Source organism: Spinacia oleracea, chromosome 1, assembly GCF_020520425.1.
Source record: "Spinacia oleracea cultivar Varoflay chromosome 1, BTI_SOV_V1, whole genome shotgun sequence".
Lineage (NCBI taxonomy): Eukaryota > Viridiplantae > Streptophyta > Magnoliopsida > Caryophyllales > Amaranthaceae > Spinacia > Spinacia oleracea.
Genome location: NC_079487.1, coordinates 97,277,099 through 97,338,520, shown reverse-complemented (window position 1 = coordinate 97,338,520; position 61,422 = coordinate 97,277,099). Strand labels below are relative to the sequence as shown.

Below are 61,422 nucleotides of genomic sequence, written 5' to 3'. Positions count from 1 at the left end.
TTTCTAGGTCCGTAAGGTGGCTCATCTACTGGTATCTCGGTCGTAAGCTGGCGACTTGAGCATGTCGTCGTCGACTTATTTTGTTACGTTTTTAAGTTTCTATCTTGCTTGTTTAATTTCTTAAACGGGAAATTTTCATTGGTATACTCTTATTATTGGCTTTTACCACTCGTACACTCGCTTTTAATTATATTGCCAATGGTACACTTCAACTGTTAAGTTTCTTATTATCCTGACTATTTCCAATAAATAGTTTAACCATAGTTAATTATTAGGATTAAAAATAAAAAATAAAACATACATTGATGAGATTAACGCAAAAACCTAAAAAGTAAAAACCTCCCCTTCCTCACTTCTTCCCCTGCCATCCAAAAAGCTAATCAAAACTACACAATCTATAATCTTTAGAATTCTAAAACTTTAACAACAAAGTTATCAAATTCTCTTCACGCAAGTATGAGTTTACACGTGTCAAAATTCAACCTGACCCGAAATCGATCTGATCTCGACCCGATAATAATGGGTCTTGAACAAGATTTTACGACCCGTAACACGATTTTATCCGAACCTGAACAACCTAAAAAGTAATGGGTCAAAACCCGACCGAACCCGTTTTCAACCCGGCCATTTATAGAAATTGTTGTATTTATAGTAATAAATGAGATTACGAAGAATTTTAAGCACCTTAAACACGATGTTGTTACTATTATTGGTGCAATATGATTTTTATTTGAATTATACATCATTTTATGGCTGAATTTGACTAAATACAATCTTGTTTATGAAAATTTGTTAATTTATGCACATATTTTGTATATTTATTATCCAAATTAATGAAAATATAATACGGGTTTTAAAATCTTTCAACCCGTTGGATTAACCCGAACCCTAAAATTCTGAATCTTGAACCAGAATTTGTAAACCCGAACCCAAAAGAAACTTTACAACCCGCCCCAACCGACCAATTTAACAGATCTAGTTGCATGACCCATAGAACGTAAATTGATTGCGAACTCGTCGGCCTTAGGCGCTGGCCGGTTTTCCCCAAAAAAGAAAGAAAGAAAGTCGAATCGTATTCACCGCCTTTCTTCCCTGTACTTATCACACTTCACTCTGTTCCTTCTCAAAACTCTTAAACCCTATTTTCTCTCTCCTCTTCTCCCCCATCTCAAATGAAATAGACAAAGAGGGTTTATCAATTTCTTCGTCTTCCTCAGCTCCACTTTCTCACTCCTCCCTTCTGAAACCCTAGGGTTTCCTCCATTCCCATTAAACCATGTATCTCTACAGCATAACCCTACAAAAACCCACCGGCATTGTTTGCGCCATTAATGGAAACTTCTCCGGCGGTAAGGTCCAAGAAATCGTCGTCGCAAGAGGCAAAGTTCTCGATCTCCTCCGCCCCGACGACAGCGGTAAGATCCAAACCCTGCTTTCTGTTGATGTTTTCGGTGCAATTCGTTCACTAGCTCAATTTAGACTCACTGGTTCGCATAAAGATTATATTGTTGTTGGGTCCGATTCGGGTAGGATTGTAATACTAGAATACAATAAGGAGAAAAATGTGTTTGATAAAGTTCACCAGGAGACGTTTGGGAAGTCGGGTTGTCGCCGTATTGTTCCGGGGCAGTACTTGGCAATTGACCCGAAAGGGAGGGCTGTTATGATTGGGGCTTGTGAGAAGCAGAAGCTTGTTTATGTATTAAACAGGGATACTGCTGCTAGGTTGACGATTTCGTCACCTTTAGAAGCTCATAAGTCGCATACTATAACGTATTCCATTTGTGGGGTTGATTGTGGTTTTGATAACCCTATATTTGCGGCAATTGAGATGGATTATTCTGAGGCTGATCAGGACTCTACTGGCCAAGCTGCGGCTGAGGCTCAGAAACACCTTACTTTTTATGAGCTTGATTTGGGTCTTAACCATGTTTCTAGGAAGTGGTCTGAACCGGTTGATAATGGTGCTAATATGCTTGTTACGGTGCCTGGAGGTGGGGATGGGCCAAGTGGTGTTTTAGTGTGTGCTGAGAATTTTGTGATTTATAAGAATCAAGGGCATCCGGATGTTCGTGCTTTAATTCCTAGGAGATTGGATTTGCCTGCTGAACGCGGAGTTCTGATTGTGTCTGCTGCAACTCACAAGCAGAAATCAATGTTCTTCTTTTTGCTTCAGACAGAATATGGCGATATATTTAAGGTCACTCTGGAGTATGGTAATGAGGGCGTTTCAGAGTTGAAGATCAAGTACTTTGATACGATCCCTGTAACGTCGTCATTGTGTGTGTTAAAGTCTGGTTTCTTGTTTGCTGCATCCGAGTTTGGTAATCATGCTCTGTATCAATTTCAAGCTATTGGAGATGACCCTGATGTAGAGTCTTCCTCTGCCAGGATGATGGAACTGGAGACTGACGAAGGTTTCCAGCCTGTGTTTTTCCAACCAAGGAGGCTTAAGAACCTTCTTAGGGTTGATCAAGTGCAGAGTTTGATGCCAGTAATGGACATGAAAGTGTTCAACCTTTTTGAGGAAGAGACTCCACAGATTTTCACTCTCTGTGGACAAGGTTCTCGTTCATCTTTAAGGATATTAAGGCCTGGTTTGGGAATCACTGAGATGGCTACTTCTCCACTTCCCGGTGTTCCGAATGCAGTTTGGACAGTGAAAAAAAATGTTAATGATGAATTTGATGCTTATATTGTGGTTTCATTTGCCAGTGTTACTCTTGTCCTCTCAATTGGTGAGACGGTTGAAGAAGTTAGTGACAGTGGTTTTTTGGATACGACTCCTTCTCTTGCTGTATCTTTGATTGGTGACGACTCTCTCATGCAAGTACACCCTAGTGGTATTAGGCACATTAGGGAAGATGGTCGTATCAATGAGTGGAGAACCCCTGGAAAGAGGACGATTGTCAAGGTCGGGTACAACAGACTTCAAGTTGTCATTGCTCTCAGCGGAGGAGAGCTAATTTACTTTGAGGTGGATACGACTGGTCAGTTGATGGAAGTGGAGAAACATGAAATGCCAGGAGATGTGGCTTGTTTGGATATCGCCCCAGTTCCAGAAGGAAGACAAAGATCCCGGTTTCTTGCAGTTGGATCGTATGATAATACTATTCGTATCTTATCTCTGGATCCTGATGATTGTATGCAAGTGTTGAGTCTGCAAAGTGTTTTCTCACCCCCTGAATCTTTACTATTTCTTGAGATTCAGGCATCTACTGGAGGTGAAGATGGTGCTGATCATCCTGCCAGTCTTTTTCTTAATGCTGGTTTGCAGAATGGTGTTTTGTTTAGGACAGTAGTGGACATGGTAACTGGTCAACTCTCTGATTCCCGTTCTCGGTTTTTAGGGCTCAGAGCCCCAAAACTTTTTTCAATTATGGTGCGAGGTCGGCGTGCGATGCTTTGCCTGTCAAGCCGTCCTTGGCTTGGGTACATATATCAGGGACATTTCCTTTTGACACCCTTGACATGTGGTACACTTGAATTTGCGGCCTCGTTTTCATCTGATCAATGTGCTGAAGGTGTAGTTGCTGTTGCTGCGGAGGCTTTAAAGGTGTTTACTATTGAGAGGCTTGGTGAGACATTTAATGAAACCGCAATCCCTTTAAGGTACACTCCACGAAAATTTGTGTTTCAGCCTAAGCGGAAGCTGGTGGTGACGATTGAGAGTGATCAGCGAGCATTAACTGCCGAAGAACGTGAGGCTGCACAGAAGGAATGCTTTGGTGCTGGATTAGATGAGAATGGTAATATTGAGATGGAGAATGGTGATGAAGACGAAGATAATCAGCTCTCCGATGAGCAGTATGGTTATCCAAAAGCAGAGAAAGAGAAATGGGTTTCTTGCATCAGGGTTCTTGATCCAAGAACAGAGGAAACTACCTGCTGCTTAGAGCTTCAGGATAATGAGGCTGCATTCAGCATATGTACTGTAAATTTTCATGACAAGGAGTACGGGACCCTACTGGCTGTCGGTACTGCAAAGTCACTGCAATTTTTCCCCAAAAGATCTTTTGAGGCAGCGTATATCCACATCTATCGTTTTGTTGATGGTGGAAAACTTGAACTTTTGCACAAGACCCAAGTAGATGGCGTACCACTGGCTTTATCTCAGTTCCAGGGAAGATTACTTGCAGGAATAGGACCTGTGCTCAGGCTTTATGACTTGGGAAAGAAGAGACTGCTAAGGAAATGTGAGAATAAGCTGTTTCCCAACACAATTATTACTATACATACTTACCGTGATCGTATCTATGTGGGCGACATCCAGGAGGTAAGCTCTTCCGTTTTCCCATCTTATGTTAATTTTCTGGGTCTTCATTCATTTTTACTGATATAACTAGTTTTGAAGCCCGTGCGATGCACGGGTTTGTCAATTTTCGTACATCTTTTCAAACTGGAGCATAAATATTTTCTTAAGATCGATTTAAAATATTACACTCATAGAAAAAATGAACTTATAAAATGATTAGTTCATGGGACAACTCTAGTAAGATTATTATTTCAACCAATCAAATTCATTGGGTCATTTAATTTCTCACATTTTTCCATTGGGGCATTAAATTTTTCTCATTTCCCAATATCAGAATGTTGATAAAAGTGAAAACATTATAAATAAACGTAATTTATCTCGTTTAAATAAAAAAGTTGAGGAATTTTAGTGCAAATTAATTATTTGTTAAAACGCGTGAAAAATAACAAACGTAAAAAAAACAAAAAGAGACGGAGGGAGTACTTTGTAGTTAAGAGTAATAAGAGTAATTACTGATATTCTTCTGATTTATTTGTTACTTCTAAAGTGAGATGTCATTGAAATCCTCTTTATATTAGGCGTCCGCTTAAGCTCACACCTATTTCTTTCCTTGCTTAAAGAGACCTAGGCGAGTCAACACAACCATAATGTCCATAAATAAAAGACATCACCAAAATACTATGGCATTGGAAAAATTAACTACTGAACATTGCACTTTTCAGGCAAAACAAAAAAATGCATGTATTCACATGTTTGTTGTAATCTCTTATCTTTTATCACATTCATAAGATAATAAAATATATTTATACGTTGAAATCTACCTCTTATCATGTTATCATATTAAGTGGTTTGTTGAAATCTGCCTCTTATCATATTAAGTGGTTTGAAGCTTATTTGTCTCCGACGAAAACTTTATTATCAGTTTCTAATACGACATGACTCGTTATAATGTAAAAGTGATGAATTTTATGAAACGGAGGGAGAAGTATAATAGCATGGAGTAATTGTTTTAAACATCAAGCGTACATCGGTACATTCTTGTGTGTATCCATTAATTAATGAAGCTTTACGTACAATACAATTAGTGAATTAGGACATTTTTACAAAAGATTACAAATTAATCCCATTTACATTGACTCGTATTCATACGCTTCAAGTTGTACTTCTTAATCAAAATCTCATCAATCCTCCTAACCAGAATCCTTCTAACCAAGAAGCTCTCAACCAGATAACACCCCACATCATGTAAAACACACAAATCCTGACACAACCGCACGGGGTTCGCTTATATCATGGCTTTGGTACCATAAAAATACCATCTTCCTACGACAACAACATGAGGTGGTAGAGGATAAGGAGGAGGATAAAGAAATAGAGGGATATATATACAAAAAGCTGGTAGAAATAGGATAAATTTTGTTGGAATCTAATCTTTATCATAAGCTAAAATATTTGTTAATATAATATATATATATGGCCGTAGGATTGGTGCTAACATTCCAACAAATTTGTTTGGTGCCAGGATTCTAACATAATATACGAAAAGGTAGACGCAGGATTTGGTGCCTAACATTCTAACGAAATTTAATTATGGCAGGGCTCTAATATATTATTTAATTTTATTTTTTGATAAACCTAAAATATTAGTGTGTGATGACATGGAAATCCTACGTGGACGCTCTAAATACTCTCCAAAAAACTCCCCTTTATTTATATATATTAGATTATCTATCAGTAGTATAAAAATTTGATGATTGCTGTTCTTTGTTGATACAATTAAAAAAAAAAAGGGAAGATGGGCTTTCTACTGCCTTTCCCCCACTCCCTCTCCTGCTGAGACCTGACCCTCTGATAAGCACTCCCTCTATTCCATCGTGACTGTTGGAAAAACTGACATGAGTTAACGTTAACACTTGTCCGTTGCACATCTGTCCCAAAGTTTTACTTAATTACCTGAAGACCCTTTTACTAATTGTTACCTACTGTCTAGAATCCGGCTTCATTATCAACATTAAACAATGCCTTTTAAAAGGGTATTGCTAATGTCAGGGAAGATTGGGAGGGGGGGGGGGGTGTATGCTGTTTTACCTCTATGTCTATAAACTTCATAGATAGGCTGTTTAGTTACCTTTGTTCTGAAAGGCAACGGCTGTCTACTTTACAAAAGGCATGAAAGTGAATTGTTTGATTATCTAATTTGATTCACTTCATTAATGATGAGAACTAGAGAATAGTTAACTGTTCGGCTCCATTTGATAAGGACATTATTATGACGTTTTGGGGGAATATAAAACCATGCCAAATACAAATTGGTTCTCCAAACATGATTGTTTCTGATTTTTAGTGTAAGCTTTAAGAATTGTTTCCTACGTTCCAATATTCTACTCCATGAGAAGACTAAAGTGAATAAATGTCTAGTGATCAACAATGTGTGCCTAGGGTATTCAGCCTCTGGTTTGGTTAGGATTGTTGGATACTGAAATGAAATTAAGGACTCGGAGACCCATTTAAAAAGGATTAAAAACTCTGTTGTGGACTCGGGGGCATGTCAATCATAATAAATAAATAATTTATATCAAATTTACATATTAGGGAATTCTAGATAGTTGGGCTTAGTGACTACAGTAACCAAGCGGTTAATCAAATGTGTTGGGATTGTGTGAACGAATATGTCTGAAAGTCCATTTTCCGTCATTCCCTCCCTCTGTCTACCTCCTCCCTATTCCCCTTTATCTTCCCCACCACAACCTACTGATTATCTCCGCTGAAGTCTAATTTCCCAAACTCAATATATTATTTACAATTTTAATCTAGATATCAATTGCATTTGAACCACCACCATAAACCAAACTTCTTGGCCTCCATAACTGCTGAGAAATTCTAGGATTCGCAATAGCCTATGCCGTCATCTTAAACCCCTCCACAACCGTCATCCTGGTGCACCCCCGTCGAATTGTTGGTATTGCAATTGATATTGTCATTTGCTGTATTTTGGGTCTGGAGCTTGTAAGGGTGTTGGAGTAGGCGGGGATGATGCTAAAGAGGTTGAAACTAAAACAAATGGTGGAAAGAAGGGAGAGACAGAGAAAGGGCACACCAAGTGTTCCCCAATGTCATGTGCTACCCGATCAAGTAAGCAATTAAGGAGCCCATTTGATAATTTCTTAAGTAATAGAGAGGAAGCTAAAGATCATTAATGGTGGTCGTCCTCCATTGATGAGGAGAATTGGAGGAAAAGAGACTAGAGAGTCAAAAGTGTAAGGGTACCATGTGGAGAGAATTTTATTTTTGTTTATTTTTGTGCACCAAATAGAAAAGTTCAAACTACAAGGGTACCATTACGAGTTATCCTTTATATTTAAAGAACAATAGATAACATCACCAAAAATTATCTCCTTAAACTTTCTGCACTGACAAGTTTTCAAACTGATGTGGTATGAAGGGATTTGTTTATGTAAAAAATTCAAAAATATATCAAAACTATTCAGAATAGTTGGTAATACAGTGGGTTTTTAATTTTTATTTACTGTTTTTTTCATGTGAGTTAAAAATAAAGAGTAAAAGTTGTATGGAAAATCAAAGGACTCCTTCGTAACCAACAAAGGCTGAATATTTGAATTCCAAAATGGAAAGAAAGAGAAATAAATGGTTAGTAAATCTGAGGTGTGTTCCACTTTCCCACACCTACCCAGCTACCCCTACCTTAAAAAAAAGGGAAAAAAGAGTTCACAACAAATTCAAAGAAGACAAAGCCTCCCGTTGCTGGAGAAGATTGCCAACAAGTATGTGGGATTCTTCTCATATAATTCATTTCAACTTAAAGGCCCCAATGTCGTAGCTCTTGTTTTGGTGTATCTCAACCCCACTTCAATTGTAAATCTGAGGTTGCTAAGCTCCCAAAACTCTGGATGGGTTAGGTCGTGTCGACACTAGTGTGGCATGGCAGAGTTCAATCGCAGATGTGTGTTAGCGTAGACCGCCATACTATAATTTGAAGTAAAAATTAGTACCATATAGAATTTTTTATGTGTATTGTACTTATTAGAGTGACATACTTTAATTTAAAGGTAAATCAGTGCCCTATAGATTTCCAAAGTTACAACAACAATCATAAATTTCTTGAACTCGCCTTGACACCAGTCTACCTATCCGGGTGGGAACACGGAATATGGGAAGGATAAAGTGGCCTGGACAATTAGTAAAGGCCCGAAATCTTCTTTATCTTGTAATGTCAGTGGTATGTTTTTCTCCCCTTTCTTAATTAAAAGTGTGATTCAATTGAGGGCTCGCTGTCAGTGGGGGTGAGGTAGGTAAATCCACGTAACCACTAATGAGTATTTCTTCTCTCCTTGTCTCTCTATTTTATCCTTTGAAATTCTAAATAGTAATTTGGGATGTTATCAATTTTCACACAACATTTCTTTGACTTACAACGTTCATTCTCTTTTGCTTGTCCCATTTCACAAAGTGGGGTGGAAGATAATAAAACATTAATAAATGGTTGAGAGAATAGAATAAAGTAGAAGTGAGTAGAACTTGTGAAAGCGGATGAAAAAGGAAAGTGAGTAGAAGTGTAGAACTTCGGAAAAAGAGTTAGTATTTTAGAAATACTTACAAAAGTATAGATAGACAAATAAATCAATAATTTCATTAAATATCGTGACCCCGAGTGCATTTTTGATATCTGGACACTTCTTTTATGGGCCATCTTTTTTTTCCTCCCGTCTTGGATTTTAGAGTTTTCTAATTCCTATGTCCAAACCTCGGTTTCATACCAGAATATCTGAGTCCAAGCAGCATAGCCGGACTCTTTTGAGCAATGTTATATTTTCTTTTTAAGGTAACAGTGTATGTTACATTGTTACATACCATGTCTGTCATTAATGATAACGTAATTGCATTAATTATATTTCCAAAAATAAACTGTGTTGTTGACAGACTTAAAGGATCTACATAAAAATAAGACTTGATTGGAAGGTCAATTTTGGAAAGAAAAATGACGTAGTTTTCTTTCTGATATTTGAGTCCTTTTAGTCCACTTGAACCAGTCTCTGTTATGACTTATGAGTTATGATGCAATACCTGTAAGGTTTTCAACTCAAATGCGTGATGGTAGCTGCAAATTTTTACAATTTCACAAGTTCTTATATTTGGAAATGTTTCTCTGTGACCTTTTTTTAAAAGCTTCTTGCCATCTGAAAGGAAATTCTGTATGAGTCGGCATCTCAAGCTTTTTAATTGTGTAGATTTGGTTGTTTGGTGTGTGTTTGGTCCATTGACACAGTTTTATCTTTTGGTGGTTGCAGTCATTCCATTATTGCAAGTATAGACGGGATGAGAACCAGCTGTACATATTTGCCGATGATGTTTACCCTAGATGGCTAACTGCATCACACCATGTCGATTTTGACACAGTGGCTGGTGCAGACAAGTTTGGGAATGTATATTTTGTTAGGCTACCTCAGGATGTCTCCGACGAAGTTGAAGAGGATCCAACTGGTGGGAAAATAAAATGGGAACAGGGTAAATTAAATGGAGCTCCTAACAAGATGGAGGAGATAGTTCAGTTTCATGTTGGTGATGTTGTATCCAGTTTGCAGAAGGCATCTCTCATACCTGGTGGCGGGGAATGCATTATTTATGGGACTGTGATGGGGAGCTTGGGGGCATTTCTTCCTTTCACCTCCCGCGATGATGTTGATTTCTTTTCTCACTTAGAAATGCATTTGAGGCAGGAGAATCCACCTCTCTGTGGCAGAGATCATATGGCTTATAGATCTGCTTATTTCCCTGTTAAGGTATGCTTATTGCTTCCTAATGCTAGATCCACATCTTTCATGTAATATTGAGCCATAAGCCTTTATCCTTGGAATGAGGTAGCAAATAAGGGGTTAATCTGAATTGAATAAAGAGGTTGTGAATGAGTGAAAGCTGTTAGTTAGTATATGGTGGATTAGAGAGGAAAAAGACAAGGTAATAGATTGTCTATGTGTGTGATAATTACCTACTGCTTCAGGATAATCCACTGCCTTCAAATGAAAGCAGTAGTTTTCTCACTAGTGCCTCTTTCAACCCCTTGAGCCTTGGCTAGAATAAGTAATAGGTGGGTAGAGTGGTTGCATGTCCTTTAGATAATCAAATCTTCCTTTTCTCTAAATTGTCGGGTTCTTTTCAAGTAATTTCTTTGCAAATGTTTAGTCTATTGACTGCTGAAAAAATGTGCATGATTTTGTAGGATGTGATTGATGGCGATCTGTGTGAACAGTTTCCAACGTTGCCAATGGATATGCAGAGGAAGATTGCAGACGAATTAGATAGAACTCCTGCAGAGATTCTAAAGAAACTGGAAGAAATTCGAAATAAGATTATTTGAGGTAGATGATGTGGAAGGTATTGTATTTTCTATGATTTATTCATTGTATGAAAATCAGTGCTAGTTTCTTTTCAAAGATTGATATTATGTTTTTTTCTATCTGAACAATTTTACCAGCTTGCATTTTATACTCTATGGTTATGCTATGAAATTAGGGCGACTTTCATTTGTATACTTGAATTTTTGTCATCTCCTATTTGGATAATTGTACTTGCTGGAAGAATCTTTAAATTTGAAGAGCACTCTTGAGTGTTGTCACTTATGATTTATGTTGTGTCAGGATGTTTGCTTTAGGTTCATACTACTTCTACTTCTAAAGGATACTTAACAGCTGTTTGCTATTATGCTAGAAACAAGGAGAGGAGACAATATAACTCCCCATCTTAAATTCTTAATTTAGACTGTTATGTATATATATTAAGGAAAAAACAAGTTGGATGTTATATTTTAGATCCGAGTATATTTACCCTCGTTTTAGATTAACTTTCTGATCTATGCCTCTATGAAGGACTGGTAGGAGTAGAACCTAAAAGTAAACCAAGGTGGTCATTTGGAATAAAAGTTGTTTATAGGTAAGTTATAAAGACTCTGCAGTTCTACTGCGGGTCTTGTGGCCGCAGTTACTGTGAAGAGAGGATATAGAGTGTGTAACCAACTACCCATGCCATGTGTTGTCCTGGTACTTTCTCAAAATTCTTTCTTAACATAATTCAACTCAACGCTACATAATCAATCGGCAAACAATCACAATGTGGAAGTTATGAGATCTTTTACCTATTCGTTGGCAAGTAGGTGGAAATCGGGTACTGGGTGCTTACCAAGTGTCTATCCACTGCCTTGATGCTCTCCATATGTTTTCTATCAGAAGTTCACCATGATGTCGGCCTAGAAGAGGTGGTTTATTCTTGTAATGCTGTTCAATTGTATCTGAAATTGCTTTTTGTTAATTGTATCTGAAATTGCTTTCAGTTTGGTTCACTGGTCCCTCACATAGTGGTGAATGCTTACTTCTAACCCTTGGTCCGCTTAACAGTGCCCATGAAGTCTTTTAAATGGTTGTAATGTAATTTGGTTTTTGTGATCACCTCTTCCCACTCCTGCACTCTCCCTCTCTCCCTATTCTCTTCCCTGCTCCCTTCCCACCCCACTTGATTCTGGGGAAAAATCTAAACAGCGATGAAACCTTTCTTTCTTTCATCCCCTTTTACTCCTTTGGAAGTCTACCCTTTTCTGATACTCTCTCCCTGGATATGAAAAAACAAGGAAACTTTGTGAAGGTTTTTTTGGGTGTTATTTTATAGTCACGCAAGCTGTAATTTCTGTATTTGTGTTGACGTGGTTTGTAACCATTGTCACCTAATTGCCTAAATACCTAACCATCCGGCTAAGCATACTGAATCTTAAACTTTTGGGGATTTGTTTATAGAATAGAAAATTTAAATAAACTAGAAAGTACTGATTTTATCTCGGTTCAGTTTGTGCACAAGTAATTCCATGAATAGTAACTTGGATTTTACTTATCTCACCCGTTGTAACCGTACTTCGATTTTTGGCTGGGTCACAAGAAAAAGTTGAATCGATCTGTAGGGTGGCAGGTAACCCCTTAAGGGGACGTTTGGTTGGCTTGGGATAAAGGGAATGAAATCAACAAAGGGAAAGAGAGGGAATGGAAATTAATACCCTTTGATGTAAGGGGTTGTTTGGGTGATACTTGGTCAGTTGGTCACTCAACCCTTCTTCAATCTTTCATCATTACTCTGTCATTCTCCCTCTCACATGGTGTCTCTTCCCCCACCTCTCCTTGTTTTGATCGACGCCCCTTCATGTTTCGCTGCTGCCCTAGCCCCATACACCCACCCCCCGTGGCTGCCCTGTCCCCATTCATCGCTCCCGTCCTTATGTTTCTCTGTTCCTCTTCTTTTCACCACCAACACCATAAAAGTTTAAGTTTGAGGTTTTAAAGGTCAAATACGAACATGAGAGGGGTGGGTCAGTTGAGGTTGGTGGTGATGTCAGCGGCGTGGTGGTTTTGGGGGTGGTGGGGTCAGTGGTGGGGCTGGTCAGGTGGCTTGGGTGGTGGAGCTGGGTGGAGGTTTGTTGTTGTAAGGTTAGTCAAGGATGGTAAGAATGGTGGTCAAGGTGCGAGGTGAAAGAGAATGGAAATACCTAGGAGCCTTTGGGGGAAAGGGGGAAACAAAAGAGGGTAAAGGGAATGACAAATGATGTCCAACAAACAACACCAAAGGGAATCATATCAGTTGTTTCCCTTTTCCTTACATGAATACCCAAAGTTTTTCATGCCGTGTGTCCAATGGAATCTTGAGTGAATTTTGGCTTGTGTAATTCATTCCAGGTCAGTTCAAGCTTTCCTCTGTGACAAAATATACCATATAATTGCAAATTTAAATCAGGTATTGCTGCAGAGAACTTTCATATCCTTTTTCTTCCTATGCCTGATACCTTAAATAAGCTGACTTATGATTTATCGTACTGGATCTTATTTTTCCTTGACACCATATGATATTTTTCAGAAGTAGTCAGCACCAAGTGCAGGATGCCTGACCTGTAAGCAATCATTAGAACATACCTTGTTCATAGAAATTGAGCAAATGAAAGCATTTTTCCATTCAGAATGTAGATTTACCTGTGCATTTTGACAATGTAATGAAATTTTGAGGGAGCTAAAGGCGAACTGTGAAAGTATTTGGAAGACTGAACTCTAGAATAGCAATCGCCTCACAAAAGCTGTTAGTGAATGCAGGTCAGGGCCAGGACTGGTCATAGCAAACACCTTTCATGTGATTATCTTTCTGTCTGTGTAGATTTTATTGTCGCTAGATGACTTGAGATATTTGGTTCTGCTTTGGCTTGTAGTTCCTCATATATTCTTTTGTGTGCTTATTGGTGCATTTTATGTCCTTATTTTTCCAGTGGTGTACATGTTTCAGTAAAAAAGGATAATATAAAAAGGAAGCAGTACGCTTTCTGTTAATTGAGCCATATAGATTATACATCTTTCAAATTATAATTGTTAAACCAAAGAATACAAAAAATTTAATTCCTCTGGGGATGGAAAATGCTTTTTTGCATTCATGTTGCTCTTCAAAAGTTTGACTATTTAAGACCTCTAATGTGCTTTCCTATTGTCAACATACATATCAAACCAAAATCATCTTTTACATTGATTATTTGTATGCGACTCTGAGTATGTATGTGGTTTATTCCTCATATTTGATTCCTGCTCATCTTGACTTATCTAGGAGCAGCAAATTCTGTGAAAATTCTATGTTCTTTTTATGTGAAAGATGTTGCATAGAAGATAAATGCTTAGATGGACTGTTAAGAGAACTAGAAAAGATTGATGTTGTTATATGTGGTTACTGTGATATTAGTGTGTTTTACTAAGTTACACGCTGTGAATTTTGATGCTGATTTTTCTGCACACAGGCATTTGTGATTTGTGCCATTGCGCCGTGGCCGTAAAGTTACATCTGGTTCGGAAGAAGAATGGTAGCAGCAAAACTGTGATTAGATGATCCTTGTTATATGTGACTGCTATCCTAATCATGATGATAGCTAAACGTGTATCTTTTTAGTCATAGAATTAGGTAATGGGGACTTGTTTATTTGTTTTAGTGTGCCAACTCAATTAGTATGCTGTATTCTTATGGGTGTATATTATCTTTACAGGAAATTTTGAAACTTGATGCTTTAGCTCAGTTATTACCCAAAAATTCATCTTCCGAAGAAATATCTTAGGAATCCATGCAATATTTGGAAAATGTAGTTTGGTGTAATAAAAATTATCATGTATCTCTAGATCTCTTCTGTAAGCCGATTCTTGAAGAGTAAAATTTGACTCCATGTAAGGATAAAGAAGTTTCGATTATAGTTCTAAATAAAAACTAACTCCCGGAGATGGCCCTGGGAATATGGTGGAATAGTAGGCCAACACAGCACGTGTTACGGATCTTATATTCTTATGCACCCAATTAAATTGTCCCTAAACAACATGTAGGTAGCATGTAAACATTATCAGAAGTACTACGTAGATAAATATCTTAGGGGCCACCCCGGGAAAGGATAGTAAAAAAAGGTACTGAGGAGGACATGGAATGAAAATGTGATCGTCTCTACTCTCTAGTTACTGGGATATATCTATTACCATCGTAGTATGCAATTGCAATTGCAATAGTATGCAATTGCAATTGCCATTGCCATTGCCATTGCCATTGCTGGTGTAAACCCTTGTTTGCAGAAAACAGTTCTTAGGACTCGCCAATTATTCTTATTCTTATTCATGTCAAAGTCTTCGGGGTTGTAACTTGTAAGATATAGTAGAAGATATTTTTCTTATTCTAAGTGATGACTGATGAGACTGTGACTGGTTGATCCATACAAAAAACTGTCTCTTCCATCTTCAATGCTTCATACTTCTTCCCAGGTCCTATGCTGATTCCAAGATGACTCCAATGCTTCCCTATCAATGGATATATCATATATGTAAGGAGTTCAGGACTGTCCACTTCAATAGCTTCCATGTCGAAACATCGAATGAAAATCTTGTCAGACTTCATTGTGATTTGTGTAAGCTTCCATTTTGGTTGCCCTCCTTTGCGGGGGAATTAATATAAAAACACTCAGGGTCAAAACTAGAAATTCAAAGGGGCTGTACGTTCATGTTTCCTTATTCCAAGGAACCACAGAGTCACAATCTTAACCTGAAAAATTACAAGACATCGATCGTACATATGAAAATATAATTTTTTAGTGTATATCTTAATCAAGGTAAAGACAATATATAAAAAAGAAATTACATTACCACTTAAAAGAAATTATTTTGATGTCTACTTTTTCTTTAAAGAAATTAATTCTCTACATAACATAATTTTACTTTCTTTAATATCTTCGCGCGCATCCTATGTATATAAGACTAGCAACTATATATTAAAACAACATTACGAAGTACATACCAAAGCAAACAAGGCAGGTTTGCCCATATAAGAGGTTACCCTTCCAGGAGCTGGACAAATTTGAAAGACAAGAGAGAGAAGGATTTAGGTGCAATTCTCTCAACTTTGGAATGCATATATTTATAGGCTTTATATAGCTGGCCATATTTTTTTTAACCAAGTTTGATCGTTGACTTATATACCCAAAACTCCTAAGAGATTATTTATTACGGAGTACTCCAATACTCAACAGAACAACTCTAATGGTACATCTTAAGAACCTGTTTAGTGCTTAGAATAATAATAAATAATAAAAATGTATAGCTACACGCTCATCATTGGAGACCAATTTTTCTTTTGCCTATCTTTTAAGTTGTTTGATTGCCAAAAAAACCAAATGCAAGCTCCACGCAAACTGTGGCTTGTGTTATGTGTTATGTGTATAACACATTTTAGTACAATTTATTGTAGTTTCATGGGAAATGTTTAGTCAAAGTAATGTGTTGTGGAGCGTGAAATTAACATGGTGTAATATTTAAGAAATAAAGGAGGAAGTGTAAAGAGAATAAAAGACATGATCATCACAGCATATTATTTGATTTAGAGAATTGTAGCCAACTTGAATAGTTGACTTCTTGAATAAGTAATAGTTTTTGTTTTACAAACTACATACTACAAACTATTAAAGCACTTAGATCTTTATAGACCATTACAGACTTTGCATTGCTAACAAAATAAAAAAAACATAGGCCACAACACCAAGAGGGAAGTATGCTCTCCTTGTGTCATCCCATGGTTGTTGAACCTGTCTTGTTTACACCACCAACTAGGTGCTATCATGCCAAGACTATTTATGAGTGTGAATCCTTTATAAGAGATGGCGTAGAAGCAAGGATGATTACCCATTGGAGTCTCCTTCAAGAACCTGTAGAGCTTGAAAGACAAGGAAAGAACCAAAAAGATAACAATGTCCCGAGAAAGGGTGAAAGACCTTGTGAATTTAACACAAGCTTCATGAGTCAATAAACATGACTCGGGTAGCATGCTAAAAACCCCCAATAAAGGGGGAGCAGTGCTCAAATTTTAGTAACTTCTATGTTATGAGTCTTATGACACACCAAGACACAATACATGCTTTTAATTATATAAGACGGTCTTACACAAAAAACCCACCTTGATGTCATATAAGTTAAGCAATAAAATCGATTAGTTAAGCAATTGAATTACTCCTTAACTACCCTTTAGTAGTTAACGACTTTTCCTCTGTATGTATTCTACATAAATCTTCCTCATGTCTTTTGTCTGCCATGCCTTCCCATCAATATCATTTCCTCTTTCCTTGCAAATGTCTTTCTGCACCTAAAAATCAAGACCCAAGCTAGCTATTAGCTATTAGCTATTAGCTATTAGCTATTAGCTAATAGCTAAGCTAACAAAAAAATAAAAAAGGTTAAGGTTAGAAATGGGGGTGTATATATATTAAATGAATTATCCTACGAGTCGATGCAGTATTTGGTGTAAAGATCTGATGCATCTCCAGATCTCTTCTATAAGCCAATCTTAAATATCCAAATCTTTACATGTTTTTCCTACTTTTCTGTTTTGAATTTTGAGGCACGAATCGTATGCATTTAGGTATTGAAAATTATATAACCAATGACTGAAATATTAAAGTTGTGTGATTGAATTCGGCATTAATGCTACATACTACAAGACTACAAGATAAGTCTTAACGGAGTATACACTAGCACGCACTAAGCTTGTCCGTCTAGTATAGAAATTATAGGCCTCAACAAGTGAACAAGCTAGCTATATAAAACAATAGTAAAGGTTTTTTACCTTTTTATATATGTGGTTGGTCTAGATTTGTTGCAGGGACTAGCTTGAACATGAGTTGAAGGAAAATGGTCCTACTCGTAGAAATAGTAATGAAAGAGCACATGACTATGATAATAATGGCTGCCCGGCCATAACGATTTATGTGGTGTTACAGTGTATATACCGGTCACAAATGCCACCATGGTGCCACTGCACATAGAAATAGTATACACATACACTGTAATCCAGCAATACAATCGACATATAACGGTTAGAAACCATAGACCATATCAGGCACACCAACACCAACACCAACACCAACACCAACACCAACACCAACATGGACGACGTACACATTGCATATGCGTCGATCTGCTAGTAAAAACACTAAAAATGATGGTTTTGTTGCCAGGTTTGCAATATAATGCCAGTATTATCGTCCAGTCCACACCACCAGGTACTGTAAATCCAGCTGCAAACGTGATTCTTGCTAATAGTGCTGCCACAACGGATAATGCGGTACGCATTTGATCCAAATTTGCTAATAGTCCTTCCTCACGAGTCACGAGTGCTTGATGCAAAGGTGTTTCACCCTTCGAATTACGTGTATTCTTGAGTTCCTCAATAGATGGATGCTTCAACAAGTTCATGTAATCTCTACAAGTTAATTTGCCTTTTAATGTGGTGAATTAGAGGAGTGTCCGCATCCTTTTGGGAAACGCAAACTTGTTGTAGATCTTCACAATTATCAATGAAGGCTAGTACAGCCCATAGCGTCTCAGCTTTCTCACATGCTTTTAACCAATCGAATCGAATGCTTCTTTTTCTATCAATTAAGTTAGGGTTCATCAGCCGCTCTACAACCCATTGAATTGTTTTCCTTTTGCATTATCAAGGGCAGTTTTTCCTGTTGTCAATATTAGTTTAATTTAATTTAAAGGAAGAGAAGAGAAAGGAAATGAAACTTAAAAGTGAAGATTTATTAATCATGTTTTATTTCTTTTTCTTTCCCATCAAATCCTATATAATTTTTGCAACCAAACATAGGAAACCACATTTTTCTTTTCTTTCTTTTATTTTCCTTCGAGTTCCTTTCTACCAAACAAAGACGTACTTATTTTATCCATTTTTTTCTTAATTACATCTACTCAACTTTTTATATATCTACCTTGTTTTATCCCTATTTTATTATATCCATCCACTTTTTATTTTGTCTTAATATTTGTGCAAATAGTAACCGTAAAATCATCATGAAATAGACATAGAACATCAAAAAAAACAAAAAAGTGAATTCGTAAAAGGTATATATGCAGCAAAATATTGAATTACCTGGCAATTGCGATAGGCTATGAAGCACTGTTTTTCCCTTTGCTTTCCGCAACATATTGAGATTAACATCTTGAGTTCTCAAAATGAATTCAACAACTTGTGCAAAAATCCATGACCAACAGCAGCAAATAGAGGGCTCTCTCCACTATCGCTAAACATTTGACATAATGTTGCATCAACTTGTTCCAAGTAATACATCGCAATGTCTTCCTTTTTTGGTTATATATAGCAACGAGCAAAGGCGTATGTTCATATTTATTGCCCATTCTCCAAGGAGGAGTACTACTGGTAGTATCACTATCAAGTATCAACCGACTCAGATATCTCTCCTGTTGTTATGCTCTGTTCTTTGTAGGCTTTTGTTTATGCCAAAATTCGTATGGAGACGACTTTCGGCTAAGATCGACACTAACTAAGCAAAGAATTAATAACACAAATAAAGGAGACACGACACCGAGAAGTGTTGACGCGGAAAACCCAGGAATAAGGTAAAAAACCGCGGATAGCTATGAGGCTATCAATCCACTAAGTATTCTATATGATTGTTTATGCTCTTCTTTTCTGAGAATTGATATTGAAAATCTAAAGTACAATGATGAACGCTAAAGACAGTTGATAGCTTAAGAGTTTTAGTGCTTCAGTGAATGTCCCTTCATCACGCCGTTCTTTATGCTTTTATATGCCAAATGCTAACGGTTCTATTGGTTGGGAAGATCCCTGGAAGATAGGGATTCCTCCTTGGCCGTTGCTCACGTCTTCAACAAACTCCCTAATCTTCGGTCAAAGCTTGGACCTCTTCCCATCTTATGACGGCGTGGCCCATGTTGGGCTTCTGGGCTTGGAACTTGACCTATCTCCTCTTGTCGCCAGAGCCTTGTCGCTGGTCTTACGTCGCCCAGGCTTTGTCGCCTGTCGCTTCACTCGACAGGCTCACTTGACACGACGCCACCTGCGACACGATGATACCTGGATGGCACGACAATATCAGACGTCAAAGCAGTTATGTCGTTAGTCCAATAAAGTGGGATAACAGCTTTGTAGCCATCTATAATCGCTCTCGCTCTCGTTATTTTTAATTTCTTATTTTTTCTAGCCGCAGTATGTAATGGAGTGTCTTTCCTATCCTTCTCTGTGGTTCCGTAGATTAAATCCGTGAAGACTTTGGTCCTGCCTCTTGAAACTCCTCCTTTAAAAGAACCTTCTTAATTGGCCAATCATCCGTCATTATTTCCGCCCATTGGTGAAGTATATTGTATCCCTTCTTATCCACTGCGTCAAATCATGTTTGGACCCTCCTCAGCTCCTTTTTAATTCGTAGTAGCAATTCTAATACTTTCTCTGCATTCCAAAAGTTTGTTCTTATGAGCTAGAGTTTGACATACAGTACGTTAGATAACTAGTTAATGGTCCCGGCAATGTCCGGGCAATTAAATATTAATATTTTACGCCCTACCAAATGAAGCCATAATGAAAGAATTAGGTGCAAAATGAAGGGGAGTGGAACCATCTTTGCCACTAAGGCTATAAGAGTAAGAGGAATCCATATTCAATATCTTCTCAGCAAACTGATTGCAACCTTTTTCGACCGCTATGAAAAGTGGGCTATTTCCCTCTTTATCTTTCTGACAGAGGAGTCCTTGTTTAACTTCTGCCGGTAATATATCCATGGCTTCTTCGAGAAATTCCATTTGTGCATTCCGTATCGCGAGGTGAAATATGTTACTCCCGATAACGTCGTCGTCATTACCTTCATCTCCGGCCTTAATTTGAGAAATGAAGTAATCTGGTTGTTCTGACCCAACAACGTAACTTCTCTCAGGAAACCTACAGCTCCTGAGCATGCCGCTTTTCTCAGCTCCCAATTCATAGTCATCTTTTGCTTTTTTTAAAAAAGAAAAAAAAACTACCAAAACAGGTTGATTTGTGTTAATTTGAGACTTTTGAGTTGTTGTTTTTTTTAGTTTCATTAGATTTTTAAGAAGTTATTCAAAAATACGAGTAAAGATATTGAAGCCTAAGAATGTTGTACATGCATCTTACATTCGTATTAAGTATATTAGTTTAGTAGACTCAAAGAGTTTATTTTAAATGATAAAATAGAAATAAACATAATTACAGATAAGTGTTATAAATTTATGTATAAAAAAATTTGGATAAAATATATTCGAATATATCCCATTAAGTTTCAGAAAAAGATAAATAATGATATATTGTAAGCTAATTTGTGTTTACATATATAATTGTAAGCTACGTATGGAACACAAACTATGAATTTTTTAAAACACATTAAACCATGCACAAATCGTGCAGTCAGTGACTAATTTATAAATTTCAGCCTTTCACATTGTGTGGACTTGATTAAATGTGCTATTTTGATCTATAAATAACTTTGATATTTTTATAATTAAGTAACATTTGAAAGTTGAATTGAAAATTTTAGTTCATGTAAAATATCCCCTGATACTATCAAATAATTGTCATGTAATTCCATACTCTACTCAATTAGCAATATAATTAACACAAGTAAAATGTCAGACCATATTTCATGTGACCCCTACCATCTAGCATATTATTAAGTACAATTGACAATTAAGTGCCAAACGATCTAATAGAAGACTAGGTGTTAGGTCAATTTTCCCCCCTCACATAATCAAATTGAAAGAATATTTTCCGTAACGTTTTCATTAACCTCAAAGGGTATTTATATCGACCAATTAAGTTGGTATATGCGATAGAATAGATAATGAACAAGAGTAAAGTTCTAAAAGACATTAATTGTGGCAAGGGTCATAGAATTAAAGAGTCGGTAAAAAGATAATACAAGATAACTTTTGCTAGGAGATAAAATAGATAAATAAAGACACGGTCAAAGATAACATGAGATAAATTTACTAGGATCAGCTAATATGCACGATTTTACTCCATAAAAAGTAAAAAAATGATTCATTCATTCTTTTTAGTTTATTGACCCGTTCAACGCACGAGCTTAATTCTAGTTACATATAATACATACATGTTCTTCAAATGAATCTAAAGATTTTTTTTTAATACGGAACTATTTTTCAAATACAGATCTTATTACAGAACCAGTTACATTGAGGGTTCAACATGAAACTCATCACATAGTGTGCGTGAAACAAACGTATCTCTGAGCTTACACGTAGCAGATATCGTACCACCCAATACATCACCTAGCTCTTCGCTTCCAACACTGTCATTTTTAGCAACCGTGATATCCACACAAGCTAATACCGCATACTGAAATATTGTGTAGGTCACAGAGGCGAGTCCATAGCCGTTAGAATTGCATTCTAATTGTTGTTCTGTGTCGTACTTGACCTCACCACTAAAATCCAAAGAAAAAATACTCCTTAATGATAACAACATCTCGTTTCCTGTCTTTGAGACAAATTTCAACGGAGAAAAACTTTGGTAACAAAAGAGGGCGGCTGTGTTGGGATACTCGAAGAATAACTGATTTGTGGTACAATAAATTGACAGTCTTTGCATCACTACAATCTTGGTTGAAGAGATAGTACTCATAGTCATTATCGTCAACGAGTTTAATGTGACCATAAAGTTCTATACATGGATCATCGTCGTAGAATTCTTTGAATTTGTCCTTATATATGCTCACAAAGGATAGCTCAAATACAGGAGTTCCTGAAACGTGGTATCGTTCACGGTACCCTGATGCCGATGCCTTTAGCATCTCAAGGAATTCCGTCGTAAAAGGCTTTTGCGACGGGGCTAACAACCAAACAAAGACGGGAACAACCGTCACAAATGTCTTTTACGACAGATTAACTACGAGATTTTCTATTAACGACGACCCTCTTTTATGACGGGTTCGCGACAGGAAACCCCGTCGTTAATCAACGATTATTGGCCTTTCGCGACGGGATTTCCCGTCGTTAATGGTACAATTTCTTGTAGTGTCAGCTAACAAGGAACGAATCCAAAGAGCATCCTGTACCATGTATGCAACAGCGCGGTACTCTGCTTCTGTGGAAGATTTGGAGACAGTGGGTTGTTTATTTGAGCGCCAGGAAATTAGGTTTCCCCTAAGAAAAATCGCATAACCGGTGGTCGAACGACAACTATCAGGACAACTTGCCCAATCCGCATCGGAGTAGGCAATCACGCGGGACATGTCCGGAGCGGGGCGAAGCCATAGACCGTAGTCTGAAGTACCCTGCAAGTACCTGTATATACGCTTAACAACCAACAAGTGAGATGTGCGGGGTGCATGCATAAATTGGGAAACTAAATGCACATCATATGTAATATCAGGTCTTGTTATAGTCAAGTATTGTAAAGCCCCAACCACACTGCGATACTCAGTAGGATCGGATAATAAATCACCGTTTGTAATAGAAAGTGTGGTACGACTAGGTTGAGGTGTACGCACATGTTTAGCAGTGTGTAGATGAAATTTCAGAAGTAAATCATGAACATATTTCTTCTGACACAAAAATAAACATTTGGAAGTACGTATCGCCTGGACACCTAGGAAGTAGTGTAGATCACCTAGATCTTTCATAGCAAACTCGGCATACAAAAGAGATATGAATTTGGTGATCAAATGAGCCGAGTTGCCTGTGACAATGATGTCATCAACATAAAGAAGAAGATAAACAATAAATTTGTCACGACGAAAAATGAACATAGAATAAATCGACATGTTGGAACCACCAAATAATCCACATGTGGGGCTTGGGTTTTGATGAAAGCCTTCCAAATAACCAAATTGGCCAGGGAACACGCCATCTGGTCCAAAATTGCCGAGACCGAAGCCATCAGTTAGGCCACCGTGTCCACCAGAAGGGGAACTACCATGTTGTGCCGAGCTAACCTCGAATAGACGCCGTGGGGTTGGGTATGAGGGATGCCATGTGAAGGTAGTTGCGTATTGATGTTCGCCAACATGTTGTGGCTGGGTGACACCAACAGCCGGTGCGCCAGTGGTGGGGCGTGGCTGCGAACCGGACAAAGTTGCGTGGATGTTTCCGATGGGTCGCTGCAGGGGAGTGAAGCCTTGCGTAGTGGTGGCCGGAAAATTCATGGACGTCGTTAATGGAGATTATCTTCAATTATATGTCAAAGTCAACGTCTTTAATATTTGTAAAGTTGGGCTAAAGTGAAACAGAGCCCAGCAAATAATCTGATCCTTGGAACTTGCAAGTGCAAATCAATTAATGGGGTTTAATTTTCAAGAAAGTCAAGAGTTGCAATTAAAGATTACGTGCTTGGTAATTGCAGATCAAAGTATGCGGTATTTGCAATTTTCTCGATAATTGCGAACTTAATTGTAAAGAAAATTAAATTTTGGGTTTTTGGATCTAAAGGAAAAATCTAGGGCTCTGATACCATGTGAATATAATGATACGACTTACCCTAATACGGGTGCTGAAATCATATATATAATAATATCGTACAGTAGTACAATTACGAGTATACCCTTAGTATCCTCTATTAATTATATATATACTCCGTGTTCCGGTGTTGAAACAATGAGTTTCGGATGAAGACCCTATTCGTTGGTGTGGAAGATCTAGTTTGCTTGTGAGAGTTGTGTCCGAATTTACCTGCACAATGAACAATGTAACTGGCCTCGAGGGTGTTCTGAGGAAATCCCCTCCGGTGCCTAAGTAAGAACAATGCTCGGATTCTAGAGAGAGTTCTCTAGATAGTAGTCTTAAGGAAATAAATTGACGTACCTTGAGGTGTGAGCATTGCCGGCTTATTTATAGTGTTTGTGTAGTAAATGCCCCATAGGTCATTTATTACTTGTTGGGCCTTGGTCCTTGTTGATGCCTGAATAGCCTTTGGAGGGGTAAATGGCTTAACATATTGTTGCTTGAGGCCATTGGGCCTTTGGACTGCTGGCCCAATTGGTTTCCAATTGGGAGTCCAAACAACATGCCCCCCAGACCCTGTCCATTTAGAATTAAATGGGTGGGTTTCCACGTATCAGAAGTCCAAAAGTTTCCTCTCTTTATTCAAAAAGAGGCGTTTTGAATTCATGCATTAATGACAGATGTCGAGAGTCTCTTCCGATGTGCTTTGATCGTGTGGAGTGGAATAAAAGTGGAAGTTAGGCGGTTTTCTGGGTTGTCGCCTATAAATACCAGACCCAACTCGCCATTTCAACCAAAAATCAATACAAATGAGATTCGAACTCCAGACCTCAAATGTGGATGACAACACTCATTACCATCTTAACCAATCACCAATCGTGTTTTATCTTTTCAGATTAATTTATAAATATATATTAACATGAAGTCTAAATCGTGTAGTACTCTTCTCTTTGTGCTACATCATTCACTCATCGATCAAGTGGTATGCCATGTCATGGACAATAAAAAATCAATACAATGAGATTCAAACTCCAGACCTCAAATGTGGATGACAACACTCATTACCATCTTAACCAACCACCAATTGTGTGTTATCTTTTCACATTAATTTATAAATATATGTTAACATGAAGTCTAAACTAACTAAATTTTTATGTGACTTTTTATTTTCTATGGATTATTTGGAAAAAAGTTAATAATTAAAGAATTAGGACAAACGTAAAGAAACATGATGTCATAAAGTCGAGCGATTTCCGTCAATATTGCACAAAGATAAGTTAATTCCCAAAATACGTTACTTTTCTTGTTAATTCCCACCATACCGTCCACGTCAGCACAGTGAACCGGCCTTTTTTTTTTTAAATAAGCAGAGCAAAACCGCTATCTCAGATAGCGGTTCATGGGGGTTAACCGCTATCTGAGATAGCGGTTAATGTTTAATGAACCGCTATCTGAGATAGCGGTTTACCCCTTGCTCTCCCATACCTCCCAGTAAGCAAATTCAAAAAATCAAAAAAAAAAAAAAAAACCCCGCTCTCTGTTTCTCTCTCCGTCGTCCCGCTCACTGATCTCTCTCCACCGCCCGGGTCGCCGGTGGTGACCTTCGTCTTCGCCCTCCCTCAGGCCGTCGAGCCTCCTCACCCACAACGAATTCTCACCCTTCGTGATCATCTTTCTCACCGTTCTCCGTCGCTCCTCCGTTTCGAGGATTGCTCCTAAGCCCTAGGTCGACCGTCGGACCTCTTCCTCAACACCACCGGACGTCGAGGTTCCTCATCAGCCACCAACGCCGTCGAGCTTCTTTCTCACCCACCACCGGCCGTCGGTGGTTCTACATCAGGTAAACCCTAATATTTTTTTTTGAATTAATATATTCGAATTTAATTATTAATTCAGTAATATTTGTTGCTATGTTTAGGTTTGTTTGATGATGTTATTAGGAATATCATGCTTAGGTTTGTTTGATGGGTTTATGATCATGATTACCATGAATTGTAATTTTTTTTATTGTTAATGTATTTCTAACCGCTAACTGAGATAGCGATGTTATGAATCATATTATGTTAAAATGATTATCCTGTGGTTTTTATGTTTTTGAATTGTTTATCGCTTAAAAGTACTCTTAAAAGTCCTATCTTTGATTCGTTTTAAGCTCTTGAGTTTTTCAATTTGGAATTTTAGTCTTCAATTTCTCAAGTTCATTTGAATTGAAATCAGATTATGATGACCCAAATTAGGGATTCATATTATTAATCATATTATTTTTTGTTTAGAATATGGAGTTGCCAGACTATCCTATTTATTGTCATTGGGGAGGGGAAATTTTGCAAAGTAGCGGTGATGTTACATATAAAGGAGGAGAGCGAAAATTTGGGTTTGTCAATTGTCAAATGAGTTATGATGAGGTTTTGAGTAAGGTTTATGATCTTATGAGATGTGACTCGAGATATGTGGAGTTGAAGCTACTAATGAGGTATCCAATGATGTCCGGTTCATATGAAGCCATTCCGTTGGATGATGACAATTCTTTAAAAGCAATGTTGATTGCTATGTCTCAAACACAATCAACCACAATGCAATTGTTCATCGAGCAACTTCCAAAGCAACCCGAAACTCAATCCCACTTGGAATCCTTTCATGAAATGGATTCATGGGCGAGTCCATTTCCCTACTTGCCCTTGACAAATCAAAGTGGGTTAACGGGTTCATTCACAAGAATGCTTACGGATGAACAATATGCTAGTGAACACATTTCAGAGCTCACTTCTCCAACTCAAACACCACATGTAGAAGCTACAAATGGTGATCCATCTATGATACTTTTCGATTCTCTAGATCAAATATGTGTTGATTTTTTTGGAGATGAAGCGGTTGGGGTGGATAGTGATGTTGATGAAGATGAAGATACACAAGATGCTAATGACAAAGCTATAAGAGAAAGCGCTCCATCTCAAATTTTCAACAATGTTGCAGAGTTGGATCCGATTTTGCTTGATTCTTGGAGGACTTGGTCCAACAACCACTCTTTCGATGGTGAATTTGCTATTGGGCAAGAGTTTGATTCTTTGGCGCAATTGAAAGACATAGTCAAAGGTTATTCCATAGCTAAAAATCATTCATTTAAGGTGTTGGAGAGTGAGCCCACAAAATACGTAGTTGAGTGTAAAAGAAAGAGTTCATGCAAATGCTCATGGAGGTTACGTGCAATCAAGGATCCTTGTCTTGCTTCATTCAGAATTGTGAGGTATAATGGCCCCCATGCAAGTAATTGTTTGGGTGACATAAACTCAATCGATCATCCTCTTCTCTCCTCTGATTTTGTATGCAATGAGATAAAAGATCTTATTCGTGCCGATCCTTCTTTGAAAATCCGTGTTATTGTGCAAGCGGTGAAAGTCAAGTTTAAGTATACCATCACTTACAAGAGAGCTTGGTCAGCGAAACAAAAGGCTATTGCAAGCATTTTTGGTGATTGGGAGAAATCTTACGAAGAGTTGCCTAGGTACATGCAAGCATTGAAAGAATCTAATCCAGGAACCGTCGTGGAATGGTGTACCTTGGCTTCTAATGAAGATCCTTTTGTTCACATTTTTTTGAGAGTGTTTTGGGCATTCAAGCCTTCCATCGATGGTTTTAAGCACTGTCGACCCCTAATCACCATAGATGGAACTCATTTGTATGGTAAGTACAAGGGCACGTTACTAATTGCCATGGGTACAGATGCGAATTCTCAATGGTTCCCTCTTGCTTTTGCTATTGTTGAAAGTGAAAATGGTGAGAGTTGGAAATGGTTCATGAAATGCATTCGGCATTTAGTTACTCAGAGGGAAGGTTTATGTGTCATTTCTGATAGACATGCAGGGATTTTGCAAACAATGAATGAGGTCAATAGTGGGTGGGAGGAGCCGCGTGCCCACCATCGATTTTGTACTCGTCACCTTGCCTCTAATGTCAACACTCAGTTCAAGAATGCTTATGTGAAGAACCTTTTCGGAAAAGCCGCAGATGCTCGTCAAAGAAAGAAGTTTGATTACTACTTGGGAAGAATTGGTGAATTTAATGTTGAAGCTCATAAGTACTTGATGGATATTTCTTCTCATCGGTGGTCGATCCACCATGATGGTGGTTTTAGATATGGCGTGAAAACCACAAACATGTCCGAAGCTTTTAATGGGGTGATGAAAGGTGCTCGTTGTTTGCCGATAACCGCCCTTGTTCGGATGACGTTTTACCGAGTGAACTCCTACTTTGTTACAAGACGAGGTTGGGGTAAAAGGAGAATTGAAGAAGGCCACGATTTCGTTGAGAAGGCCACAACAACAATTGAAATGAACATGGCAAAATCTGGTGCTCACGAGGTCCAAGCCTTTGATCATGAGATGGGGCTATTTGAGGTTACAACTGGACGAGGAGGCAGGGCTTCAGGTAAAGGTGGTAACGTACACACTGTTAACCTTGTAGCCAAAACTTGCACTTGTGAGAAATTAAAAATCTACAAGTTGCCATGCTCCCATGTGCTTGCGGTTTGTCGTTCTCGCAGCTTATCTTATGCTGCTTTCGTTGATCCTTTCTTTACCACTGTCGAGTATAGGCAAACATACTTGAAGAGCTTTCATCCACTTCCTGATGTTCCCTATTGGCCTCATTATACTGGGGTGAGAATAGTTGCTGATGCTAGTAAACGGCGTGGTGTGGGACGCCCAAAGTCGTCTCGATACCCTAATGAGATGGATTCGAGTGCTCGACGCAGTATCAATGCAAAATCATGTAGCATTTGTCGACGTCAAGGGCATAATAAGAAAACTTGTGCAGCTAGGGGTGGTGTTGGATCATCGGGGTAATAAACTCAGTTTATGTTTCTCTTGATGTGTGATTCTAAGTTTAATTTTTGTGCATATATTTCTTTTGACGTGTGATTTTACGATTTCTAATAAACTTCTTTTTCAGGTCTCATGGAGCCGACGATCCATCCCGGCCCACGTGATACTTCGGTTTTGACGTTGCAGGCGGAGCATAGGAGTGAGGATGTTTGGGGAGGGGGTATGGACAGGCTTTTGACGTGTCGGGAGCACGTGCTTGGTTTAGGAGAGTGGGTGATACATGATCGAGTCTTGGAGTTTGTTAGATTAGCAGGGTTCTATGGTGTACATAGATTGGTTGGTGGTGGATTAGCCTTAGATAGGTCTTTGATCACAGCATTGATTGAGAGATGGAGACAGGAGACGCACACTTTTCATTTGGCTGTTGGTGAGGGTATTATTACTCTGCAGGATGTCGCTGTTTTGTTGGGGCTCAGAGTTCATGGGGCTCCTGTCACAGGGGATGGTACTGGGGTGTGGTCAGCTTTAGTCGAGGAGTTGTTAGGGATACGACCAGAGCCTGGTGATGATGGAAAACCTGTTCTCCAGGGTTCATCATTGAGGATGACTTGGTTGAGGCGACACTTCAGTCAGGGCCCCCCTGATGACGCTGCTGATATTGTTTATGAGAGGTTTAGCCGAGCATATATTCTTGCACTTATGGGGTCCATTTTGTTTGCTGATAAGAGCGGTGATGCTGTGCAGCTCGTCTACTTGCCATTGATTCGCGACTTGCGTAGAGCTGGGACATACAGCTGGGGGAGTGCGACCCTTGCTTATTTGTATCGACAGATGTGTCGAGCCGCTCGTAGACGATCCCGTGACATTGGTGGTCCACTTATACTTCTGCAGTTATGGTCATGGGAGCATATTCACATTGGTCGTCCGAGGATTTCGAGAGTTCGCGATGCTCCACCTCCTGACCCAGAGCATCCTATTGAGGTCGACGATCCATCTATTCTTGGTACTCAGCATCAGCGTGGAGTGGACCCCTTAGCATGCAGGTAACTAATTTGTTTAACTACTCATTACTACTTCGATAAATCAAGTAATTTGTTAACACTTTACTTTACTTGTTTTGTTAGTTGGCTTAGGGTTCACTTTTCATGTGGCCATACAGCTAGTGGACTCTCTTTCTTTAGGGATGCACTTGACCATCAAAAGGAGACACAGGTATTTAATATCTCAACTTACTAATTACTCAAATGCTTCTTTTGTTTCAAGTTAGGTCAACTTTGGTCAATTTTTGTCAATGTAGGTGCATTAAAGTCAACTAGGTCAACTTTGGTCTAAATTGTCAATTTAAGTCAACTTTGGTCTAAATTGTCAATTTAAGTCAACTTTGGTCTAAATTGTGATTAATTCAAGTTAAAAGCATAAAATGACCTAAATTCAACTAAAATAGCATAAATTGACCTAAATTCAACTAAAATTGCCTAAATTCAATTAGTTAGGTCAACTTTGGTCAATTTAAGTCAACTTTGGTAAACTTTGGTCTAAATTGTGATTAATTCAACTAAAAAAGCATAAAATGACCTAAATTCAACTAAAATAGCATAAATTGACCTAAATTCAACTAAAATTGCCTAAATTCAACTAGTTAGGTCAACTTCGGTCAATTTAAGTCAACATTGGTCAACTTTGGTCTAAATTGTGATTACTTCAACTAGTTAGGTCAACTTAGGTCAATTAAGTCAACGAACGTCAATTTGAGCTCCCTCGATTCTACTTAGATAAAGTTATGTTAATTTAGGTTAATTTAGGTAAATTTGTGCTATTTTTGTCGTAAATAGCCTACATTCACGAAAAATTGTCTAAAAATTCCCTTAATTCACCAAAAATTGCCTAAAAAGGCTAAAATCGCATAAAATAGCTTCAATTCACCTTAATTAGCCTAAATCCACCAAACATAGCCTAAAAAGGCCTAAACTAGCTTAAATTCACCTAACATAGTCTAGAATAGCTTGGATTCACCTAAAATAGGCTAAATTAGCTTAAATTCACCTAAAATGGCATATAATAGCTTAAATTCACCAAAGATTGCCTAAAATGGCCTAAAATCGCCTTAAATAGCTTCAATTCACCTTAATTAGCCTAAATCCACCAAATATAGCCTAAATACACCTAAACACGCTTAAGTTCACCTAACATAGTCTATAATAGCTTAAAATCACATAATGTAGTTTAAAAAGGCTTAAATTCACCTAGAATTGTCCAAAATAGCCTAAAATTGCTTAATTTCACCTAAATTTGCCTAAATACTCACTTTTTACTTATTGTAGATGACTTGGCAGCCATATTCAAAGACGGTACTTGGTTTACTACCCGAGATTTGTAGATGTGATAGAGATATATGGCGCTCAGTTGTACCGTTGATTTGCTTTGACATTGTTGAGTACCACTACCCAAATCGAGTGATGCGTCAGTTTGGATTGGAACAGTCAGTTCCCGTTGCGTGTGACACGAGTGTTGATCTTCATAATGTGGATCGACGGCATAAAAACAAGAAGTTTGAAGAGATGCATCGCAAATATGTGGAGGAGTGGCGTGATCGTGAGAGTCGGATTGTTCAAGGCACTCCTTTTGCCGGTCATCGTGAGAGGATGAAGGAGTATATGGATTGGTATTGTAGCATCACGAGACTCCTCATTACTCCTGTTACACGATCACCCCCCACCACTCATTATCAGCCGTCTTCCTCTGATATTTTTTTGGTAAATTAATCCTTGTTCCATTTTCATGTATAATGTTTATATTCATAACTAATGTTGAATTCTAATTATTGTTTCACATTCTTTTTTGTAGTCACATGCATTGGCTGATCTTGCCTCAAGATGCACTCGAGCTGTGGATTCTGCATTAGAGTTACCTCCCAGTTTGGCCCTTCCTCTCACTCTTGATACGTTACGCAATTTGAGTTCCTCTTGCATTGAGACCTTATCAAGAGTGGGGCAAGAACATATCCTCCAACAATATGATTTAGCCTCGTCTCAGTGTACACCCGACACCTCCACCTCACATGTTTCTCGAGGGCGTGGTTTTCGACCACCACGTGCACGCCCTCCACCACTTACTCCTCCTCTACGCCCTCCAGCACTTACTTCTCCACGCCCTCCACCACCACCTTCTCCACGCCCTCCACCACTACCTTCTCCACGCCCTCCACCTCTTACTCCTCCTGCATCTCCGCCAGCATCACAAGTTATTTCATCTCCTCCTTTGCAGCTTCTCACTTACCGGCGACAAAAGGGTTGCTCTCCTAGTCAACGTCCCGAGCCAATTGCCGAGGAGGATGAGTCCTCATTTTCATCGTCCGAGCATTCAAAGAAACAACGTAGAACTTAGATTTGAGCTACATTAGAAATTTTGTGTAATCTTTTGTTCTTTTTGCTAGTATTGGAACTTTTAAAACTTTTAGAAACTCATGTGTCATTATTGGAACGATTGAACTTTTGGAAATTTTTTGTTTGCACTCTTCTATTTTGTTGCATAAGTGTTATGGTTTGGTTGGTTGGTATGATTTGTGGAGGTTGTTGGAGTTGGATTATAGACGTTGGAGTTGGATTATAGACGTTGTTGGAGATCTTGGGTTTGTTTACAGGTTGTTGGAGTTGGACTATTTGGCAGAAGATCTCAGCCCATTTTCTGGCTGAACACTGGAAACTGCAAGCTTGGATGCAGGGGGCATTATGAACCGCTATCTGAGATAGCGGTTTGGTTTTGAACTAAACCGCTATCTCAGAATGCGGTTAAGTAGTATAAACCGCATTCTGAGATAGCGGTTTAGTTCTAAACCAAACCGCTATCTCAGATAGCGGTTTAGTGTTGAACCGGAAAAAAAAAATTAGTTTTCTCTCTCCCTTGCTGACGTGGACGGTATGGTGGGAATTAACAAGAAAAGTAACGTGTTTTGGGAATTAACTTATCTTTGTGCAATATTGACGGAAATCGCTCCATAAAGTCTCATAAGCATCAACTATAAAAATATCTTGCATGACTGTATATATCTAATTTCGTATTTATTAATTTGAAGCAGATAGTTCAACTAGAAAATTAACTATACAAATTGTATGATGATCTAATTGAAAAATTAGATGGTATGATAAAATGACCTAATGCATGTGCCTGTGTAGTTGACAAATTTAATGGATCCTTTTCACTTTATGGTATACATGTCTTTTGTCAAATATTGAGCTCAAGAAAAATCTAAAATTTTAACTATTTAATGTATCAATCGGGACATCGCCCGAGCCACACACTAGTTTTAATATAAAAAGACGTTATATTTTTAATATTCAAATTGTATATTTTGACAATTAATTTATAAAAATATCCCTTAATATATTTTGCTCGCCAATAATCAAGATTGACCGGAGGGAGTTACGAGGGAAGATATCGAACAGGTTTATTCCTCATCCTTTCCGCATCCTCTTTAAACCTAAAAGAGTAATAACTACTACTACTCCCTCAAAAACAAAAGCAGCGTCTTGTAGTTGTATCACCATTCACCACCTCTACTCGGCGGCGCCTCTGCCGACCACCTCTCCGCTGCTGTCATTCTCGGTAATCATCTATTTGGTATCTATTTTCTGTTGATTTTGTTTGTATTTTATTGATTCAGAAACTGTTAAATATATTCTGTTGGTTTTTTTGTGTAGTTTTATGTTTGATTAATCTAAACCCACTTCATAATTCCACTAGAAATTCGTATTATCCTTTTTGATATGATTCGATTTCCCTGACAATCACTGTTCATCTCTCGATGGCCCCAGGGCGGGCGCCCCTCCTGTCCAGCTTCCCTGGCTCAGGGAAGGGTGGTTCTGAGATGTTTAAAGAATTGTTTGATTTTTGGGGTGCTACAGTATGTTGTAATTAGTTGAGGTGATTGAGTTACTGGAGGTTTGAGCTGAAATATAGTTTTTTCATTTTTTTTTGGGGGTCGCGAAGGAATTGGTGAGGAAGGTATTTAATTCTGGGTTTTTAATTCTAATTAGGGTATTGAGATGTTAAAGAAGGTATTTAAATAATGAAAATATGGGTAGTAATGTTTGTAATGTGATGTTGTTTTGCCTTGTTACAATATGTGATTTTGTTCTAAAGGAATGAATTTTGGTTGGATTTCAGTAGGTGGGTGTTCTGATAGTATATCAGAATGAGAATAGAAAAGTGCTGGTTCTGTTCTTCCCAAGTATACCCCGGCCATGGAATCCAGTTTGTTCGTAATGATGCAAAGGTAAATTGCTGAGGTTTTCTTCTTTTTCATTATGAAATGCTTGTGAGACAATTGTTTTGGTGGCATTGGGTATTGTAGTAGCCATATCCGCCCCCTTCGCTTTCTGCATGTCCGGCTAGGCGGCTATGGAAGTAAACTTAGGCTATAATGGAGTATTTGATGCCTAGGTAGAGAGGTGAAATGAAATTGTTTCTTGGTTGGGTTTTCCATTTCTCCATACATTTAAGATCAAATGCCTGGTTTTCTTATTTCTGCTGCAAATACTTGTTGTCAAATTTGCCTAATTATGACATGACATTGAGATTGTAGAAATTTGACTAGAAACCATCTTGTAGAAGGGTGTTGCTTGTTGATATTCATGATCATAAGTTGGCAAGTGATCAAAAAGGATTTATGTATGTGGGAACCTTATAAATGTTTGGTACCGTGGAGTAGCTAAAGAATCCTGCCCTTATATGTTTGGGAACCTTATAAATGTTTGGTACCCTGGTGTAACTTCTTCTGGAATTAATTTAATTGTAGGTTGCGTAGGTGATTGTTTCTCACTTTCTCTTTATCAAAATTTCAAATTGTGTAAATGAGTTGTAGCAATAAGCCAGGAACACTGATGGTGAAGCTACCGAGTTAATCAGACTCGCAACTGAACATTACTTAAATCTCACTAAGAACTTGCTGATATATCTCATTCATTTGACGTTTTGTGATATCTCTCATTCATTACCATATATCTGATATCTTCATTCATTTGACATTTTGTGTAGTTCTATCAAGATATTGTACTCTTTAGGGATTTGCAAGTACCCGTCCTTCTAATCTAATGTGTAAAATATGCATAACAAGTTCAATTTTGAGCAGTGTATCCTAGGCTTATAGGGACTTTTGTGCCTTCACTAGTGTTACCTAAGTTGCAGTACACTTTGGTACGTGGACCGGGACACAATTCACTACCTAATTTTGTTAAACTAATCTTAAAGTGTAACATTTTACCATGTATCACGTATCAGTTCTGGGTATTTTGGTCGTGGGGGAAGGGTGGGTGGGTGGGATTAGCGTATTAGGTGACACTGGCGTTCACCCTGTTGCTTGGTTATATCAACGCGAAGTGAATCAAGTGATACTGTTGAATGCATTTTACCTTTATATTTGTGCAATAACTGACTTATTCTTGCTTTTAAGTCTACACTTTTCCCCTTAATATTTGCTGTTCTAGCTTGGAGTTTTACTCTGCTTATTCCTTAAGTGCATCAAGTATAACCCTTCTTTTTTATCGTTGGGATTATGAGTTTATTATATTTTTCTCAAAGGATTTAATTTTTTAATCTGGTTGCTGTTGGGTATACTGGCTTAATCTTCTCTTTCAAATGGTTTCCCTTGCAGATTTTTAGATTTTGTAGATCCAAATGTCACAAGAACTTTAAAATGAAGAGGAATCCTCGCAAGGTTCAGTGGACCAAATCCTATAGAAAATTGCATGGGAAGGATATGACACAGGTACAGAACTTGATGCAATTCGTGATGACAAAATATTAATATTCCAATCTATTGTATTAATGCTGTTGCTACAACTTGCCTTTTGTTTATTTGGGTTCCTAGGACTCTACCTTTGAGTTTGAGAGGAAGCGAAATAGGCCGGAAAGATACGACAGGACTCTTGCTGAGAAGACACTGAAGGCAATTAAGACTATTGACAAGGTCCGAACTTCAAGATCCGAAAGTCATATCAAGAACAGGTCAGTTCTCACCTCCCATATCAGTAGCTGCTCTAGCTGACAAGTTTGAAACTTTGGAATTGTTTCATTCTTTCGTATAAACATGTTGTCTTAATCTTTTGTTGTGTGAATAATTATGCAGGATGAAGGGGAACACACGCAGAGAGCATGACAAAGCACGGAAAGAGCTGGTACAGAGCATCCACTTGGTCAAAGATCCACTTTCTCTCAAAGAAGATCCTGCCCTCGTCTTACCAAAGCTTAAAGTCAAGATTTCACAGCCTCAAGAAGAAAATCTTGCGATGGAAGAGTAATTTGTCCACCATATATGGCTTTGATAGTGTCATTTACAATGTGGTCAATTTTTGTAGTAGCCTTTGAGAGAACCTGTTATGCTATTAAGCACTGTGGATTTGTTGATCTGCAGTTTTTGTCTGACACACTGGTCATTCTAGAAGTTCCTTTGTTTCTTTTATATGGTACTTAGTATTAATATTGTAATAACCTTTTGTTGATTAGATTTAATGATTTGTACTCAAACTGACATTAATCAATACCCGGCGACCTGAGATTTAATAGTGCTCTCCTGTTCTGTACTTGCTGGTTTCTCTTGCTGTTTATGGTGTGCCGTGTGATTCTAAATGTTTGGCGCCAGCAAAATTCTGTGTAAAATTCAGTGCATACAAAGCCTGTTCCTCATTCTATTCCAGGGTTTTAATTTTCAGTGATTTCTTGATTATGCATGTCAAATTTGGATCTTTACTAATAAAGTACTCCGTAATAATTACTTGAGTTCTGTTGTTGAAATTCCGGGATTTCCATTTATCTCTAACCTTTAAAATACTCACATTTTGAACACTATGCTTAGTAATAGTGTTTTGAGTCACAAATACATGAAATCCACTATTCCTAAGGAAATTTTTTGCATTCCTTCCCTTTGCAAGCTCCATAATTTTTTGCATTCCTTCCCTTTGCAAGCTCCATAATACTTGTTTAATCAACCAAGGTTCAAAGCTTGTTGCTTACATATTTCCACTTTTTTTTTTACTTTCTCTCTTTTCTGTTTTCTGATTCCTAAGAAATTTGTTTCTTTCTCCTAAGTTATTCCATTCCTCTCTCCTCTGGTTTTCCTTTCCTTTTGCCTCTGATTCTCCGCTCGTTTATTCGTCTTGCCCTTACTCCGTTTTTGCTTTTGTGCGGCGTCGCTCGTTTATTTGTTTTCAGATTTTTTAGTTTTTGTTATTTAGTGCTTTTTATTTTTCCTGCTTCTTATCCCATGTTAAATAAAAAATAAAATAAATAAAAAAATAAATAAAACATTACTTATGCATGGTTGTGGTACTCACTAATTAATGTTACATTAGTATTGGCATACAAAAAGTCTTACACGCATAAGATGTACAATAAAGTTATTGTATACCGAGATCATTTTTACTCATTGTTTTTGTATGAAATAACAATTTAACATTTTTTGATTAATTTTTTATTATGAAAAAAATTGTGGATAAACATTTTAAAAGGTTAAATGGTTATGGCTCCTACACTTCTTAGCCTAGAATCAAACCCTTTAGTATTTGCACATAATATATTTATGGCTCCTACACTTCATGCCAACAGAATTAGTTTCTGTTGCAATAGTATAGAAGGTGGGAATGTAGGCTCATTACCTAAAGGTTTTTGAAGGGAACAAGCTCGTAGTGCGGTGTTCTCAACAAATACCCCTTAAATATTTTGTAACTTGAACATAACTACTCTTGTACATATTATGACTCGGGCACTATGCCGAGTTCTTTATGTTCTGCTTTGCAATGCTGATTTCAGGAATATGTAATGTTGTTTTTCTAGCATGAACTCCTATAATGTACTATCTAGCTTGCATTAACCTGCTATTTGAACAGACCAAGCACCCGATATTGGAATACGGAATGCTATTCCTTGTAGTTGTTTTCGGACTACCTAATTCCCTCGATTTTTTCCCGTACAAATTTTGCTTATACGCTAATTAATTCAACGAACTAATTCCGATATTTTGGGGGACCGCGCGCGTTAGCGTGCGGTCCAACAACTAGTAAAGTAGAAATGCGGGGTTTTCAATTTTAGTTTTTTTTCTTAGCTTTGTAATAGTTGTTCTGCATGTGAATTTCAAGGGTAGGTTTTTGTAAGAATGTGTCAATTTGATGTTGAATTATGTTTATATTGTAAATTTATGATTCATAAATCATAATGGTTCGTTTTTAAGATTGCTAAAATCAGAGACAGGGATTTGTTTACTGATTATAACTAGAGATGTAAAATTTCTGATTATGTCATGTCAATGTGATAAGCAAAGTGATAAGGGTGACAATTTTTTTTTTTTAATTGCATACATAATAATATTGTAATTTCCATTTTATAATTTTTTATTTACAAGATAAAAGAAAATATACAGTTATGTAAAATAAAAAATGTCCCCTTTTTATATTTTTTATTTATTTATTTTTTATGGACTATCCTATTTAAAGATTCATAAAGAGTAATGAAAAGATGGTGTTGATAACAAAAATAATTTGAAAAAGTCGTGACACCCGTGTGGTACCGATACCATAAGGGTGTCACCATCAAAAGAGTGACGTAGGATTGTGACACATTTTAATTGTCGCAATTTACGACCTTCGTCACTTGGCTACAAATTATTTATGCCGCAACTATTTTTTTTGTTACATAAAAATACATTACTCCGTATTAGATATTGATTTTAATTTTTTAATTTATAAGATATAAAGGAAATACATATTTACATAACCATAATAAAAATGGTTTCCTTCTTTTTTGTTGACTATCTTATTTAATTATTTTAATAGTTCAATATGATATTGATAGTAAAAATAATTTGATGAGTCAAGGCCTATGTGACACCCTTGTTACGTTGTACCATTAAAAAGTGATGAGTTTAGTTATGTTTATGCTGCTAACTGCTATTTGGCATTTGACATTAGACAAACATATTAGTACTTACTAGCTTAGCAAGAGTTTGTAGAGTATATAGGCAATTGATAACTATCAGCAACTGTCATCTGAGTGATCTGACTGTTTAATTGTTTATAGTAATGGGCTAATTTTCTTCATTAATAAATGATATAAATCAAGAGTTACCTCTGTCATTCTATGCCTCAAATCCCGTTTTCTTCAGAAAAATTTACTTAATTTCTAACTTGACTCTTTTCTGTTTTTAGATTCATCATCAGCATGTCTGCAGTTCAGCGTGCAAGAAAGCGCAACAAAACTACTGATAGGATCAGCAACTTGCCAGAAAATGCAACACAAAAAATCTTAGAATGTTTACCTCTGAGAGATGCAGTAAGGACAAGCATCCTATCGAGACATTGGAGGAATAAATGGACTTCAATTCCGCAGCTTTTACTTGATGAGAATTTTTTTTCTGGCATCTTCAAGAGAACGAAGGAAACTGCTGACATGTCATTAGCATACTCAAAAGCTGTTAATGATATTCTTCTGAGTACGTCATGTTGGCCCGATACGTAAGTTTGTTCTCTACGTTCCTTCCTACTTTCTGAAAGAAACAGACACGAGCCAGTGGATACGGTATGCTCGTAATAATGGTGTCAAGGATTTGTGACAAATAGCGCTCAAAATCCCTGCCTTCTCATTAATCTCCAATCATATATATAGTACAATGTAATTAACCTAGTAAGGCTAAATCAGTAACTTAACATACTTAACATATTTATCGCTTTACAATATTAACACTAATAATACTCCGTTACTCCGTAACATCCCCCCTCAAGGTGGAGCATGAAGATCTCGAATGCCCATCTTGTCAAGGAAAAACTCAAACTGCGCCTTCCCCAACGCTTTGGTAAAAATATCCGCCAACTGTACCTTTGTTGAGACGTACGACGGACAAATAATCCCGTCCTTAATTGCATCACGAATAAAATGACAGTCTGCCTCAATGTGTTTCGTTCTCTCATGAAAAACAGGATTCTGTGCAATATGTAATGCAGATTGACTATCACAAAATAAGTCCATACCTTTCTTGTGCGATACTCCCAGATCACTAAGTAGTTGCTTCAACCACTTTAACTCACACGTCAATGCCGCCATCGAACGATATTCTGCCTCTGCAGACGAACGAGAAACCGTATGTTGTTTCTTGGTTTTCCAGGAAACTGGAGATAATCCAAGCAACACAAACCAACCAGTCAACGAACGACGAGTTAGTGGACAACTCGCCCAATCTGAATCACACCACCCTTCCAACTGCAACACACTATCAGAACGAAGAAGTATCCCTTGACCCGGACACTTCTTTAAGTACCGTACAACCCGCAAAGCTGCCTCCCAATGTTCCTCTTTCGGCGCTTGCATAAACTGTGACAAAATATGAACAGAATACGCCAGATCAGGCCTTGTAACAGCCAAATAAATCAGACGTCCCACCAGACGTCTATATTTTTCTCCGTCCACCAACTCCTTCCCATCTGCCAAAGCAAGTTTATGATTCTGCTCCATCGGAAAATCAGCAGGTTTCGCTCCTAACAATCCAGACTCCGAAATAATATCCAAAGCATACTTTCTCTGACAAACATAAAACCCAAGACTACTACGAGCCACCTCAAGTCCAAGAAAGTATTTCAAAGCACCCAGATCCTTCATTTTAAAACATTCACTCAAATATGATTTAAAACTTTCCAACGCAAATGTATTATTTCCAGCAATAATCATATCGTCGACGTAAATAAGTACACTTAGTTGGAACGTACCTTTGGAGAGAGTAAACAAAGAGTAATCTGATTGTGATTGTCGAAATCCATAAGACATCAAGGCCGTAGACAATTTCGCAAACCAACAACGGGGAGCCTGCTTTAATCCGTACAATGACTTTCTCATCCTGCACACTTTATCACAGTTATTCTTTTGAAATCTGGGGGGAATTTTCATATAAATCTCTTCCTCTAAGTCTCCATGCAAGAATGCATTATGGACATCCATCTGGTGAACCACCCAATTTTTAACAGCTGCAACTGCCAAGAAAGTACGAACAGTTGCCATTTTTGCCACAGGGGCAAAAGTTTCATTATAATCCAACCCCTCCTCCTGATGATTACCCAAACAAACCAACCTCGCTTTCAGACGCAACAGATTTCCATCTTCGTCTCGTTTCTCAGTATACACCCATTTGCTTCCAAGTGCTTTCTTTCCTGCTGGCAGACTTTCTAATGTCCAAGTGCCTTGCTCCTCAAGAGCATCAATCTCAGCAGCCATTGCTTGTCTCCACCCTTCATGTTGCATAGCCTGTTTAAATGTTTTAGGTGTCTTTTCTGCCTGCAAAGCTGCAATAAAATTTCTGTGTTTGGGCGAAAAACGTTCATAATTAACAAAATATGTGATAGGATAAGGAGTACCTGAGGAAGGTGAAGCCGTAGATGAATTATCAGAAGAACTATATTTTTTCCGTATCGTATGCATCACGTACTCTCGCAGCTTCGTCGACTGAAATTTCTCACGTTTCCCCCTTCCCAACTCCTGACCCGTATCCACGCCCTCATCCTCACGCTGCCCGTGCAAGGCAGTCGCAGCATCATTCCCTTGTGCTGGCACTGCAGTAGCAGGAGCAGTACTCGCATCACCACTCGCCTGCTCTCCCCTCATCTCGCTGCCCAGCAGCGCACTTCCCTGCATCGCCTCACTACTCAGCAACACACTGCCCTGCAGCGCATCACTCTGCGCCTCGTCTAGCGCCTGCTGCAGCGCCTCCTGTGCCTCATGCGCTCCCTGCAGCGCCTCATCCTGTGCCCCATCGCCTGGCCCACGCTGCACACTCTCACTCGCCTGCGCTCCCTCATCTCGCAGCACTCTGCCCAGCTCACTCCCCACACCCTCACTCAAAGATCCCAACACAGACCCATCACTCACATCCAACGTCCAATGATCAACCTCATCCATCCCTGCACCTAAATTCTCATTTCCATTGTTGTGAGACTTCCCCATCAATGACTCATTGAACGTTTCAGCATACGGGAACACTTTTTCATGAAATTTCACATCACGGGAAACAAAATATTCATGTGTCTCTAGATCATACAGTTGCCAACCCTTTTGCCCAAAAGGATAACCCAAGAACACACATTTCCGACCTCTCGACTCAAACTTGTCACCCTTACTACGTTGATTATATGCATAACATAAACAACCAAATACACGAATAGGAACATACGACGGAGGTTTGCCGAACAACATTTCATAAGGAGTCTTATTATCAAGAAGCGGTGTGGGAGTACGATTTATTAAATAACAAGCTGCCAGGACACATTCTCCCCAAAACTTTTTAGGCAAATTCCCTTGAAAACGTAACGCCCTCCCAACATTCAAAATATGTTGATGTTTACGCTCAACCCTCCCATTTTGTTGAGGAGTACCAACACACGAAGTTTCAAACAACATGCCATGTTTAAAGAAATATCCTTGCAAACAATTAAACTCCGTACCATTATCACTTCGAACAACTTTAATAAACTGATTAAATTGACGCTTAACCATAGCAACAAAATTAAGAAACATCGACTCAACCTCAGTTTTATTGCTAAGTAAATAAATCCAGACGCCTCTTGAAAAATCGTCAACAATTGTTAAAAAATATTTCGCTCCACAAGACGATGGTGTCTTGTAGGGTCCCCACAAATCAATATGAATTAAATCAAACATTCTACTAGCATGCGTTTCACTAATCGGAAAACTTTCTCGACATTGTTTTGCACGAGGGCATACATCACAAATATGATTATTCTTCCTAGTAGTATTACTCACAGGAGGGAGTAACTTCAGTACTTTCTCCGACGGATGTCCCATACGCTGATGCCACAAATCAACCACACAGTCTACAGCAAGCACTCGTACCCTCGGAACACCACGGAAAAAATATAGTCCTTCCTGTCGATCACCCACGCCAATCACCGTCCTCGTCGAGCGGTCCTGTAAAACACATATTTTGTTAGTGAATTGAGCTGAACAATTTAATTCGTCACTTAATTGAGTTACAGAAATTAAATTGCAATTTAATCTGGGCACGAATAAAACATTATCAAGCACCAATCCACCCTCCAATGTGACAGAACCATATTGGTTTGAATTTGCTGATTGTCCGTCCGGTAGCACAACCGGACAATTTCCGGACGTCTTGATGTTTCTCAAACTTGACAAGTTTCCTGTCACATGAGTCGATGCACCTGTATCAATAATCCACCGATTATCCACGTTACCTTGCAACTTCGATTGAGGCTTATTGAGGATGTCAATGATCTGTTGCACCTGATTTTCGGACACACCTACAATCCCTTGAGTAACCGCTGCTCCAGTATTATGGGTCGTACCACTACTACATGTGGTGCTCACAGCATTAGCACGATTGATAGCTGCTGCACCATTATGTCCACGCCCCCCTCTACTTCCTCTCCCACCATTCGTGCTCTTACCTCCTCTGCCCGGACCTCTACCACCCCGTTTTTTCTCATCCCACCAATCAGGGAATCCAATCAACTGGTAACACATCTCCACGGTATGGCCTTCTCGGTTACAATGGTGGCAAAACTTCTCACCCGCCTCTCCGTACTTCGTACCAGACTTGGCCTCCACCTTAAATGCCATGACAGACTCCTTGCTTTTACTCCCCTTCACTCGCATATTTTCTGTATTGATGACGGTTTGATATGCCTCATCCACAGACGGCAACGGAGATTGTGCCAATAATTGAGCACGTATGGCCTCGTAATGTTCCTCCAAGCCAATCAAGAAGTAATGTAAATGCTCTTCATCTCTTATCTCACCCACCTGACGTGCAATATTGCAAGAACATCCCGCACAAGTACACCGAGGAACCTTAGCATATTGCACATATGCCTTCCAGACCGCAGACAAACGTCCAAAGAAATCAGTAACGGACTCGTTCACTGACTGCTTGCAATCACTCAAGGCCATCTTCAGATGACACACTCGTGTGCCGCTGACCACGCAATACCGTTTGCGCAGATGATCCCATAACTCACTCGCAATATCGAAATCCTCCACCGTAGATCGCAAATTCTCATCTATTGTATTTGTAATCCACGACACTAACATTGAATTCACAGCAATCCAATGTTTCAATTTTGTTGTATCAGTCGTAGGTTCCTTGATTGACCCATCAAGAAAACCGAACTTGAATTTCGAGATCATACTCCGACGTACGGCCTTTGCCCATTCATCGTAGTTAGCATTACCACGCAATTTGACCGGTGTAATTATCACACCAGGTCCGTCACTTGAAGCAAGATAGTAATCCAGGTCAACCTCATCTCCATCCTTGCCCATTATTAAGAACAAGGTCTGCTGTTTTGACGAAGAATTAAGAGAAAAAAAAACTCACGTATCTTGTCTCACAAACTCACCGGCGCTATTCTCAATTTTGCGGAAATTAATTAGGGTTTAACCTTGCTCATGATACCATGACAAATAGCGCTCAAAATCCCTGCCTTCTCATTAATCTCCAATCATATATATAGTACAATGTAATTAACCTAGTAAGGCTAAATCAGTAACTTAACATACTTAACATATTTATCGCTTTACAATATTAACACTAATAATACTCCGTTACTCCGTAACAATTTGACACTGGTGCATGATCGCGGTCTGGTAAACAACTTGCCTGTTTGTTTGTTTGTTTGTTTATTCTCCTGTGAGGGGTTGACACGTTTGACACTCATTAGATGCATATTCCTCCCTCTTCCTCCAACCTTTAGGGGCTTTCCATGCCTTGTTAGTCTTAAAGTGGAGATAGGCTACAGAGTAAACACTTGTGTGGATCGGAGGTAAATGTGTTGGAAAGTCTTATTTCCAAATGCCCAGAACTTCAGAACCTAAGCTTATGCATTTATTGTTCCGAAAGTCATCTGATCATTCGTGCTCCAAAACTTCATGAGTTGTTTGTGGATGGATGGCTAGCTTTCCAATTTATCTTTGGAGGGAACCACAACTATAAACAAGCTAGCCATAGACTTTGGGGGTGCTCATATGTTTCAACATAGTGAGCACATGAGCGACTTCTTTAGTAACTTGCTCAAAGTTGAGAGTCTCATTTTAGGGGAGAGATTTTCAAGCTCACTTTTTGGCCTTTTTACTTCTTCAATTCTTTGAGTTTTGCGGTGACTGTTAATCCTGTGTATAACATGCAGATATGTAAGTATTATAAACATAGATCTCCCAACAAGTTTCCAAGAGATCTGGAAAGGTTGCCAAGTCTCAAACTGGTTCACATATCAATGTTCTGTCATTTCAATGTTTCTTTTGCTCTTTGCTTATTTCTCACCTCCCCGAACTTAGAGCGGTTACATATTGAAGTAAGTTTTTTCATATTTTTTGTTCATGTGTATAAATGTCTCATTAGCTTTTATACTCTTCCATGATGCATCCCACTATTGTGTATACAAAAAATTTAGGTGTCGGATCCTGAAGGAGCCCCTAATGGTCAGTCAATTCAGATTAATGGCTCTTACACCCTTCCACGCCTTACGAATGTACAACTTATTGGTATTTCTGGGTTGAGTAATGAGTTGCAACTTATAAAGTTTCTACTTGCTTGCTCTATTTCACTGGAGGAAGTGACTATTGAGCTCAGTATGTCAATGCAGAAGAAATTAGTTTTCTCAAGGAATCAATGCGTTATCCTCGAGCTTCACCAAATGCCAAGATTAATATCAAGACAGAGAAAACACGTTTTTAGACTTTGTTCGTTCCATCTCTGATTTTTGGGTTGAAAGAAGATATGCCCTATAAACTTATCTAAGGTATGATTTTGCTATAGTGATGCAAATTAGTCTGACACAACATTGGTTTGCATCTGAGTATGATCGATCAAGAACTGAATATATAATGCTTACTAATATTAGGATAATGTATCTATCTGATAATAGCTGCAAATATTTTGTGAACGATTATGAAGCTTCATTTCCCTCTACAGATCGAATGAATGTTGCTAGGTAACTACGTACTTTGTATACGATAATAGCTGTAAACCTTTTGTTAAAGTAAGTAGCTTCGCAATCCTCCAGAGGGAATGGTGCTAGCTGTATTCTAATGGCTGTAAACCTTTTGCGAACCAAGTAGATTCACGTATGTTGCTAAATTTCTTGTTATCGTGTTTTCGTTGAATTAACTTGTGGTGTAGGGTTCTATTTTTGTTAACAATTTTCCATTTCCGAAGCTTCTACCGTCGACTACATTAAATATAAAACAATCTTAACCGTTTATAATTTTGTTTGAATATCAGCCACTGATTTATTTTAACACATTTATATAATTTTTAACATGTTTGGTATGGGTAAAATGATGGGGAATTTTTTTATTTTTATTTTAATATATTATTTATTCTAAGGTCACTATAAAGATTAAGAACAAACGTGTATTGTTTCCTTCAAGTACTGACGTTCGATCATCTTCAACCTCACAACAACCTTTCATCTTCAACCTCGTACCACTTTCATCTTCAACATTCGACCTTCATCTTCAACCTTCATCCTCCACCTAAACCTCTAATTATTCTATTTCTATTTATTTTATTAATACTTTCATTATTTATTTCGGAATTTGCGGGAGTACTACTTGATCATTTCTACCATTGATGCACCTCGAAGCTTTTAATTTTTTTTTAATTAAAAAAAGTTAAATCTTGGATAACCATTGATTCAACTTGAAGATTTTTTTTCTTTTTTTAAATATGGTTACGTGAATCTTGGATACCATTGTTGCACCTTGAAGTTTTTAACTTTTTTTTTTAATTATTTAAAAAACACGGTTACATGAATCTCTTTAATTTTTTTAATTTTTTAATTAAGAAAAACGGTTAGATGGAGATTTTTTGTTTCCAGTAACGGTTACAAGAATATATCGTTTGATTTTTTTTCTTTAAATACAATATCAAAAAATACAAATATGTGTATTGTACTTCGTATTAGATACATATGTATAATACATGATTTATATGAAATATATAGGGGGTTTTTATTCGACGTCCTATTTCGCTAAAATCGCTCGCATATTAATGGTGAAAGTACGATAATACCCTTTGTTCCGGTGTTGTAAATATGGAAACAATGGGCTTCGAATGAAGGCCCTTTTGTATGTGTTGAAGATCTTGCTTGTTTGAATGAGTAGAGTCCGAATTCACCTGCACAAGAGCAAAGTCACTAGCCTCGGGGGTGTTTCCGAGGAAAGCCCATCCGATGCCTAAGTAAGAACGATGCTCGGATTCTAGAGAGAAGTTCTCTAGAAGAGTAGTCTTAAGACGATAAATTGGACGTACCTTGAGGTGTGAGTCTTGGCGGCCTATTTATAGTGTTTGCATAATAAATGCCCATAGGTCATTTATTGCTTTTGGGCCTTGGGCCTTGATGGATGGCTGGCTAGCCATTGATAGGTTTGATGCTGTTTGTTTAGAGCCATTGGGCCTTGGACTTAGTGGCCCAATTGAGAATCAATTGGGAGCCCAAACAACATGCCCCCCAGACCCGGTCCATTTAGAATTAAATGGGTGGGTTTCCAGCTGTCAGAAGTCCGAAAGTTCCCTCTTTTTTTTGAAAAGGGATGATTTGCATTGATGACAAGTGTTGGGAGTTGTATTGTGTCGTGGAGATCGTGGGTTGAGGAAGTTGATGCGCCCCCTTTCTTTTCTATAAATACTGGGTGCTTTGCTCCTTTCGAACTTTTTACTCTTTCTTTCAAACCCATTCTCTCTCTAAATTCCGGCGATCGCAGTTTTTAAGTTTCTTCAGATCTACGAAATTCGGCCAACTTTAGACTTCGGGAACTTGTGTTGTTCGTTTTATCGGCGAATTCCGCTTCGGAAAAAGGTAATTTGTTTCTGAATTCTCCTTTTTTCTTCGTTTTTCCTTCTACCCCTCAATCTCAACCCTAGACCGAGAATTCGCGGCCATGGCAAAGAATAGGGGCAAAAGCAAGTTCGTCGTTGGCTCCTCTAGTGAGAGGGAGAACGTGCCTTCGGGAAGGTTACCGAAAACTTCGAGGGGTCGGCCTTCGGAGAGGCCGGTGGAGAGGCGTTCGACTGGTTGGGATGCTTCCAAAGATGATGTTGTTGGCGGGTCTAGCGTGTCTGAACGCGCAACTTCTGGTAAGAAAGCTGGTTCTTCGGGTGTGCGCCGCTCTTACCCTGAGTTTCCAGTTCATTGGACTGAAGCTGATCCGCAGGGCAAGTATGCCCCGATTCTACATGAGACCACTAAGATCGATGGTCCTTTGGAAAAATCGGTCAGTGGTGACTGGTTGGTGGAGGCGAAGCTGGGGAACTACCATCGGAGGGCCGAAGAGTTATACGGAATCCAGCACGCCTTGGGGTACTGGTGCGAGCTTCCCGATCAGGAGCGTCCTCGGGTGACTCATCCGCCGAGGGGGTTCATCTCTGTGTATACTCATCATTTGGAGAACGGTCTCCGCTTTCCTTTGGATCCCTTCATTTCCGAGCTCCTGGTGTCGTACAACATCAGTTTGGCCCAACTTACCCCCAAATCTATGAGGCACATCATCGGATTTAGATGGGTGTGCGATTTTATTAACTTTCCCTGTTCTGTTGCCGTGTTTCGGGATCTGCACGATCTGTCTTTCAACCACGCTTCCAAGGGGGATGGGTATGGTTGGTGGACCATCATCAACAAAAGGTCCCGAAGAAAGGGGGAGCCGAACTACATTACGGCCTACCCTTACCTCAGCTCTGATCATAATTGGAAGACGGAGTGGTTGTTCGTTCGTGTGCCGACAGATCCGAAGCATCCACATTTTTACCGCCCTCCGAAGTGGTTTGTGACTCCTGATCCTGATATGCGAAGCGTGGCTGCTCCGGATCGGAACCATCACCACTACGTGGATCTCCTCCAGTGGGTTTTGGCTCGGGAGGACAACTACAAACTGCCGTCCAACTGGCTCCCGAACCTCAACTATATCTTGCGGGAGGACATTCTTGCTGTTGCCGGTCTCAGCAGGATTTTTGACAGGGGTAGGTGTCTTTCGGCTGGGACCGTGCTTTAGTAAGTTTGTCCTCCTCCTTTTTGTCTCGTTTTATTGACTTTGTTTTGTGCTTTGTTTCTGCAGAGTACGGCTTTAGCTGCGTTGATCCTGTGGTCTTGGGCATTTCTTTGGATCTGAAGACCATTCACGACTCGGCTCCTGATTACAAGTTCGGAAAAGAGAATCCTCGTAATCCTCGCTTGAAGGATTACGTGCTGTCTCCGTCGGGTGTCGCTCGGATATCTGAAGTTCGAGCTGATCCGTGGGATTCTGCCTCTTCTCCCGAAGCTGTTCCAGTGAAGGTCGTGCTCCCTGGTTTGAGGACAACCTCGGATCCGGTGAGTGTTTCTATATCTCGAAGTCTTTTGTTTGTCTTTCTTTTTGGTTGGCCGTCGGCTAACGTCTTGGTCCTGGACCATCTTTTTAGGGTCCTGGGACTGACGCTGTGCCGCGTGCCGTTCCTTCGGTTTCATCTCCGGCTCGGATAGATATCTCTTTATCTAGGAACCGGGTACTTCGCGGTTTTTTCTTTATCCCTTCCTTTGTCTTCTTTTGCATTTACTGACCCTTGGTCTCCTCTGTTTAGGATCAGCGCAAAAGGAAGGGTAGCACTCTTTTGAGGCCTTCCGCGCATCCGAAGAAAGCGAAGGCTTCTCAGTCCTCGGAGAAGGTATTTGCTCTGACTTGGAGCTTTTTGTAGTCCGTTCTCTCTTTTTCCGAAACTGACCTTTGAGCGTTTGCCCTGTAGGAAGCGGTTTCGGAAGTCATGCCTCCTCCCAAAAATCTCCTTCACTTCATGCCCTTGCCAGGGCAGAAGTTGAAGAGTGTGGTGGTTGCGGAACCGCCGCCCGTGGACCAACCGTTGGCTGAGGAAGATACCATCCCCTCTCCGCTGAAGCCGTCTGCTGCTTTAGGGATCGAGATCCAGGATATAACCAAGGTGATGGAGGCGATTGAAGCCGACCTTGTTCCTGGCTCGGATGTCCCTATTGTGGCCGAGCAGAAGGAGGAATCTGCTGACGTTTCTCTCGAAAGGGAGAAAAGTCCAGATAAGGAGATGGTGGATCTCACCGAAGCTCACATAGAGGTTCCCGAAGCTGAGAAGGAGGTCCCTTCTGCTGAGGAGGAGCAACCCGAACAGGGTCTGACGAGGAAGAGGCGCCACTCGACCTTGGGCTCTACTTCGACCTCGGCCCTGGATAGATTGATCCACGCTGACCCTTGCTCGGATGTTCCGCTGAAACGGATCCCCGAGGAGGTAAGGGAGGCGATGGCTCGCTATGCTAGAGCTCCGGTTTAGGGGGAGAACCCCATGGCTCACGTGGGATCTTTGGTGGGTCCCGAAGCTGCACGGGAGAATCTTCTTCGGGCCAACCCGCAGTGGAGGGTCCCTGGAGCTGAGGAGAGGAACCCAGCTATGATGGCCCAATATTATCTGAATGAGGTAAGTAAACCAAATTCTCTTTTGAGTTCCGTTTTTGGTTTGTTGTTTTCTTCTTTCCTCATCTTTTCTCATCTTTTCTTCTTTCCCAGGCTGTTTTCTGGTCCTCGTTCACTTCCGAGTGTAGCTCGGTTGAGGAGAGACAACTGAGGAGATATCAGGAGGCTTATGCTCGTGATATCCCTATCTTGGACCAGAAGGCTGGGCAGCTCTTCGCCGAGCTGGTGGAGGTCAAGCAACTGTACCTTCAGTACAGTCGTGAGGCTAGGGAGTCGGCTGAGCGGATCGGGGCCGAAGTTGGGAAGCTCACTTTCCAAGTCGAGGAGGATGCTGAAAAGATAGCTTCCTTCGACAAGGAGAGGAAAGAAATGGCCGCCAAGTTTGCGAGCGAACTTGAAGAAAAAGACAGTCTTCTCAAGGAGATGACGTCTAAATTTGAGGCGGCCATTAAGCAGAGCCAGGAAGCGGAGGCGAGGCTCCAGCGGTTTGTCAAGCATCGGGAGATTATTCAGAATCAAGCTGACAAGGTGCCCGTTCTCCAGCTGAAGATCCGAGAGAAGAATGCGGCCATTCGGAAGTTGGAGCAAGAGAGAGTTGACCTCTACACTGCTGATCAGTGTAGAGAGCAATACTGGAATGGCATCCTGGGTGCTCGGCGCATGTTTGCGAAGCACATGCCTCATTTCCCTTGGAATGAGAAGGTTCCGCTCTGGATGAGGGCCCAGGATCACTTGGTGGAGTGCCAGGCCGATCGAGACGAAGCTGAAGCTGAACGTCAAGCTGCTCTTGCAGAGGCTCGGGCCCAGAAGGCGTCTTCCGAAGGTGACACTACTGCTGGGGGTTCTTCGAAGGATGCTCCCCTAGGGGCTGCTCCTGAGACTCCCAAGAGTTAGGGATTCGGGCAGTCGTCTTCTTCAGAGTCGGTCGGTTCCAGTTGAGGACTTCCGAACATGTGCTTGCCTTTCCCCCTTTTGCCTCGGCGCTGCGTTGTACTCATTTCTTTTTGTTTTCTTTAGTACTTCGGTAGGCCGGTATTGTCTGTTGATGGCTGCCGATTTTAACTGTTTCATTTTGTTTTCAATTTTTGAGGTTTTCAATGTATTTGTACTCCCCCCAAATATTGAATAAAAAATGAATGTTTGTTACTTGGCTGCTTCTTTTCAACTTTGTACTTTCGCAATTTTAGGTCTTTGAATCCGTAGATTTTTCGAGCTCCTCTTTTCTGTAGACTTGCTAAAAACCTTTTGATCTTGCGAGCTCTTTAAATCCGTAGATCTGTTAAGAGACTTTTTAACTTTGCGAGTTCTTCAAATCCGTAGATCTGCTAAGAGACTCTTTAATTTTGCGAGTTCTTCAAATCCGTAGATCTGCTAAGAGACTCTTTAATTTTGCGAGTTCTTCAAATCCGTAGATCTGCTAAGAGACTCTTTAGTTTTGCGAGTTCTTCAAATCCGTAGATCTGCTAAGAGACTCTTTAGTTTCCAGACTCTTCAAATCCGTCGATCTGCTCAGAGGTTTGGATTGTTCTTCCGATCTCTTGTGGTTCGGAAACCTGGGCAAGAGATCGCTAGTCTGCCTCTTAGTTATGCCTTCGGAGATCCGTGGATCTGAGCCGGAGTTTTATAACTTGATTCGAGCGACTGTTTGTGGCGAACAAGTTTTATTTGGTTATCGCGAATCCGAGGATTCTGGACGATTCCCTGAAGTGTGTGATTTGGTCATTTCTTGCATTTTATCAAGGAATGGGCAAAGTCGACCTGTTTTTAGTCTCGGATTGATCAGATCCGAGGCTGCATATATATATAAGGGGACAATAAATATAGAGATAAGTTTAATGAAACACATGGTGCCAATGGCTTTCCTCTTCTCATTAAACAACTTACTTGGTCTACAGACAGAGATCATACAAAATATTTTTTGAGAACATCGGTATTCCAATGGTTCTTCAAAATTGTTCCATCTAACTGTTTCAGCATAAACGTGCCTGGCCTCTTTTCGGAATGGATGATGTATGGTCCTTCCCAAGTGGCTGAGAGTTTGCCATGGATCCGTCCTTTCTGAACCGAGGCGGCGTTTCTGAGCACTAGATCACCGACTTTTAGGGGTCTGGCGTTGACTCTTCGGTTATAATGCTTGTTGACCCTCTGCAAATAGGCTGCGTTGAGTGTCCTTGCATCGTTCCGAGCTTCGTCCAGTAGATCGAGAGCTTCAGACAGAAGTTGGTTGTTGCTTTCTCCCTGGAGCCCATCATACCTGTTGTATGCCTGGATCCTCAGGCTTTCTGTTCCGATTTCCACAGGGATTACAGCTTCGGATCCATATACAAGGTGGAACGGTGTTTGCCCGGTAGCTTCTTTCTCAGTGGTCCGAAGGGACCATAGCGTTCCGGGTAGCTCTTCTAACCACTTGTTTTTGTCATCCTCGACTCTTTTCTTGAGTGCATTGAGGATGAGTTTGTTAGCGGCTTCGGCTTGCCCGTTGCTTTGTGGGTGGCAGACTGCCGAGTAAGCTAGGTGTATGCCGAACTGTTTGCACCACTTTTGCAACGGGGTGTTGTCGAACTGTTTCCCGTGGTCGAAGACCATCAGTCTTGGTAGCCGAACCTTGTGATGATGTTCTGCCATATGAACTTGCGGACCTGAGGTTCGGTGATGGAGGAGACAGCTTCGGCTTCGATCCATTTGCTAAAATAGTCGACTCCTACAATCAACCACTTCTTCTGGTTCGTCGCTGAGGGGAAGGGACCAATGATGTCTAACCCCCACTGTGCGAATGGTAAGGGATACAGTGTTGATTGTAGGGTTTGAGCTGGTTGATGGATGGCTGGTGCGAACTTTTGGCATTTCTCGCATTTCCTTGCCATCTGCTTTGCCTCGGAAACCATAGTGGGCCACCAGTACCCAGCCCGAAGGGCTTTATGTGCCAATGTCCTGCCTCCGATGTGGTTTCCGCATATCCCGAGGTGGATTTCCCTTAGGATGTAGTCAGCGTCTGTTGGACCCACACATTTTAGCAGCGGAGCAGAGAATGATTTCCTCATGAGCTCTCCTTCGGCGCTGATGATGAACCATTTGTTGAATCTTTTCAGTTTTCTCGCCTGCAGCTTATCTTCGGGAAGTTCTCCCCTTTCTTTGTATGCAACTACTGCGTCCATCCAGCTGGGTTCGGTACGTAAACTGCATACTGTGGTGGGTAGCAAGTCAATGCTTCTCTCTTGGTGAACTTCCACGTGGACCGACCTGTTTTGGTCGATGAGTGTTGAGCTTGCGAGTTTTGACAGTGCGTCTGCTTGCGTGTTTTGTCCTCGGGGGATGAGGATGACTTCAAAGGATCTCAACTTTGACGTTAAGGATTTAATTTTTGCTAAGTAGGCTGTCATGCTGGGCCATTTGGCCTCATACTCCCCTCGGATCTGGTTGGCTACAAGCTGGGAATCAGTTTTGAGGCAAACATGCTCGGCCTCCAGGGATAAGCAAAGCTCTATTCCTGCGATTGCGGCCTCATATTCGGCCTCGTTGTTAGTTGCTTTGAAGCCGAACTTCAATGCATACTCTATGCTTTTCCCCGTCGGGGGGATTAGTACAACTCCTGCTCCTGAGCCGTTTATTGTGGAAGATCCGTCAGTGAAGACCTCCCAAGTGCTTTTCGTATCATCCAGCATTTCCTGGTATGAGCACTCGGCCAAGAAGTCTGCCAATGCTTGTGCTTTGATTGCTGTCCTCGGCTGATATTTGATGCCGAACTCTGATAGTTCGAAGGCCCAGGCAGCCAATCTTCCTGACCTCTCTATTTTGTCGAGTACTTTCTCGAGCGGTTGGTCAGTTAGTACTGTGATCTGGTGGGAGTCGAAGTATGGCCTCAGTTTTCGTGCAGCTACCACTACTGCATATGCGACTTTCTCGATGAGCGGGTACCGGGTTTCGGCCCCTGTGAGTGTTCGGCTGGTGAAGTAGATTGGCTGTTGCTTCTTTTCTTCTTCCCGAAGAAGCACTGCGCTGACGGTTCCAGGGCTAACTGCGACATATAGGTACAGGGTTTCCCCCTCCTTTGGTCTGGCCAGTGTCGGTAGTTGAGCTAGGTGGGCTCTGAGTTGCTGAAAAGCTTCTTTTTGCTCCTGTTCCCATATCAGTTCGGGATCCACTTTCCTCGGGACCCCCTTTTTCTTGACTGCCTCTGCTTCTCCTTCGGGGAGGTTCTTTGGTTTCAGTGCTTTGAAGAAGGGGGCTCCCTTGTCCGAGGCTTTTGATATGAACCTTGTTAGTGCGGCTAACCTGCCGGTTAGCCTCTGCACATCTCTCTTGGTCTTCGGCTCGGGTAAATCCAATGCCGCTTGGACTTTGTCTGGGTTCGCATCAATTCCTCTTTCGCTCACCATGAATCCGAGGAACTTCCCTGACTTCACCCCGAAGACGCATTTTTTTGGGTTCAGCTTCATGCTGTATTTCCTCAGATTTCCGAAGGTCTCTGCCAAGTCTTTGACATGGTCTTCCTCCTTGATGCTTTTTACGATGGAGTCATCCACGTAGACCTCCACATTCCTCCCTTTCTGGTCGGCGAAGACGTGGTCAACTAACCTCTGGTAGGTGGCTCCGGCATTTTTCAAGCCGAAAGGCATCATTTTGTAGTTGAACACTCCTGCGCTTGTGATGAACGTTGTCTTTGCCCTGTCATCGGGGTGCATGAATACTTGGTGGTAGCCTGAAAAGGCATCCATGAAGCTGAGCAGTGCATGGCCGCTGGTGGAGTCAACCAATTGATCTATCCTTGGCAGGGGATAGCAGTCTTTGGGGCAGGCTCGGTTCAGATCTGTGAAATCTACGCACATTCGCCATGAGCCGTTCGCTTTTTTTACCATCACCACGTTGGCCAGCCACTTCGGATACATGCATGGTTCGATGAATCCGGCCTCTTGCAACTTTTTTACCTCCTCGGCGATGGCTTTGTTTTTCTCCGAGGAGTAATTTCTCTTTTTTTGCTTGATTGGCCGAGCTTCAGCGTTGACGTCCAGCTTGTGACAAATCAGCTTCGGATTTATCCCTGGCATATCTGCTGCTGACCATGCAAAGATGTCTTTGTGATCCCTGAGTAGTCGGATCAAATCGATTCGGAGCCCCGAGCTTAGGCCCTTGCCTATTCGGACGCTCCTGTCTGAATTATCTTCGAGGAAGATATCCTCCATTTCTTGATCTGGCTCAGGAGACAGGGTTTCGGGGCGAGCATCAACTTCTGCGGGAGATAGGCTGCTCGTGCTTGCTCTTCTCCTTTTTGCCTCGCTTTCCTCTCCCGTGGCTCCTTTTTCTTCCTCGGGGCCGTCCCCTAGTTTGGGCTTTCGGACAGCAGTGTGGCAGGTTCTTCTCGCCACTTCTTGATCACCTCTGATTCGTTCGGCGAATCCTGCATCCGAGACGTATATCATCAGCTGATGGTATGTGGAGGGGACTGCTTGCATCTTGTGAATCATGGTTCTTCCCATGATTACGTTGTATACGGAGTCGCAGTCCATCACCAGAAATTCGTCCCGAAGGGTTTTTGCTGCTTGGCCTTCACCCACCGTGACTGGCAGGGTGATCTTTCCTCGAGGGATAGCTGCGGATCCGTTGAATCCGATCAGAGGATAACTGACTTTCGTCAGTGCTTCCTCTGGTTCTTCGAGGATCAGCTGCTCGAAGCAGTTTCTGAAGATGATATTGACGGCACTTCCTCCGTCGACTAACACTCGATGTACGTTGTGGTTATTGAGGTCCATGGAAATGACTAGAGGATCGTCATGTTTGTACTGGACTCCGAAGAAATCATCAGCAGTGAAGGTCATGTTTGGGGGGTGTGGCTGGTTGTCTCCCACCGCGCTAAAGTTGACCCGATGGGAGAGGGCTCTTAGGTGTTTCTTGCTGGCTTGGCCAGACTTCTGTCCCCCGAACACCACTAGGATGTCATTCTTCTTGTGCCCTGTTGCTTCGTAGACCCTCTTCTGGGGTTGCTCGTGTTGTTTGCCACTTGCGGCCTTTTCTTTTTCCTCCCTTCGGTCTAACAAGTACTGTTTCAGGTAGCCTCGGCGAACGAGGTCCTCAATGTTGTCTTTCAGCGAGTTGCATTCTTCGGTGTGGTGACCGAAGTCATCATGAAACTCGCACCATTTGTTCTTGTTTCTCCGAGCTGGGTTGGACTTGAGCTTCCCAGGTAGTTTCCACTTTTCATCATTTCTGTTGAGGCTAAAGATCTCTTTTCGGGGCAGAGCTAGTGGAGTGTAGTTAGTGTATTTGGGTTGAAGTTCACCCCTTCTCCCGTCTTTCTTCGGGCTCATCTCTCTAGCTCCTACTTTCTCTTTCCCTTTCCTTGAGCTGCCCTCGGGCTTGCTCTGGGTATTCTTTGTGTCTCTCGGATCCGACGATCCTTTCAGTCTTGCAGCGGCCTTGTTGAACTCTTCAGTTCTGATGAACGCATCAGCCATTTGGAGCACGTCAGCTATTCTGGAGGGGTTCTTCATTGAGAGTTCGTCACGGAACTTCCCCTCCTGGAGCGCGTGCTTCAAGGCGAAGATGGCCACGTCTGGCTGCAAGTTTGGTATGTTTGTTGATTCCTTCATGAATCTGGCCATGAATTCTCTTAGACTTTCGTCTCTTTCTTGTTGGATTGAGGTCAGTTCTGCTGTGGTTCGCTCGGGGCGATTGTTGCTCACGAACTGTGTGCAGAATCTCTTTTTCAGCTTTTTCCAGCTCTTGATCGATCCCTTCGGCAGCGATCTAAACCACTCTCCCGCCACTCCAGTTAGCGTGGTTGGGAAATATTTACACCAACATGCTTCGGAGTAGGGACTCAGGAACATTTGCTGCTCGTAGGAGATGACATGATCCCTCGGATCTGTGATTCCGCTGTAGGTTAGGTGTGCTGGCAGCCTTACCTTTGGTATTTCTTCCATGATTAGCTCGTCCGAGAAAGGGGATGACGTGGGAGTCATGATTCTTTTCCCGAGTCTAGCCCTGATGCCTTCGTTTGCCGAGGTTCTGTGATTAGAACGTTCGGGCGTACGATGGGGGCTAGGGGTTCGATCATGCCTCCTGTCTCTTCTTCTCTCTCGGCTACTGACCTCGGGTCGTTCGCCAGATCTGCTTGGCTCGCCTACCCCGAGTCTCGTGTGGATCGAAGGTCTTAACCTTGAGTGGACCGAGGGCCTCAACCTGCTGAGCACCGAGCTTCGGATCCGAGTGTTACGAGTAGTCGATTCGCTTTGGAGAGCTGTTGGAGTAGGCGATGGTCTTGTAAACCAATCTGGCTGTTGTTGTGCCCTTTTTTGGGTGTCCCACGTGCTTTCCATCCATCTCGACGTCAAGTGTGTTCCTGTCAAGGGGAGGAGCTCTCTTTCGGGTCTGGACACTTCTACATTGGGCTGTTCGTTCAGCCTTCGCCTGGTCCTCCTTTCTTCTCTGCGGTCGTTTGCCAATCCTTGCTGCTTCTCATTGAAGAGGAAGTTTTGCATGATGGTCATGGCCGCAGTGAGCTCTTCCCTAGTTGGAATCGGAGGTCCTGCGTTTGTGGCGGTCGTAGCTCTGCTTGGCTGTGACCTCGCCATCGATTGAGGGTGCTCCTCTTGGTCAGATTCTGAATCTGACCGCACCATCATATCGTCATCATTGTTGTTAATAGCATCATTTACCATTTTCGCGAAAAGAGGTGATTGATGTCTTTCAAAGGCTTTGAAGTGTTCTTCCCCACAGACGGCGCCAAATTGTTCCGGTGTTGTAAATATGGAAACAATGGGCTTCGAATGAAGGCCCTTTTGTATGTGTTGAAGATCTTGCTTGTTTGAATGAGTAGAGTCCGAATTCACCTGCACAAGAGCAAAGTCGCTAGCCTCGGGGGTGTTTCCGAGGAAAGCCCCTCCGATGCCTAAGTAAGAACGATGCTCGGATTCTAGAGAGAAGTTCTCTAGAAGAGTAGTCTTAAGGCGATAAATTGGACGTACCTTGAGGTGTGAGCCTTGGCGGCCTATTTATAGTGTTTGCATAATAAATGCCCATAGGTCATTTATTGCTTTTGGGCCTTGGGCCTTGATGGATGGCTGGCTAGCCATTGGTAGGTTTGATGCTGTTTGTTTAGAGCCATTGGGCCTTGGACTTAGTGGCCCAATTGAGAATCAATTGGGAGCCCAAACACCCTTTATAACAAATCAAACCCCTCCCCCTCCCCCTCCCCCTTCACGTTAACAGCACCTAAAACTTTGTTTGTTCCTGGCTAAATCACCTAAGCTAATTTTGACAATTAATTCATAATTATAAAAAATTCTGTAAATATCCAGATGCTTTTGAGAAAAAACACTAGAACCTTGAAGGAATGAACCCAGAAAAACCTTCAAACGTGCAAACCCCCCACAACTAAAAAAGCACGGCCTTTTGAGAATGCAACAATTCAAATTACTGGGAAATCGCATAGGATTGATTAACAAACAGCAAGTTCTCCTTCAAAAAAAAACAAACACCAAGTTCAAATTAAGAATTACAAAAATTAACTTGAATAAATTGGATTAAAAAAAAGGACTCACTTTATTGAAGAATTAGAATCTTGAATGAAAGCTTGATAAGAGATGGAAGGGAGTTCATTGATGTAATCTGGCTTGAAAGAAACAGAGGAAGAAGAAGAAGCCATGATTTTTTTTTTAACACTGCCGCCCGTGTTTAGCGGCAGTGACCATGGACACTCCGTCCCTGTTTGGCGGCCACCACCATGTCCAGACCGCTCAAGATCCGCGGCATGGCCATGGTGGTGGTCGCCAAACATGGGCGGCATGTCCATGGTCACTACCGCCAAATATGGGCGGCACCCCTTCCCATTCGGGAATTGATAAATCCAAGGAAGAATTTCACTTCTTCCAAGGAAATCAACTTTAAAAAAATGTGGATTTCCTTGGAAGAAGTATAATTTTCCTTGGATTTATCACTTCCCTTCCCATTCCCCTGTTTTCGATCATTTGTTCCCCCTCCCCTGTTATTTCCTTTAATTTTTATTTTTTGATTTTATTATTTTCCGTTAATGTTTGTAAGTTTAATTAATTTTCAGACATGTTGTGTTATTATTATTATTATTTTTATTATTGTTATTTTATAATAACACTTATTATTATTATTATTATTATTATTATTATTATTGTTATTGTTATTATTAATTTTATAATTATTGTTATTTTTATTGTTATTATTACTGTTATTATTGTTGTTGTTTTAATACTATTATTATGGGGTATAATTTTATAAGGGCACAATCGTCCTTTCATGTAAAATACGCGGGCGTTTTTTAGCGGACGAGGACGTCAAATAGCGATACACAACCTCTATTTTCAGAAAACTAAAATACTAAAAATATGTATTGTACTTTGAATTAGACCTACTAAATACATATTTAAATACCTTGTTTGTTTTTGTAACATACGAGAGTTGTACAATATGCGTACTATAACCTTTTATTTTCAAAAAACATAAATAATGAATATAATACTATAATATGTATTAGATACATATCCAAATACATTTTTTCTCTTTTTAAAAATAGGAGATTTATACGAAATATTTACGACCTTTTTATTTTCTGAATGCATTTTTTTTCTTGCTTTAAAAGATCTTAATATGGAAGTTCTAATATTAATTACCATTATTATAATAAATATTTTTAATTTTAAAAAATGGGAAGGTCATAATACCCTAATATTGTGGGCATAACCCAACTAAAAAATTGAAAAATATGAAGGTCATAATACCCTGAAATATGTGTAAATGTTTAACCCTCAAATTTTGGGCATACTCAATCAAAAAATTGTGCCATATTAATTCAACGCTCAGATTGTGCAGGGGTGTGCATGGTGCTCTTGGTGCACCTGTCCCAAAACGCACATAAATAACAATAAAACGCAACAAAAATAAAAACCGCAAAAAAAAAGAACATTAACAAAAAGAACATTAACAAAAAGAACACTAACAAAAAGAACACTAATATTGACAAATCAGACAAAAGGTACAAATATAAAAAGCAGTTATATTTTTTCTTGTTCTTTTAAGTTCTGGAAATGTTCTTTTCCAACCAATTTACAGTATGTTCTAATTAAAAAATAAAACGACGAACCTTTGATGAACTTTAAAACCAGATTTATAATTTTTCTTGTTCTTTTAAGTTCTGGAAATGTTCTTCTCCAACCAATTTATGTTCTAATTAAAAAATAAAACGACGAACCTTTGATGAACTTTAAAACCAGATATATATTTTTTCTTGTTCTTTTAAGTTCTGAAAATGTTCTTTTTCAACCAATTTATGTTCTAATTCCGTTATTTTATTTATCAAAAGATATCTGAAAACAACACTATAAACATGTAAAAAGAACAATTGCTGATTCTAAAAAAGAACACACTGTTTTGATGCCACAGAAATAGAAAGTTATAAGAAAAGAACATTAAAATTTAAAAAGAACATAGAATTAAGAACGAGAAAATTTACCTTAATCACCCGATGCACCTTCATCAACAGCATAAACCTCTTTGAATGAATAAAAAAATTCAAAAAATAGCGAAATTGAAATAGTATTTCGCTTAATAAACTAGTTTTTTGTAAACGTAATTCAATTAAAATCACATTTCAGAGAAAGAAGGAGGAGAAACTTTGTTTTGAACTTTCTCTCTCATAAATTTATTCAAGCATGTTCTAAATTTATTCAACGATGTTCTAAATTTGTTCATGCCATGTTCTAAATTTGTTCAACCATGTTCTAAATTTGTAAGCTCATGTTCTAAATTTATTCAAGCATGTTCTAAATTTATTCAAGCATGTTCTAAATTTATTTAACGATGTTCTAAATTTGTTCAACCATGTTCTAAATTTGTTCAACCATGTTCTAAATTTGTAAGCTCATGTTCTAAATTTATTCAATCATGTTCTAAAATTGTAAGCTCATGTTCTAAATTTATTCAAGTATGTTGTAAATTTATTCAAGGATGTTCTAAATATATCCAAGCATGTTCGAATATTTGCATTTTTCAAGATCCGAATACATTTTCCGGAAATGTC

At 39.9% G+C, this 61,422-nt stretch overlaps 2 protein-coding genes and 1 pseudogene across 5 annotated transcripts; all 3 read left to right on the top strand.

Annotated features, from left to right (window-relative positions):
• Positions 1–1,032: 1,032 nt before the first annotated feature.
• LOC110774983 (spliceosome-associated protein 130 A) lies at positions 1,033–14,449 on the top strand. Of its 3 annotated transcripts, none has more exons than XM_021979591.2 (4): positions 1,061–4,276; positions 9,562–10,053; positions 10,491–10,629; positions 14,076–14,449. In XM_021979591.2, the coding sequence occupies exons 1-3, from the start codon at positions 1,277–1,279 to the stop codon at positions 10,626–10,628; spliced, it is 3,630 nt and encodes a 1,209-aa protein (XP_021835283.1). In that variant the 5' UTR covers positions 1,061–1,276; the 3' UTR covers position 10,629; positions 14,076–14,449. The 3 variants fall into 3 exon arrangements, with proteins under 3 accessions (XP_056693066.1, XP_021835283.1, XP_021835282.1); XM_021979590.2 differs by having other exon boundaries at positions 1,062–4,276; positions 10,491–10,645; XM_056837088.1 differs by lacking the exon at positions 14,076–14,449 and having other exon boundaries at positions 1,033–4,276; positions 10,491–10,895.
• Positions 14,450–33,327: 18,878 nt separating this feature from the next.
• On the top strand, positions 33,328–36,484 carry LOC110774991 (probable ribosome biogenesis protein RLP24). Of its 2 annotated transcripts, none has more exons than XM_021979602.2 (5): positions 33,328–33,509; positions 34,074–34,179; positions 35,557–35,670; positions 35,773–35,909; positions 36,031–36,484. In XM_021979602.2, the coding sequence occupies exons 2-5, from the start codon at positions 34,099–34,101 to the stop codon at positions 36,200–36,202; spliced, it is 504 nt and encodes a 167-aa protein (XP_021835294.1). In that variant the 5' UTR covers positions 33,328–33,509; positions 34,074–34,098; the 3' UTR covers positions 36,203–36,484. The 2 variants fall into 2 exon arrangements, with proteins under 2 accessions (XP_021835294.1, XP_021835293.1); XM_021979601.2 differs by having other exon boundaries at positions 33,329–33,509; positions 34,071–34,179.
• Positions 36,485–39,113: 2,629 nt separating this feature from the next.
• On the top strand, positions 39,114–45,645 carry LOC110774993 (F-box/FBD/LRR-repeat protein At1g13570-like; annotated as a pseudogene).
• The last annotated feature ends 15,777 nt before the right edge of the window (positions 45,646–61,422 follow it).

What these genes read in the sequence shown, in the direction of transcription:
- LOC110774991 (XM_021979602.2), top strand. Translation starts at nt 34,099, where the DNA reads ATGAGAATAGAAAAGTGCTGGTTCTGTTCTTCCCAAGTATACCCCGGC. An exon ending in TTGTTCGTAATGATGCAAAG is followed by an intron (nt 34,180 to 35,556) that starts GTAAATTGCTGA and finishes TTTCCCTTGCAG; the next exon opens with ATTTTTAGATTTTGTAGATC. An exon ending in ATGGGAAGGATATGACACAG is followed by an intron (nt 35,671 to 35,772) that starts GTACAGAACTTG and finishes TTGGGTTCCTAG; the next exon opens with GACTCTACCTTTGAGTTTGA.
- LOC110774983 (XM_021979591.2), top strand. Translation starts at nt 1,277, where the DNA reads ATGTATCTCTACAGCATAACCCTACAAAAACCCACCGGCATTGTTTGC. An exon ending in ATGTGGGCGACATCCAGGAG is followed by an intron (nt 4,277 to 9,561) that starts GTAAGCTCTTCC and finishes TGGTGGTTGCAG; the next exon opens with TCATTCCATTATTGCAAGTA. An exon ending in CTGCTTATTTCCCTGTTAAG is followed by an intron (nt 10,054 to 10,490) that starts GTATGCTTATTG and finishes ATGATTTTGTAG; the next exon opens with GATGTGATTGATGGCGATCT.